The 70796-nt window shown below is 45.8% G+C and overlaps 1 protein-coding gene across 1 annotated transcript; it reads right to left on the reverse strand.

Moving 5' to 3' along the window:
* Positions 1-10273: 10273 nt before the first annotated feature.
* Positions 10274-46452, reverse strand: LOC144766601 (claudin-10-like). The gene is made up of 5 exons (XM_078650393.1): positions 46233-46452; positions 21920-22081; positions 19408-19475; positions 12618-12739; positions 10274-10522 (listed from the first exon to the last, which is right to left on the reverse strand). Exons 1-5 carry the CDS (start codon positions 46450-46452, stop codon positions 10390-10392), a joined length of 705 nt encoding a protein of 234 aa, XP_078506519.1. The 3' UTR covers positions 10274-10389.
* Between the last annotated feature and the right edge of the window lie 24344 nt (positions 46453-70796).

The raw sequence follows: 70796 nt of genomic DNA on the forward strand, positions 1-70796 counted from the left end.
GTGTTTTATGGAGGGTAACTGAGAGTATTACTTTGATTGCCCCATATAGCCAGATACATCTAGTCAGCATCAGCTTGTGCTGCAAAGCGACCCTGCTGTGAGAGGGAGGCCAATATTACCTCATACCACTGAAATGCAATGTATTTTTATTTTAAGGCTCAAAGGGGCATATTATCAAGGCAGGTGATATGAGATTATAGCTGCTTTTGTGGCCGTTTTCGGCTGAAAAGCGGCGATAATTTTATCGCCCTATTAGCAAGGTGTTGCTTACAGCATTTAGTGACAGCTTGTAGGTGATAGCGAGCGGTTTGGGGCCCGCTTTGCATCACAGCGATATTTATCGCTAATGACATGCAAAGTGGGAGTACCCAACCTGTTAGTGACTGAAAGCAGTCGCTAACATCGCTATTGCCTATTATCAACGCAGGCGTATCGATGGAAAAATTTGCGCTAAGCGTGAATATCGCCAAAACCTAACGCCTTCTCTGACCACTTCTTAACCTGTATAGCCAATGGGAGTTGGATATTCAGGTTAAGACCCTATTGGCAATAATGCCTGAATATCGCTGGATTCCCAGCGATATTCATGCATTCCGCCGTTATCGCCGGATATTTTATCGCTTTAGAGATAAACGTTGCTAATAGCACGTTATCTCTGTGATAAAATTCGGCGATGCACGGCGATGAAAAAAATATCGCTAAGCCCATTTAGCGATAAATATCGCTAGTTGTTGATAATATGCCCCAAATTTCTTTCCTATGCAGTATCACACTTTTAGATTTGGGCCACTTTTTTACCCATCGCCTTTATTGGTTGAGAGGCGGGCTTTGAGAGATTTCCAAGCTATAGTCAACAATCGTCTGCAAAGTGGAAGTGCAAGTTTTGGAAACCTGGAATCTGCTGTTTTAGCCTTGGTTCACATGATGCGCCATTTTAGGCAGCGGCCTGGTGTGCAAAAAGAATAAAAAGGTAAAAACCAGTTCCATTTTATTCACTGTATTTGCTGCAAAAATGCCACAATAAATGCAACTGTGTGCCGCATAATGTTCATTTTTATGCTGCAAAATTTTTAAAGAAGAAAAAAGCAGAAATAAAAGTGGAATTGTATGGGCAGTATAGGGTATGGGTAAGCAATTGATGACTGGAGCACCGTAGAGAATATGGAGGCGGTGAGGATGTAAAGGGGGAAGCAGCACACGGGGGACACAGCAAGAAACCACAACACTTCCGCTCACATGGAGTGCTGAAAGAAAAATAAGTAGTTCCCTGATGTCAGCCATCCGTAAATATAAGTCATCCAATCAAAAGGATGGTAAAGACACTATTCTCCTCGGAGAGGGATAAACAGATGAAGAGGAAGGAAAGACACTTAGTAAGAAACAAGCAAATGGGATTGACAGGAAAGAATAGAAATAATAGGCAATGGCCTGACCCCCTCTCACACCCACCCCTGTCCCTCCTGCCTGCCAAGCCCACTCTAAGTAATAGAATTTATTCAATAGGTCTTCCCACAATAGACAGCCAAAGCTACCTAAATGCAAGACATATAACCTTGACGGCTCACATTGGTGTTTGGACGGAGAACAGCCATAACAACGCAGGGATTACCCGGCACTGCCATTACAACACGGAGATTACAACGAGGGCGCTGTTGTATAGGGTATAGTTTAATTTTCTATCCAACACCTTCCCTAGTGTCCACGGGGACTGGAGTTGGAATAGTAAATTAAACTATTCACTATCCAGCACCCCCCAACGCAAGTCATTGTAACGACTTGCGTTGAAAAATCTGCGTTGTAAAAGCATGCGTGGTAAAAGCATGCGTTGTAACAACGTACATCGGTGCTGCACTGTGCAGCACACATGCAAAGTAGGAAAAGGTTTTAAACTTGTCTAGGTATTTTCTGCACGAAGGGTGCCCTTCCTGTACAAAACCTGTGGTAGACTCAGGCACGCCTCCTAGCACTATGGCCTAAGGTGTGTGCCTGGCACAAGGCAGCACAAATCAGCGCTGGTGCTAGGGAGACGAGAGGAGAGAGCCATATCTCTGTCAATATGGCACTCTCCTGGGGCCTCATTTATGAAAAGTGACGCATCGCTGCGTAAAAACAGCGATGCGTCACTTTTCACTGCGCCCTTCTTGCAACCCCAATGATGCGTCATATTTACAATATGACGCATCATTGCACAAGGAGTTACAGATACGTCAGTATTTCTGACGTATCTGCATGGCGCAAAAGTGACGCATTGCTGGAGTGTGTCACAAAAGTGACGCAAATCCAGCAGTGCGTCCTGTCACATGGGGCAAGCCCCATATGAAAGGGCCTGTGTCAGTCTTACGCCTGCTGTGAGGTCGGCGTAAGAAATTGACGCATTTGTGTCCTAGAAGTGGCGCAGTGAAATCACATAGATTTCACTGCGTCACTTCTACGATCCTTTCTTGCGTCAATTCGCCCCCCTTGCATACATTATACCTGGCGCAGGTATAATGTGGCGCAGGGGTTTACAAATTGACGCATCTACCTAGATGCGTCACTTTGTAAATATGGCGCAACAAGGCACATTTTTTACGCCACTGGTGCATCACAAAAAGTGACGCACCAGCGGCGTAAAAGTGACGCACAGCCTCATAAATGAGGCCCCTGCACTCTCCCTGTCACGCAGCGCAGCCTCTATGGGTGCTGCACTGCGTTGCATGACACCTTTGCGATTCTGGGCCCATGTGTTGGGAGTTTTGCTGCACCAATGGCAGCATCCACCAATTTTAACCTGCAATAACTCTGTTGTGCTGAAAGTTGACCTGTAGTGCCTTGATGACTTTGCACTAAGGAGACATCCGGGGAATAGTGGTCCTCCAGGTGTTTCTGGTGTTCCTGTTGGTCTTTATGGTGGACGGTGTCCTCCCGGCAGTGCTTGTCCTCCTTGCTTGTTCTTCCTCTCCTTCTCCATGCCTCTTTTCTCCAATGCCATTCCTTACACTCTCCCATCTGATTTTTCTTTCTCTCCCTTCATCTGAATCACTCACTACTCCTACCCTCTCTCTCACCTCTTTCAGTGTGGAGAACAGCCTCAAACACTCATCTCCAGGTCACCAGACCTGAAAACTTAGCAGGAAGCTTTAACTTTACTACTCCTAAACTGAGAAAAATCCCAATTTTAAGACTTTCGGTATTCACAGAAGGCATTTAGGAGTCCTAAAGTTAGGAATCCTAACTTCTGTGAATACCAAAATGAGTAAGTGCCTTCTGTGAATACCAAAATGAGTAAGTGCCTTCTGTGAATACCAAAATGAGTAAGTGCCTTCTGTGAATACCAAAATGGTAGTAAGTTTAGGATTTTGTCTTAAGTTAGTTCTGTGAATCGGGCCCATACACTTTACTTGATCATGCCCAAATGACAAATATTCGCTGAAACCCAATTTCCCCACATTTTCATTTGTACGCTATATCATTTTGTCAGTAAAATGGAATGTGTTCTGTCTGCAAATGATTGTTGTACCACACCAAGCTTTAGTAATATATTTGTAACCGTCTGCTGCAAAGTGCGCCGCCAGCTACATAGTATGCCCATACCACTCTCTTGATGGGCGTGGTCATTTGTGACAGATGTGTTAGTCTGACGCATGAATTATTTTCGAATCCCCATGAGTTTCGTGAGCAACTTTGATGGCAGCACCCCCACTCCTAACATTGTTCCAACACCACTTGCAAACACCAGTAGCGGCCCATGGTGGGAGTGCTGCCAGGCGCTGACGTGGGGCGGGAGAGTTGCATGGTGGGGGGTAGTAAACTATGGATTATGGCCAATTAGAGGTAAGTAAACATATAAATAAATAAAACGAATTTCGTTGCGCCTGCTGCATCGCCAAATGCACCCTTGCCGGTAGAAGTTTTGACGCTGCACGCCCGGTTTATCATCGGTGCGGTTCATCCTTCCCTGCTCCTGTGTGTTCCTGTCTGAAGCGTCGGATAACCCATAGAATCACATACTAAGCTCCCTTTTTTGCTGCAGATTTCACACTTTCACACCAGTTTCTCCCATGCACATTTCATCAGGTTCTTCCTGGTGAACTCTGTGTGGGAACAATTCTTGGATGCTGGAGCCCCTGCGCGAATTGTAATCCCGAACCAGGTGCAAAAAACATGTTTGCCCGAAATATAGAATTACTGCTTACTCATAACAAGGCCCGAACGCGGGGAATGTGTTTTACTTTTGCAAAGTTGTGGTATTACTACCAATGTTTCTGTTGAACTTATCTTATAAGACCCTATTTTAACCCTTTCCGTGCGTCGGACGGCCCCCGGCTGTCCGACGTCACGGTGAGCGTCTGCCGGGGGCCGTCCTGACCACGCCCAGTCATAAATCACCCGCACGGCCGCACCGCAGCGGAATTCCAGCCGCGGTCAACAGGTTAATGCATGTGACTTTTCTGACCCAGTTTGTTGCTGTGTTCGTGTTGTGCATCTTCTCTGTTCTGAGGCCAGGAGTGTAGCATAGAACAAAATAACCACTGATGATGTTATATTTTGAGTTTTCTAAAATTCTTTAATCTGAATTCAACATCATATAAGCATCTTTCCACTAAAGTGGGTTTTGAGTATAACTTACAAATCAATAAACACACCAGAAATATATATAAAAACTGTAATACAACCTTATGGAACAGCTGTATGCTAACAGTGAGTGACCTGATGACAGTGCTTAAATTGTAAAAATAAAAAAATAAAAAGTGGCAGGGCTCTTGTCAGGAGGCACCACACATTTCCCCTGCCAGAGCTACCAATGATAGTAACAACACAACTACTGACCTTCACACTCCTAAAAGTGTGACAATTAGGATTATATCAGGCACCCAAAGCTATAAGAATGGCTTAGGCGGCAGATAATCATAATTGTTCATGTATATCGAATGAATCATTAACTGTTGTTGTGGTCATCTCTAAATTAACCAGACAGTGCCACCCTGTGGCAGACTGTCACAAGTGCTGGTGTTGAAAATTTCGTGCCGGTGGCGAGCCCCGGAAACGACTGGCTCAAATTAAGCACTGCCTGATGAGAAGGGAAGGCTTTGTTCATAACTGAGCTTTACACTAGAAAATGAGTTCCACAGATCGGGGCAGATCCTGAGAATGTCTATCCACTCAGTTTTGAATGGTGTGGTTTGAGGACACTAACACACCCTGGGAATCTTGGAGTCTGCTTGGCACCCCCACTGACAGACCACCCAGGCCTGTAGATGGCACAGCCTCAGGTCCTGCATGCCGGGCCCAGGACCCTTCTTCACTGGATGTAGAGAGTTATTTTCAGATGTAGCACTCTTGCGCAAATTTATCATCGTTGCACATTTTTGGCACTGACAGATTTTCCCGCTGTCTATAGCAGTGGACCACTAGAAACCATGCACATTGTTGCCCACACCTCCAAATATCTTGGTGGCCTCCAGGTGTTTTTCACATTCGTTTTATTTTTAGCAGCTCTACCTTGATTCCTGGTGCTTCTTCCTCTCTTTAGAATGTATTACCTTGCTTCCTGGTGCTTCTCCCTCTCTTTTAAAACAGTGCTACCATGCTTCCTGGTGCTCTTCCTCTCTATAATTTCAGCACTAACCTGTTTCTTGGCGCCTCTTCCTCCATGTAATGACCGCGCTACTTTGCTTCCTGTCACTTCTTTCGCTCTAATGGCAGCACAACCCTGCATAGCGGCATTTCCACCTTTCCATGCTGGCAGCAATACCTTGTTTATCAGCACTTCTTCCCCTAGATAATGCCATCATAGCTCGGGCAAACCCTGTATGTAATGCCCTGCCTCTCTCCCATGCCTCCATCAGGTCTATAGTAGAGCCTCATAGGCAGCCGTAGCGGGCTATACCGGCTATTAAAGGCCCGCTGTAGCGTTAAAGGCCAGAGCCAAAGGTGAGGGACTTTAACAAGGCAGCAGGACTTTAATACCCGGTATAGCCCTGCTATGAAGGGCTACAAGGCTATTAGAACATTCTGCCACTAGAGGGCGGAATGTTCTAACAAATTAAACAAAGGCTTTAGGGAGCGCGAAGGGATTGAAATTCCTTCAGGCTCACTGAGGCCTTTGTTCACAGCCACAAAGAAGCATTGGAATGTTGGATTTCCAGGCTTATACCAGCCATTATAAGCCCGGAGCACTCCATTGTTTTCAATGGAGCTCCCAACATTCCAATGTTCTAATTACTCTTAACCCATCTCTAACAGCAGTAGCCATGATCTAATCACATGATGACACATGGTTAATACATACTATTTCTATTTATTGTGGAACACCGGTTGAATCAATGTTGAGAGACACATGTAAACCCATCTATGCACCAACCTAGCAAAGGCTAAGCAAGGTTACTATGCATAGAGAGCCCCAACCCTTTAACAGAGGTTTGTGAGAAATACATAAGGCTTGACTTAAGCTCTGGCAGCCTTTACTCTATTCGTCCGGGTGTCGGAGGACATTACATATGCCACCCTGATGGACAGAGGGCCTCCATATTTAGAGATCATTGCTGACCCAGTTGTGTTCTCAGAAGAATTGTCATTACAGCAGTTCCTCTGAAGATACCAAAAGTTTGGTGGACGCCCACCGTCGGATTTGACAGCCATCCACAAATGTTTTGCTTTTCAGAAACAAACTCCCAAAATGAGACATCTTTTTGAAAGACAAATAACTAATGATATCCACATCCAGCGAGTTTCTTCCCCTAGGTGTGGCCGGCAATTTATTTTTCAGTTTGTTACAACCAGGTATTCCCTGGCAGTGAAGGGCAGTAAAAAAAAGACATCTGACCCCCATCCCTTCATAGGGTGGATGGTGTGATACTCTTACTCCAATAGCCAACACTTCATCAGACCACTGTCTTTCAAAAGAACCAATGGGGGCTCTGCCATCGGAAACCTTAACCCCTTCTGCGCTAACGACAAAGCCAGCTCATCATGGGCGTTACCTGCGCTAAGCGGATGACGAGCTGGCTTTGTCATAAACAGCGCATTTTTGAAATTCCAGCGCACAGCGGGAAAACGCGGTAGCGCGGAAGCGGTTAAGGTCCACTGACTCTAAATAGGGCAGGCGGACTGAGAGATTGAAGCACAGGGTCTTCGATCGCACTTGTGCCAGAGTACGCCATCTGCCAAACTCTACATCATGTTCCTATATTACCTCTTGTTGCTGGTGCGTTCACTCATCACTACTTAAGCGTTGATCCCAAACAATTGCTGATCCTGGTACAAGACCCTAGATTTAGGTCTCCAAACCGGTCCTGGAGGGCCGGATCCATGCCAGATTTTGTGCATATCCCCATTTAGATACATGTAGTTATTTTAAAAATCTGGCATGGATCCGGCCCTCCAGGAGGCTGGAGACATTTGTTATGCTTGGTTCGTAGATTGAAGAACTATTTCCAGGTTACAAGGACATCACAAACCAAGCTTAAACACCAGAGCAATCTTTCAAATCTAAGACATCTTAAAAACTCAGATAAGAAAAAGTTGAACTTTAATTTATGTTAAAAACATTGTTGAATTTGGACAACGCAAAGCAGTGGTATGACTCAGATTGCACATGCTTTCAGTCCAGGGCTTGGTCAGCAGACTAATCACTTAGACTGAATTTCTCTCACAAGCCAAAGCACAGCTGATATAGTTTTTGGGTTACTCATAGCTTGCATGCTCATACAAGATATAGCAGAGATTTCAATCAGGTTACAAAGCTTTCACATGTTGAAGTCTCAGACAGCAGAGCTATCCCTTGGGTTACTCAGGTTTAAGAGTCTAACCTTTAGCCATCACACGTTTCCCTCATGTTGCATGTCTCTCAAAGGTTGCATCGTTGACATTAGAGCACTTAGGTTATCTTCCTATTGCATATTCAGACAAGAATCAGCAATGCTTCCCCTCAGTTTACAGAAACTTCACATCCTCAGGTCTCAGACAGCAGAGCTGCCCCTTGGGTTACCTAGATTTAACCCCTTTGCAGCGGGGGTAATTCCCCCGCTGTGCTGGGGGGCGGGGGGCGCGCACAGGGCCCCGGTGCTCGTGACGAGCTCAGTTCATTACGCAGCACGGTGGCGCAGTGCTCAGGACAAGCTGAGCTCGTCATGACTGCGCCCGTTTTTCAGAACGCTCAGCACAGCGGTGGAATTAGCCCCGCGTGCGAGCGTTGCGCGGCTCATGACCAGCTGAGCTCGTCATGGGCACCGATGGAGTTAAGAGTTTTACTTTAGAGATCAGACCATTTACAGTAGAGCTCTCAGGTTATCTTCCTCTTACATATTCAGACAAGAGTCAGCAGAGCTTTCCCTCAATTTATAGAAATTTCACATCCTCAGATCTCAAACAGCAGAGATATCCCTTGGGTTATTCAGATTTAAGAGCCTAACCTTCAGACATTAGATCTTACCATTGTCAGTAGCGCTCTCGGGTTACCTTCATCTTACATACTCAGACAAGAGTCTGCAGAACTTCCCCTCAGATTATAGAATTTTCACAGCCTCAGGTTTCAGATGCCAGAGCTATCTCTCAGGTTGAACACCTCCCAAAGGCAGGATCATTGCCAGCAGAGCTCTCAGGTTATATTGTTTACATGCCTGAGCAGAGTAAAATTCTGGCTGGATCAACAGTGGTTGGAGATAAACACAGAACAAAGAAATTCTTACTGTAGGGAAGTCTCAGGCCCCTTTGGTCTCCTTTTTAGACAACCTGTTTTGGTAATTTGGTATTTTTCCTCCCCCCTAAAGCCAGTGTGAAAATCTTGGATTTAAATTGGATAAATCCTTACTATGGAAAATCAAGTCCCAGTGGTGGCATCACCCAGTACTAACTGGTTGTAAAAACTGAAACCATTAATGCCCCTTTTTGCCATCAACAAGTGTAAAAATGTTGTCGCATCAATCATTGGGTTGAGACTATAATATTGTAATCCCCTCTATTTAGGAATTTCCAAACATCTTATGTCTAGACTCCAAATAACTCATAATCCATCAGCGAGACTGGTTATTCCTGACATTTCCTTGACACCGACTAACCCTCATCTTGAGCCCTTCATTGGGTACTGATTGAAACCCATGTTTCTTTTAGGATTCTCTGCCTGGTCCACAAATGCATTTATGGAGAAGCTCTTGGTTTCTTAAAAGGTAAAAAGTAGCTTTTATAAGCCATCTCAAATTCTTTGAGTCTCTCAAGCTCGGCTCCTCAATCAATCTCCTTGTAAGCCGCCCACACTACGCTTTAAAGTCTTTTTACTCTGGCCTCACGCCTCTGTAATAATATTCCTCGTGATTTCAGATGTATCTTTTCACATTTCTTGGACAAAATCAATGACCTTACTCAACTGATACCACTTTCAGTGTCACTGCTTATCAATGGTGTAAGGAGACCCTTTTGGTGATATGTGCACTTCATAAATTTCCAATAACATTAAGAGTAAAAGCAGCAGAGTTCTGACGATTTCAGAAATTCCACATACTCAGGCATCAGACAGCAGAGCCATCCCTCAGGTTGCTCAGGTTTTCCACCAGGAATATGTACAGAAAACTACTCCTGAGAAAGACAGTGGTGTTTTTGGAAAGGAAAAAGTAGCCAGCCATATTTCATGGAGGTGTTGAGAAAGAGATTTCTCCATGTGGAAAACACAGAAACAAAAATGTAAAATAAATTGTACTCCAGTGTGAATTTCAATAAGTATTTTGGACAGTGAGAAAGCAAAGGAATCTATGGCCTGCAAAGATTTCCATGAATTACCAAGTCGCTTTTTGTGAATCCCAGAGAATTATGAAATGTATGCACAATTTAGTCACAAGTTTACAAGCATAAATGGTTGATTATTTTTTCAAGGAGGCTTTGTGAATCAAGACCCCAGAAAATAGGGAAGGGAAGAGAGGAATGAAACAGAAGAATTCCACGTGAGGAAGAAGCCACCGAGAGGTGGAGCAAAGATAACAAGTCAGTAGAGGTAGCAAGTGAGGTAGAGAACAGGGGGTGTAAACAATAAGTTTTGAAGAGAAGAAATTAGGTGAAGAGAGGCTTAAAACATAATGGGTGTAGATGATGGTAATAGAGCGGAGCGGTGCCGTAAGAAAGAAAAGTACTAAGAGAAGAATGGAGCGAAAAGATAAGGAACATAAGAGGAGAATTAAAGGGAAAGAGAAAAGAGAAGTTGTGTGAGAGAGGAGAGAGAAGCGTAAAACAGAAGGGAAAGAAGAGTTAGAAGTGACGTTAAGTGAGAGACAGGAGGTGATGGTATCAGCCATCTGCACGGAAGGGTTTGGTGATTCCAGCTTTTCTCAGAAAATGATGACCACCTCCCGTCTGCCGGCTTCACCATCATCATGTATCTGGCCTGTCCATGGTTACAGTCTCTGTAGCCAGCTGTGGTAGTCACACGTAGGCGTTCTTGTCGAAGTTCTTTGGCGGGCCCCTGTCCGAGTGTCGATCGGCTCGTCCAAGTCCACCCTGCGCCTTCGTCCGAGAAGACATCACTGAAGCTGCTCCATTGTAGGAATAACCCATTCTGCAGGCAAAACAGTAGATACCTGTAAGTAACAGTTGTTGTGGCTATAAAAGCAATGGTCTATATTAATGGGTCTTGAGACATTTTCATCTATTGTTTATGTATTGGTTTTACCACTGATATCTCTAACCCTCATTGATATATGAATACATGGAGAGTTTTCTTCTACCGGGTTGTTCATCATTGATAAATATTTATTTATTTTATTTATTTATAAATTTTTATATAGCGTGAACACGATCCCGAAAGATATCAGAGCTCTTTACAAAAGGGAGGAAGGAAGGTAATAAATACAATATTGACAATAAAAAAGCATAATAAACATGAATAATTACAGTACAAAGGGGTCAAAGGAGAAAAAACAACAGATAAAACATAGCGGGCTAAGAAGGGGGCAAACGATGAGGTACGGGAGAGTAGCATCAAATGAAGGTCTAACAGTTGTGGGATCAGATACTTCGAGCAGGTGATCATAACCCATTTAAGGTAAAAACGTGTTCATTAGGAATCTTTTGGCTACCAGTTTGAAAGCAGCCGTGGAGAAGATTCTGCGTACTTCCGGAGGAAGATAGTTTTAGATCTTCTGGGCAGCCCCGGAGAAGGCTTGTTGGCAGGTTCTCTTTTTGCTATAGATTTGTGGTTTCAAGAGGAAAGAGTTTGCACTTCTTGAGGGTTTACTTCCCCCAGATAGTTCAAGTTTTTGTGCTAGGTAACTGGGGGTTTTGAGATGGAGGGTTTTGGGTGCCAGACTAGAACACTTGTTTCCATGGTATACTTTCAAAATGTGCATATGAAGTAAATGAACAGATAACAAACATAGTGGAACTAATGCACATAGCTAGTGTCTGTCCTAGACATCTGTTATGGCAAGGACTCCACAGACATAGATTTAACAAACATGACTTTATCCCTTGTTTAGATATATTCATAAGTCCTACCTTAATTTTGCCACTTGTTGATACAGATCAACCCCTTTGATCATTGTGTGTATATTGGTAAACTATTAAATGTATTTGGCCCAGTTAATATAGCAGTTTATATAGCAAGAATTGTGGAGGTGTCTTCGAACCTTGTTAACATATAGATACGCCATCCGATGACTTTGACCCTTGTTGACGTAGCAATGAGTTCTAGGATGTCTTGGGACTGGTTCATATAGCAATAACTATAATGATATATTCACCCGTTCTTGACATATCGTAAGTCCTGGAAAGTCTTTGATCCTTGCTGTTGTATAAATAATCCCAAAGATGCCATTGCCCCTCAGTGATTTAGAGATAATTCCTGACATGTGTTTGAGTCTTTTTAATATATACAAATAGTTCCTAGTTATCTACAACCCTTGTTGGTATATCATCAGGTTGGGTGATTTCTTCATCCTTTGTTGATATAGTCCTAAGTCTTAAGGTGTCTCTGATCTTTGCTCATATATGTACCGGAAAAGTGAAATTAACTGCCCTCTCTATCCTTTTTGAGGACCTGTTGTAAAATGGACCCATCTGCTATCAGCCACCTGCATCCCCACCCTATGAACTCTGTATATCCATTATTTTAACTTTACACTGACCCATCTCTTTCATACACTGACACCCGTATGTCCATGAATACTTTAATGCATTCATTAACACACTTATTTGTTCACCTATTATTTCATCCATCCATCTACTTATCCACCCAATCAATCTCTCATAAAGCATTCTTTAAATTCAACGGCTTCCTTGCACGGCCAAACAAATATGCTGCCCCACCATTAAAGCACACAACCGCCAAACTTCCTACCCATAAGGCCCGTCAAGCTTAGGCTGCCCAACCGCAAGGTCACCAACCCAAAGACTGCCAATAAAAAGGCAACTCAACCAACAAGGTGCCTAACAATAAAGCCACCCAACCAATAGGCAAAACAACCAAAACCTGTGCAATCAATATGTTGCCTACTTATAAAACTACATATAGTTGTAGATAGTTCCAGCTCAACAAATAAACCACATCCACTCAGCACCATTCTGATATTGATTTATCGATATCAGATTGCAGGAAGCGAGACATGCCGCAGCCATGGCCACAGCAGTTAAATGACGGCACTGACTTTCCTTACCTTGGGACTGTGGTTTCTTGTACCATCGAGAAGCAGAACATGGCACCACCGATGATACACAGGGAGGCTCCTGCCCAACCGATGAAGAGAGCCGCTCCCAGCTCATACCTGCAGGAAATGAACTGATGTTACCAATGAACCATATATCATAATCTGAAAAAAAAATTATCTCTAGAATTTTTAGTAAGTTAGATTTTTATTGCTTTGGATAAAATAGAGCAATTTAAATCTATTTTTTTCCAATCTAAAGAATTTTTGAATATTTGATGATCTCATCCATTTATCAACATCTGAAATTATTCATGCATTATTCAACACAAAAGCACAATTATTGTGCCAATATGTCTAATACAAAAAAAAAGAAAAGCAGACCCCTTAGTTTATCTTAATATAAAAACTGTTCATAATCACAATTTTTCTGCTCACATGGTTCAAAATATTTGTCCAGACCTAAGAAAATAACGAATCTTTTCCTCTCAATAAAACCCATTTGACGTTTTTGCTTTGTACAATTACATTTTTTTAAATATTACATCGGTTCTAAAAGTCATTTAGGTCTAAAGAAAACTGCATAAATTAATAAAAATGACCAAAGTTTAAAAAATCCTTCCACCCAATAATGATGCACACCTTTGCTGGACTCAGAAAGAACCTTTGCTCCTTCTCCATGTCAATATTTTATCTGAGCAAATCTGAAAGATACATAGTGGCCTAATTATGGTATATATTTGTATATTTTTACTCTACTAAATATCTTTCTTTGTTAACTTAGCTCTTCACTTGAATCTACAAATACAAACAAACTGTCAGCTCAATACCAGGTGAGTTGATGTGTTTCCACTCTGAATCTGCAGTTCAATTCTCCCTAAGACGAGGCAGGGCAGGGACTTTCCAATAATGTGGTAGGTTGAAATGTGAGAGACCTGCCTTTGGGTAAATCATGTTTGATGGGTGGGCACACACTCCATGTGTTGCATGAACGGCTTCACTGGGCTGCTCAGGTCTTCACTTCTTCACAGCAGGCTGGGGACTGTGGATAATTTGGTAATTACTGTTAGAGAGTAGGCCCAACTCAATTATTACTTCTGAATTTAGAGTGCTGGACACTAAACTCAGTGCTGTTCATCACACTTTAACTCTGCTTTTTCCAACATAAGCAGTATAGTTGGTTGTGTTGCCCCACACTGATCCTTGTACAGTAATTTCACAATGTCGTCTTGTATACCCTTCTAAGAGGTGTAGCTGGGTTTTTGTCAGATACTTCTTAACATTAGCCCCAAGCATTTTGAGTAGAGCCCAGTGCTCCCCCCCATTAGCTGTGCTCATAGTTACCATCCCAGATATTTACATGACTTGACCTCTTTCAGGGGCTCCTTGGTGAAGGTCCAAGCATCCTCTGAGCTTCCTCTCCCAGAAGTGACAACCACAGCCTTATCGTGGTTACTATGAGCTTGTCATATGTCCAACAATCATGTACTTGTTTAATACTTGCAAAGCACAAAGCCATGCCAAGAACATAGCTTCATGCAGAACAGTGTGGTAACAGGCTGTTGTGGCATAAATATGTTCTGACAAAAATACTGTGTCCTAAATATCATTTACAAAAATATTGCTGTACTCCATGCTCAATGAAGGGGTGCTTTTATAAACGGTATTCAGGCCACAATGTCTATGTCATACAATAATTTTACTTTCAGCAGTGGCGTAGCTAGGACTTAGGCTTGAAAAATATCGCTCCTAGGCAATCTAAAATGTATATACCAATAAACAATTCCAAAGTTTGGCACAATATAAGGAGTAAAGTCTAAATCACCAATAATTTGAAAAAAATACACAGTTTTTAATAATGGATAAAAAATCCCAAACACAGGGATTAACACAATACATACAATGTTACACATTAAAAGGCAAATGACAGAATCAGTCAATTTTATATCAAAAGTTAAAAGTGGCAAAATCTTTCAATTCTTTCTCGACGCGCGTTTCGGCGTATTAACGCCTTCTTCAGGAATAGCCACAATATATTCTGTAGATAAAAAATACATATAATTTAAATATTAAAAACCCAAATAACTTGAATTTGGCATGTATTGGTGATTTAGACTTCACTCCTTATATTGTGCCAAACTTTGGAATTGTTTATTGGTATATACATTTTAGATTGCCTAGGAGTGATATTTTTCAAGCGTTTATCCCTGTCCTAGGAATCGTGTTTTTCATGGTTCAGGGGGTCCTTGTTTTTCTCATACTAGTAGCTAGGACTTAGGCAGCCAAAGGCGGCCCCTGCGTTTGCCACCCGCGGTGGCCTGATCGAAGAGAGGGGGGGGGGGGTTTGCTGGAAATTTATGCGGCTGCGACGGCTGCAGGTAAGAGCGGGGCAGGTTTGGGGGGGTGCTGCCAATTCTTGCTGCTGCAACGGCGGCTGTTAAGAGTGGGGGAGGAGGGCTGACCTTCCGCCCCAAAACTCGTGCCACCTGGGGCGGTCTGCCCCCACCACCACCCGAATCACTACGCCACTAACTATCGGGAAGCTGATATCCACCCATATATTAGACCTAAATTTAATTGCAACCTCCACTGTGGTTTGCGGAAGATCACAGTATCGTATGTAGGTTGAAGGATGTTGGTAGTTGTAAGTCATGCTGTAGTGTGACAATATAAATGAGTCATTAACAAACAATGTTTCAGCCGTGTTTGATACAAATAGACCATTTGATACAAATAGACCAAATAGAATTGGAGCAAGGAAGCAGCTTTCTTTAGTCAGTTATGATCCTTGCACACGGTTCACTCTTCCCTCACCAAATAAATGATCTCTCTTTATGTAAGTTTGCTGATCGGATGGTTCCTCAGGACTTCTGGAAGGGACTAAGCCAGGGTATTAAAAAGTAGAGTGTAGGGTGCGAGGAGGAAAAACTTGTGTCAACTCTTGTTCAATTTCCATCCAGGGATTAGAAAATGAAAACAGGTGGGCACCAGAAGATTCTATCTTTTAGCCTTGTCAGTTTTTCTGCAGTGGCGGCTCCACTGCTAAGCGGAGGAGCGCCGCCCCACTGCTTTGCAGCAGTGAAATAAAGGAAAAATAAAAAACTTGATATTATTATAATTTTATTTTTTCCTGCTGCAGCAGCTTTGAGGGGGCGGGCTGCTTTGCTCACAGAGCAGGGGGACGAGTGGTGAGCACACTAAGTGATTCCAAAGAATGCTGAGCCGTTCCTAGAGAGGAGTGTATTGCATCATCATCCCCAAAACTTAGACCCTGACCGTCCATGGTATGGGGGTGGGTAGAAGTGGAGAGGACAATTGGGGAAGTAAAACCACTGACCCAAGTCGGGGGTGGAGGGTTATGAAAATAAGAGAGGTAGAGGATTGAGGGACAGAACAGATCTTACCCACCTAGAGGTTCTTTATTACTCCTACGGTGGTTAGCCGTGCTGAGAATATGGGTACAAAGGGAGGAGGACCGGGCTATTACTACTTAAAGCTAAGTAGAAGGTCCAGCTGCAGCTATTGCCCGCAACGTCAAGTTATTCCAAAGAAGGCTGAGCCGTTCCTAAGTGCACATTACTTTTTGGCCGGCCGTCTTGTGCCGGCCAAACAGTCATACGCACTTTGAATGTTCTCCACGCAGGCTGCATTACAGCCTGGGTGGAGAACATGTACAAGCTACCAGTCCCTGGCTAAGCACCGAACCATGGTACTCAGACTAATCACAACACTGCATTGCAATGTTGTAATTGGCTCAGGGGAGCCTGGAAGCCTGGGTGCTTCCTGTTTGTCTCGATGCGGAGGAGAGACAATGAGGAAGAGACGCGGTGAGGAGGTATTACTTGTTTCTTTTCTTACACCCCCTCTACTCCCCACATCTGCCCCTCCACCCCGATCCCTGCCAGCCGCCACTGTTCCTCTGAAGATCTTGGTCATGCAACCAGGCGTTCTGAGCTTGAGCTGAGGTCAATGCATCACGAATGGGGAAGGAGTCAGATTTAGGGACCCATAGGGCATATTACCAACAACTAGCGATAATTATCGCTATGTTGGCTTAGCGGCAATATTTTTATCGCCGAGCTGCGGCAATTTTTATCTCTTAGGAACCTTGCTATTATAAAGGTTTATCTCCTAAGCGATAAAAATCGGCCGAAATGCATGAATATCGCTGAAAAGTCAGCGATATTTATGCATTACCGAGCTAATGCTCTTAGCCATGTTATCCACCTACCATTGGATAACATGGCTAAGAACTGCTCAGGGGCAGGTGTTAGCTTTTGGAGATATTCGTGCTTAGCGCGAATATCTCCAAAAGTTGGTAATAGGAGATAGCGATGTTAGCGACTGTTTCCAGTCGCTAACATCTTGGCACGCCCACTTTGCATGTCATTAGTGATACATTTCACTGACATGCAAAGCGGGGCCCAAGATGGTCGCTATCTCCTACTAGCTGTCGCTAACTGGTGTTAGCGACAGCTAGGTAATAGGGAGATAATTTTATCTCCGCTTTCTTGGCTTTTAAAGCCATATTCGTGGAGAGAGGTTTGAGAGGTTTATTATCCGTGTGTAAGTGGATACCTGTTCCTAGAGGTTTAACCCCTTGTATGCTGCCGCGATTCTGCGCCTGTGCGGCACTTTTAAAGAGTGGGCGGGTTCATGGCGGCCCCCAGCCATCATCAGCACACGAGCGCCGTAGTGCATGACGGCTGGGGGCCGTCATCAGCATGCAAGGGGTTAAGTATAGGAAACAGTACCAAATTAGAGCTGGATGCCAACATGAAATATTCCAATTCCTGGAGGAAGTGGTGCAACTGGAGGCAACGTCTTTGTTGGAATTTCCTCCATCATGGCGATGGTATTGAGAAAGAAATCCCAGTGGAGGGCACTTCTTCAATCTGAGCACATGCTCCAGACATTGCAGGATTGTCAGTCCACAGACCGCTCAAAATCAGGTCCATACTGCACGTATAAGCTCTTTTGGATCAGAGTGGTAAAGCTGGAGACCAAGGGGCAGATTTAATAAGTTGTTATGCGTGTTTGAGTCATAAAAGTCATGCAAATCAGCGCACAATCTTTTTGTCCAATTTTCTTTCCAGCTCTAAAATTGTGTAGTGCTGGAAATAACGTGAAAGTAACACGAAGCAGCGCATAGCACAACTTTGCATTACTTAGTGCCAAGGGGGCGGGGGGCACCATGGGCGGTGCATGAGTGTTCCCATTCCATCACCCAAGGTTTCTGACGCTGGACCCTATTTACTAAATAAAATAGACTGGGTTTAAAGTCAGAAAATTGTGCACCCTTCAACCAGGTGCTATGAACGAGAAATGCTTTTTTTTCTCCTTTATTTTCTGACTTTACATGTGTGCTGCACTGTACAGCACATATCCAAAGTGGATTTTGTTTTTTAAATTAGTCTGAGCATAGTATTTTGTACTGGAGGGGTATCTCTCCAGCAGAAAACCTATGCTTGACTCACAGAGACACCCTTGCACTATGGAGCAAAGGTGTCTCCAGGGCGCATGGCAGCTAATTTCAGCGCAGGCGCCAGGGAGAGGGGAGGAAAGTCCCATTGTCATGGGGACATTGTCATCTCCACTAAGTTAGCATGAGCTCTGCAGACATTATGCGGCCCTGCGTACGCTACTACATAGCTTTATTTTTTTAAAGGCTTTGCTCGCACTTTTCTCATGAGAACAGTCTGCTGTATACCTTCTCTGCCTGTTCCTGGTATTTGGTCTGAACATCGTGAGCAAGGTCGATAAACAATGCCCCTTGTTATTTTGTTCTGGTCGGGCCTTAGCACCTAGACACAACATACCAACGCAGCTGTTATTTGGTACAAAATACTTTGGTCTTATGGAAATACACGAATAGGTAGCACACACTTGGAGAGTGACCTTTCCAGGGAGAAAAGCAAGACAGCACCTATGATGTAGATCTACCATCTATAGGCTATGGTATGGGGTCTGCTGACAAAGCCCAGAGAGCTTCTAATATATAATAACACTTATTCTTAGCAAGGGGAGGGAGGTTAGGCTCCATTGTCCTTTCATGATGACCTCTGCCTTCATGATTAATGGACTAGCTGCTATGCTGACCGTATTTGCATTATGCATTTTCCTGCTTGTGGTGGCACATATACTGCATGTTAGGGCACGTTGGTTAAAATAAATATTTTAAACTGTTTTGTGTCTCTTATATCTTATTGTGGAAAAGTACAAGAGTGCGAGCGAAAGTTTGTGTCTTGTTACCGCGATTCCTGAGAGATCTGGGAGTGTTGTGTTCTGGGGTATCTAATCACTTGTTCTCTGTGAGTGAGTAGAAAGCAAGTGAGACACTATAGCTAGTCGGTACTGGGCTCATGGGTACTAAGGTGGTGGGGGGACTCATTCCCTATACACCAAGGTGCTATAATCCTGCACATAGTTCTGGTCTTGGGCAGAATCACTGCACCACCAAATTTCAGTAAATTTGGCGCTCTCCTGCTCTGCGCTACATGAGAAATTCATAAACCTGGCCCCAAGTGGGTTCTGGGAGTAAAGATCTTGGTTAAGCTGGAAACCAAGTGGTCTCTGTGAGTAAAGATCAGACAGAAAACAAGCAGACCAATAGCTCTTAATGGTCACAAAATCCTATGAGTTTAGAAAGTTAGAGTTTCACAGCAACTGAGACACACAAGACCCATTAGTCTGCTAACACTCTGACATGGTGCCAGCTATGCCCTCGCGGCACAGCACAGGTTTAGGTGGAGGAACACAAAATCAAGACAAGTAGATGTGAGACTTACTTCTGCTCCAGGACGGTGGGGTCGAAGAACTGCGAGGTGATCCTGTGAGCGTACAGTGAGACTCCGGACATGGCACATAATCCTGCAAGGGAGAACATGGACATGGCTGTGACATCTCAGATGGATCCAAGCTCTTTCTAGCACTTTTTTATGCTCTCACTTAGGGGGGGGGGGGGTCTTTACACAACTGTATCCTTGAGGATCTATGAGCAGGAAATGACATGGCAATTGGTACCCGGGACCTTTGTCTATAAAGTTGTTGCTTCTGGAAGGCCAATAGGACTGGGGCAAAGTCAGCCATATGAATGGCTATGCCATAGTAATTTTCTCCATTAGGAGAGAGCAGTCCCATGTGTCAGACAACTACCTACATATATTAAGGGTATTACACAATTATGGTCTGGTATGCCTGTTTGGGATTCTTATGTGTGATGTAGCTGACATTCTCAAGGAATGGGCAGGTTCAAAGATGGGCTGATGCCACGCCACCTCAACACATGGTGAGGGAAAATGAAATACAGCATTTTCTGTAACTGTAGCAAATCAACAACATTCCCAATTCTGTGAACTTGGCTTGAAATCCAGAAGTAGAGTGGTCCCTGCGTGAACATGTGTATACCTTCAACGTCTTCAAAATACTGCAGTGTGTGGAGTGGGCAAAGGGTCTGGGTGATGAGTAAAAAACGTGAATTGTATATGTCTGCTATTAAAACCATGGACAAATTTCCAGCCTGGGTCAGATAAAGATTAATATAGCCTTATAGCTATACCGGCTATTAAAGGCCCGCTACCGCGTTAAAGGCCCGAGCCAATGGCGAAGGACTTTAACAAGGTAGCAGGACTTTAATAGTCAGTATAGTATAAGGCTATTAGAACATTCTGCCACTAGAGGGCAGAATGTTCTAACAAATAAAAGAAAGGCCTCTCGAAGCTCAATGGGATTTCAATCCCCTCGAGCTCCGAGAGGCCTTTGTAAGACATTGGAATGTTGCTCTGCAGGGCTTTACCATCCCGTAGAAGCAGGGAGAACTCCATTGTCTTCAATGGCGCTCCCAACATTCCAATGTTCTAATTTCGTTTATAAATGAGAAAATATTGCCTTCAAAAAGCAAAGATGGCAAAATCCCCATTTATCAATGTTTCAGCATCCTATTGATGCTGCAATGGGATGTCCACATAAACTTTATGGGCCTCTCCTTGAGGTATATCACGCTGCTCATTCCTGGACATGAAAACTTGTACAAGAAGATCTGGAGAGCAACACTCATTGTGAATGGGTGCCCAGTCGCCAATCAGAATGGCTCAAATGCGGCAGACAGTTCTAATTGGTCCAAGGTTGGTGAATCAGTTTATGGTAAACACTAGGTCGTTTCACCCATTATGGTTGGTTGCTTTTTACTCAATCAGATTCACCACAAGTTCAAGCTGTTCTGATTGGCTGCAGTTAATCAGAATGGATGGGTTACACCAGGCCTTTCTAGACTGCTTTGAGTTCAAGGAAGGCACAGTCCATGCCGTGCAGAAACAGGTTTTGGCGCTCCCATTGCAGTGTCTTTCTAATAGGCACCACCGTGGGACTGCCGAAGGACCTTGTTTAACCACAAGAACCCCAGATAAGACCTAGGGAACTGAACTAGAAGCATGGGGTACTAGGAGCAGGCAGCCCCCAATTAATAATCTTTAACACAAAAAGAGCCGTTCCCAGTATGGTGACCTAAGTGCTACAATGTTATCTTGTGAGTGCAGGCATCTCACATAAAGTAAAAGACTGGTCTCACACACCACCTGGTGTCATGCTTTATCATTGACCAGTCCTCGCCCTCTAAAAACTTGGTTTGATAGAGGACGGGCATACACCTGAAGACAGGGATGCACTTCTAAAGTTGAGTGGGGGCCCTTGCAAAAAAAAGTGATGTTTAAAAGGCCATTACAGATGTCAAACTCATTTTAATGCAACTGGCATCTGTATGGTGGTACAAATAAATGGTTGTTGTGTTGGGTATTCTATTGTCCCCCCACCGTGATGTGAGTGGTCGACATGTTTCTGCCTTTTGGCCCAGTAGGGTCCATGGCATTCATCAGGTTCTATAATAAACAATCGGGCTCCATCATTACCGTGCTATGATGGGAGGATTCCACTGAGTGGGGTGATCAATATCACACTCCAACGGTGTGCGGCTAAAATATTCAAGCCCTATCAAATGGGACCTACTAACCCCATAGGAGGGTGAGGAAAGAAGACCCCTTTGGTCAAGCGCGTTTGAAGGAACGTCTCCTGCCTCTTCACCTACGTCCGAGTACCTAGCCTCCTCACTGAGTACCAAAGGACCGCCTGCCAGACCACGAGGAACTCATAATGTAGCTAGCAGCTGGTGGTCGAGTTTGGTGGTATGGGAGCGAGGCGCTGGCGTGGCATCCAGCTCCCACACCGCCGAACTCGTAATCAGGCCCTTAATGAGGGCTTATGAGAGTCCTACAGCACTGCACCAAGTAAGTCCTCTTACCAAGTTCCTGGATTGTACTCACCACAGAGTATGAACACCACACCAGAAAAGCAGGTTGTCTTCCCCTTTATGGCGTCAGAGCCACCGATCTTTGTGCATTTCATCCCGACGAGGGCGAAAACACTCCCGAAGAACCCCAGGCAGACAGCGGCGATCATCAGCCCGCGGCAGACCTGGATATACCCTGAGAAGAGAGGGGACACGGACAATGTGAAGCGGGTGTGTCAGCCATACACTCATGCCCCTTGAGTCTTTTTAAGCGTGTGCACATAGGTCCAGACTCTTAAACCTGATTCCGTGCAGTACCCACTCCAAGCTAGCCTAAGAATCATATGTTTCGCTTCTGCAGATTTATTAAATACAGACTGGTGACAGTCCACCGCCCTATACTTAGGTCTCTCGACTCATAGAAATTTGGGGGCATATTATCAAGAAATGGCGTTACATTATCGCCGCTTTTATCGGCAGGAAACTGCCGACAAAGCGGCGATAATGGGCTTGATAATATGCTCTATGAATTCCAATCGAAGCCCATGTTAGATGTGAAGACATCTAACATGGGCTTCGATTGGAATTCATAGAGCATATTATCAAGCCCATTATCGTCGCTTTATCGGCAGTTTCCTGCCGATAAAAGCTGCGATAATGTAAAGCCCTTACTTGATAATATACCCCTTGGTCTTGAATTGAGTGTCTCTGCATGCTGTCAATCATGACTGCCAGAACAATAGCTGTGCATACTGATTGCAAAGAGTAAACAAGCATTGGCAGTGCCAGGAGCTTTGGCTTATAACTGAAAGTCCCCCATCATTCACTCACTCAGCCATCCACCATAAACCACAAAGTCAACAATAATAGGCAGACAAATTGGTGTGATAAAAGCAGAAGAAATGCCACCGCCTAAATAAGGCAGGCATATGCTTAGAATAAAAAATAAGTAAAAAATCGAACATACAAGGGCAAGCTATTTTGGAATAGTATTGCGCAGAGCATAGTTTTACATTTACAACTGTGACCTGCAGGATGCGGTACACTGCAGATTAAATGAATTGCAAACAGGATGCCTGGTAGCAAAAATAAATAAAGAGAAAATAAACAAAAGGGGGGTAGATAAAAGAAGAAAATGGAAAACTAAAGGACATATTTAGGAGGAGGTACACATGAGATCAGCTAAAATGCTGTCACTCGCAGGACTATGGCAGACGCGAGCTTACCTATTGCCCCATGCTATATGCTGTCATGAGTGAAAGCAGAATGTGAATGACACTCAAAGAGTCAATGGATTAGGAGGGCTTACTCAAATACCCCCGAGATTGCCCCAGTATGTGTGTATTTCTTTATAAATGTCTTTCACTAAAAGCGCATGATTGACAGCTAAAGCTATCAGGCTAAATCTAAAAAGTACTTTAATGCACACACAACAAAATACTAGGCATGGCATTCTAAATATTGACAAAATTAGAGTTGACAAATGCAATACAGTCACTCCTAAGAGGGTCTATCAAGGATTATCCCATTTTACATTTTCTAACCCCAGTTTGTCAGAGGAGGCAAGGAACACCAAAACCCTTCCTTACAGGCTATGCAACACTACTAACAGTTCAACCTTGAAGGTAAATTTGCTTTAACATGTACATTTCACGATAAATGTCAGTTCTATTGCCTTCATTGTAGCATTTCATAATAATCACGTGTAACCAATGACATCTAATATAACTTGTGTCCAATTAAACCACAAGGCATTTAGACTGGATCATTGGCTTGCCATCATAACCATTTCAGGCCTGCAGTATTTTGCATAACTCATGCAAGACAAGCCCTCTTTTTCAGCAAAAGTGCACATCTTCTGCCCAATCAAATCCTGCAGGTAGGTAGATCACCGTGTGGGCAGAGACTAAGGGGCATATTTACAAGGAAAGGTCAGAGCGCAGAGCTGTGCCAAATTTTGCAGCGCCACACTCCGCCATTTCCAAAATGCAGGGATGTGCCATATTTACAGCAATACAGCGCGCCCCTGTGGTTCCCTAACGCTGACGCTAAAAATAGCTGCCTGGTGCCAACACAGACACCCTTGTGCCATAGTGCAAGGGTGCCTGCAGCACACATAGAAAAAGCAGAATGTCATTAATTATTCTTTATGTGCAGGAAGGTGTCCCTTCCTGCACATAAACAATCAATAATGGCAATGTATTACTTCTATGTTTGCTGCAGCAGCACACATAGAAGTAGGAAATTGGCACTATTTAATGATTGTTTATGTACACGAAGGGACACCTTTCTGCACATAAACAATAATTAATGGCATTCTGCTCTTTCTATGTGTGCTGCAGAAGGCATAAAAGCAAAGACAAGGATAATAAAAGTATTTCTCCTCGTTCCGCCATTCTAAATTCTGCTTTTGCATGGTCAGTTTTTGGCGCTGTCTTCATTTTACACCTCCTTGTATATCTGGAGTAGCGTCAAAAAGCAATGGGTGTTGTGGTGGAACGCCCACAGCAACACTCATTGCACGCCCCTTTCACGCAGATACCTATATGAAAGGGTACCATATTTACAAAGCGGCGTTAAGTGGCTTAACGCCACTTTTGTAAATAGGGTGCAGGGCATTGCACCACCAGAACATCAAAAAAACTTGGCGCAATCCCCTTGTAAATAAGCCACTATCGGCCAGATTCATCAATGTCTCGTTTTGCGAGTCCTTAACCCCTTCCACACTCATGACGAGCTGGGCTCGTCATGAAGTAGCCTCCTCGCACGCTCATGACGAGCCCAGCTCGTCATGAATAAAGGGGTTTACAAATTCTCAGCACAGGAGGGGAATATGCTGAGCATCCATGGGGTTAATAGCGATTATTAAGGAATCGCTATTAAAGACTCGCAAAACGGGATTCATGTAGAAATCGCAAAAATAATTGCGATTCCCACAGCTTTCTTATTTGCGATTAGCAAATTGCTAATCGCAAATAAGGAATCACTCCCCATTCATTCCTATGGGCCTAAAGCCCATAGGAATGAATGGGGAGTCATTCCTTATTTGCGATTAGCAATTTGCTAATCGCAATTAAGGATGCGATTTCAAGGGTGCCAGGGGTGTCCAAAGGACACCCTGTAGCACCCCTGAAATGAACATGTAGACTGATGTTGCGCACACACATGTCCAAAGGACATGCGTGTGTGTAACATACAACTTAGAAAAATGCACTAAAGTGTACTTTTCTAAGTTTCCGCTATTTACCACGAAGTCAGCCTTCGCGGTAAATAGCGGCCAAAAATTAGGAATTCGCAATTCTAAAATGGATCACGAATTGCATTTACGGAATCTCAAATAGAGATTCCTTAAATGCAATTCCTCGCAATATAGCGATTTCGCATTTTGCGATTTTTGCATTTGGGATGATGAATCCCAAATGCAAAAATTGCGCTCGCAAAGGGCCGGATTCTCAGAATCTGGCCCTTTGCGAGCCGATTTACCCTTGATGAATCTGGCTGTAAGCCTCAGTACTGTTGCCTTTTCTGTTGATCGCATAAGGTGAGGAGACAGCTGCACATTCAAGCCAGACCTAAGAAGGGGAGGGGGAGGTTTTCAAACCAATCTACCCAGCTGCAGATGTTCAACCGAGCTAATGACTTCCAGTGAGTGTACTGGTTTAATTTATAGGGCTAATTAGTAAACTAATCCCCCAGGGATTCCAATGTGCGATGTGCAGCAGTTAACTAAATGTAGAAAGATGCTAGTCACAAATTAATTCTCTCACTGAACAAATATTAAACAGCGATAAGCCAATTTAACAAAGAAGCCCGTAGAATAATATACCAAAGCATAATTTAGTGAACAAAATCACACATAATGCATCTTAAATAGATAATACATCCCCAAATAATTTAAGAAATAAAACCCAGCAAAGAATAACACATTAAATCACGGCAGAAGAAAACACCTCATTACATATAACAGCATAACAAAACAAACTACAGCAAAACAGACCAAATCATAACTTGACAAACACCCCACAACATAACAGAATAGCACAAAAAACCAACACATAACAAAACACAAAATAACACAGCAAACCATAGCAAAATAAAACATAATAAAACAAACCACATCATTAAAGACACGATATAAAAGGGCATTATTCCAGTTCAGCAAAATAGAACAAAGCAGAAGATATAACAAAACTCTTCTTAACACAAAACAGCACCATGTAACAATTCAACTAAGCCCTCACATAATAAAACACAGCAGAAATAAGAAAACACAGCAATAAATGAAAGCATAAAATAACAACGGCAACATAGCATGCACATCATGATATGACAAAATACAAGCAATGTGGCACAACTGAACAAAATATATCCCAAACTATAAACGAAACCATCACAACATAACGCAGCTCAACACAAGAAAGTAAAATACCCTGAACAACCAAGGTGCTGGGGCAGGCGGGTGGTTAGGGGTGGGCAAAATTTGCGTAGTCGCACTACGCAAAGCGCCATGAAACAGTAAAAAATCTCCGCGAGCACGCAAAAGTTCCGCAAACACGCGGAATAGACTCGGTCGGGGATTTGTTTGAGAGTTCGGCCCTAACAGTGAATCTGTAATGAAGGGGTGAGGTCCCCCGCAGGGTCGTTTCTTGATTAGTCAAATACACCCCACAATGTCTTCGACCTGCCCTTGCTGTTACGTGGAAAGCCGGCCTTTATGCATATGGTTTGGAGGAGCCCAATGAAATAGAATATAAAATATAACATAAAAACAACATTAGAAAAAAGAACAGAACAGAAAAAGGTAGCAAATGAAAGCACACCATGACATCAATAACATAACTAAAATACAACATATCAGATAACAAAATAAATACACTATATCATGGCAGAGAATATCGTAATAAAAAAACGAGTAACATGTTAAGATACCAACATGGTACAGCAAACCATACCACACCATAACACAGTATAGCACAAATTAACACAATAATAGATAACAACACATCCTAACATAGTACGCTGAAAATGAAGCACATCAGAAAACCAAGAAATAAAATAAAAAACTCAGTAAAACATAAATCATAACAGACTAAAAAAATGCATCAAAATAAATCATTGGATGACACAACAAATACAACACATCGCAACATGACACAGCATAACACTAGAAATAAAAGCCTACATAATTTTACATAGCATTACATAACCAAAGAACATTAAAACATATCACAGCACAATAGGACAAACCACATCATAACAACACATCCTAACATAGCACGCTGAAAATGAAGCACATCAGAAAACCAAGAAATAAAATAAAAAACTCAGCAAAACATAAATCATTATAGACTAAAAAATGCATCAAAATAAAGAATATAGCAACAATTGGATTACTTTAAATGAATTAATGAAGCAAAAAACGGTAAACAAACAAATCATACCAAACAGAAAGAAAAAGGCCAAACATAATATCCCAAACAAAAAAGACTATATGTAGCAAACATAACATAAACGTATCATAATCAAGAAGAGCAAAATAAACAGTACAGAATAGGACAACACATAATATGCCTAAACACATGATAACATGACAAACCATTACAAATATTACATTACATAGCAAAATGGGATATGAACAAAACAAATCAGGATAGAATAGGACTACACATAATATACCTAACAATATGATAACATGACAAAACATAAAAAAATTACATAGCATAGCAAAATAGGATATGAATAAAACAAAACAAAACAGAATAGGACAACACATAATATGCCCAAACACATGATAACATAACAAAACATTAAACATATTACATAGCATAGCAAAATAAGAGATGAACAAAAATCGGGACAGAATCTAATAAAGTTAAACACAAATAATCACAACATAGCATAATAAAACATGGCAGAAACATACCATGGTATGTGCGGCTCATGTGTATGACAATGAGGAGTATTCAACAGTGAATCGTTGGGCTTGCAATTGCTGAGACTTGTGTTGCTGACCAAGGGCCCACTCTTTCACCACAATTTCAGATTTTGAGTACAGTAATATTATTATTATTAGTGTTAGTAACAGTACTAGTAATAGTAATAATAGTAGTGATAGTAGTAGCAGTGGTGGTAGTGGTAGTAGTAGCAGTTGTAATAGTAGTAGTATAGTAGTAGTAGTAATAGGAGTGGTAGAAGTAGTAGCAGCAGTAGTAATAGTAGTGGTAGTAGTAGCAGTTGTAGAAGTAGTAGTGATAGTAGTAGCAGTGGTGGTAGTGGTAGTAGTAGCAGTTGTAATAGTAGTAGTATAGTAGTAGTAGTAGTAGTAGTAGTAATAGGAGTGGTAGAAGTAGTAGCAGCAGTAGTAATAGTAGTGGTAGTAGAAGCAGTTGTAGAAGTAGTAGTGATAGTAGTAGCAGTGGTGGTAGTGGTAGTAGTAGTAGTGGTAGTAGTAGCAGTTGTAATAGTAGTAGTATAGTAGTAGTAGTAGTAGTAGTAGTAATAGGAGTGGTAGAAGTAGTAGCAGCAGTAGTAATAGTAGTGGTAGTAGTACCAGTAGTAGAAGTGGGATTAATAGTAGTACTTGTTGAATCTCTATGTTTGTATGTCAGTAAGCATACATATAAAGCACAAGCCTAGCTGTGAAGCAACAGAAAGTTGCACATGAGAACACAGTACGAGATAGTAGGGAACTGGGAGCAACTCCTACTTGTCCGTAGGCGGAGGGTTTCTCTTCCGATGGCGGCAGTGAGGGATGCAGGAGATATCGCTACCTCCATTACTGGTGTAGTAATGGTAATTTCTGAGATATTAGAGTTGTATGTTTGCCCAAAATGTGCACATTATGCACCCTCTGTGGTCATGCAGGTCACCCTATGTTGTCGTGCAGGTCACTTTATATTATTGTGCAAGTCACTCTCTGTGGTCATGCAGGTCACCCTATGTTGTCGTGCTGGTCACTTTATATTAGTGTGCAAGTCACTCTCTGTGGTCATGCAGGTCACCCTATGTTGTCGTGCAGGTCACTTTATATTATTGTGCAAGTCACTCTCTGTGGTCATGCAGGTCACCCTATGTTGTCGTGCTGGTCACTTTATATTAGTGTGCAAGTCGCCCTCTGTGGTCATGCAGGTCACCCTATGTTGTCGTGCAGGTCACTTTATATTATTGTGCAAGTCACTCTCTGTGGTCATGCAGGTCACCCTATGTTGTCGTGCTGGTCACTTTATATTAGTGTGCAAGTCACTCTCTGTGGTCATGCAGGTCACCCTATGTTGTCGTGCAGGTCACTTTATATTATTGTGCAAGTCACTCTCTGTGGTCATGCAGGTCACCCTATGTTGTCGTGCTGGTCACTTTATATTAGTGTGCAAGTCGCTCTCTGTGGTCATGCAGGTCACCCTACGTTGTCGTGCAGGTCATCTTATATTATCGTGCAAGTCACTCTCTGTGGTCATGCAGGTCACCCAATGGTATCGTGCATGTCACCTTATGTTATCATGCAGGTCATCCTTTGATGCCATGTATGTCGCCCTATGTTGTCATGCAGGTCATCCTCTGAGGCCATGCAGGTCACCCTATGTTGTCATGCAGGTCATCCTCTGAGGCCTTGCAGGTCACCCTATGTTGTCATGCAGGTCATCCTCTGAGGCCTTGCAGGTCACCCTATGTTGTCGTGCAGGTCACCCTATGTTGTCGTGCAGGTCACCCTATGTTGTCATGCAGGTCATCCTCTGAGGCCATGCAGGTCACCCTATGTTGTCGTGCAGGTCACCCTATGTTGTCGTGCAGGTCACCCTATGTTGTCGTGAAGGTCACCCTATGTTGTCGTGAAGGTCACCTTATATTATCGTGCAAGTCACTCTCTGTGGTCATGCAGGTCACCCGATGTTATCGTGCAGGTCACCCTATGTTGTCATACAGGTCATCCTCTGAGGCCATGCAGGTCACCCTATGTTGTCGTGCAGGTCATCCTCTGAGGCCATGCAGGTCACCCTATGTTGTCGTGCAGGTCATCCTCTGAGGCCATGCAGGTCACCCTATGTTGTCGTGCAGGTCACCCTATGTTGTCATGCAGGTCACCCTATGTTGTCATGCAGGTCACCCTATGTTGTCATGCAGGTCACCTTATGTGGTCGAGGAGGTCACCCTATGTTGTCGTGCAGGTCACCTTATATTATTGTGCAAGTCACTTCCTGTGGTCATGCAGTTCACCCGATGTTATCATGCAGATGACCTTATATTATCATGCAGGTTATCCACTTAGGCCATGCAGGTCACCCTATGTTGTCATGCAGATCATCCTCTGAGGCCATGCAGGTCACCCTATATTATCGTACTTGTCGCCCTCTGTGGTCATGAAGAACGCCCTATGTGGTCAGGTTGATACACATACATATTCATTCAGGTCCTGCAGGTCTGAGTCTCAGCACAGTTAATGACAGCCTACCCAGAAATGAAACTGGGGACCTTATCTAACCTAGCTGGCCATGCCGGGCTCTCTGTCGGGTCAGGCATGTCGCCCTACGTGGTCAAGTTGGTCACTCTACAGAGTAAAACAATCGCCCTCTGTGGCCAGGCAGTCAAATTACTTGGTCATGAGATCATCCTGTGTATATCACATGATTATCCTTCTTTGGTCATCTGATCACTCTATGCTACCATAAAGTCACTGCCTTCACCTACATTAGATGTAGGACCTTAATTTAAAAAACTGTCAACAAGTTAAGCACCCACTGGTCTATCAAACTCCTGACCGCTCTGTTGTGTCCTGTCGCGAGCTGTGCCTTCGCGGCCGCGTGTTGTTTTTGCACCACCAAAACACTCTGTGGTCATTCATTTACTAAAATAATGGCTTGGGCACAAGGTCACTAACCCTGAGGAATCCATTAAGAATGATGGACAGCTGACAGCTGCCTGAGACCCAGAGCCAGAGAAACATACACACTGGATGAAAGCCCTGGGCAGGGACTGGGCGCTCCAGGGGGCAGGAGCCCTGGAACACGTGTGACATTGACTGACACCGAGGGCAGGTCCATAGAGTGTGTCACCGGACTTGACATGAAGAATTGACCAATGAACAGGTCAACAAACAAAACAAAATACAGAAGTTACAACCATCTAGAGCTCCAGCGGGACACGTGGAGAAGGCGGGGGAGTCACAATACCCCACAATCCTGGGGAAGAGGAAGGTAGTGTGAGAAGAGTCATCTTCTTGCTACTAAGTAGAACTTTGCATCCTGTGGAAGTAATTCTAGATTTTATTAAGTCTCCGTTCAGGGGCTGGAATAATACCAGCTTGGTTTGTATGTTCTGCAGCCTTCAGGTTTCTTCAGGAGTTATTTAGACTTGGTAAGAAGGTGGACGACTGTCGAGAACGCAAAAATCCGTTGAGGACGTGTTAGCGGCTTGGGTGGTCGGACCTCTCTCATAGAAAGGAACTGTAGTGGTCAAGGGACATCAGCAGTGCACTTTCTTGTCTCCTGTAATGTGATGGTTGTTACATGTTGAGGAGAAGCGTGAGGGTCACATCCACCAAAGAGTTGATGATTGTAAGAGATGGCATGGGTAAGCATAACAAATGTTGACTGCTGAGTTGTGGAGATGGATGGACAGCTGTCCAAGTGAGCAAGGGACCCACGTCTGGGCATACCCTGCCAATTTAGGGTAACAAAGCAAAACACAAGATGATGGACGGAGCGCTGAAACTTTCCAGACACTCTCCCCCAGTCAGTTAGGCCCAGATTTCTGTACTGGGGTGACATTGTGTAGCATGCTGTCCATCAATTGTTCTATTTGCATTTGTCACCCCGAGGGGAACGGGTATGCCCAGAAGTGGGTCACGTGCTCTCTATGCCACTGGATTCAAGCTTTCCTGGCTGATGAGAGGTGATGTCCAAAACCGGTCCCAGGATTCTTGTTTCCAGTCCAGTGAGGACCTGGCCTGGCAGTTTATGCTGGACTGTTCTCATGGGGAACAGGGTCAAGACTGATTTGCGAATGGCTGGGTCTGAACTGGAAAGGCATGTGGAGCAAAAAAAAAGGATGGATTTAGGCCCAGATGTCTGCACTGGGGTCAATGTTTGACATTGTGCAGCATTCTTTCTATCAATTGTTCTTTTTGCATAAGATAAATGAAGAACAACGATTTGTCGTAAATAATTAATATTGAAAATGTTCAATTCTGAAGTTGTGAGACTGTGCAATAAATATTAGACAGACCTGTGGAAGGCGCATTGGTCTTCAATTATGCGCACTTTATGATAGGCGGGTATGCCATTTTTATCTCTCCACATCTCATCCCTCTGCAGATCTTCAACCTCATCTCTTGTCTCTTCAGCATCCTCTGTTCACTCTCCCGGAAACCAATTCCTCGCCTCTCACTTCACTGCCCATAAACATACACTGCACTCACTCACATGTAAGCACTTTCTTCTCTTCTACCTATGCCTTGTAAACAAATATTTTGAGAACTGTGTACCCCCTTTACAAACATTTAAACAGAATTTCAATTGCAACTGGTATACATGATCAATGTGCTCTGAGCTCTGCAGAGACGCCAAACAACTGAAAGGCACTGTGAAAAGATTGCACTGCTTTGAACCTCAGTACAAGAACATTCAATCGTGGTCACCAGGGCCGTACTGGCCGTAGCAGGCACCGGACATTTCCCCAGTGGGCCGCTGGGGTTGGGAGCCGATTTGGACCCCTGGAGCTGATTTTGTTACAGGGCCATTTTTGCAGCATAGCTGCAATATCGGCTGCTGTAACGAAATCGGCCACACCCTCAACCCCCAAGGGGGGTGGCCAAGCACTTTGCCAGGGCCGGTTTTGATCCCCAGTCCGGCCCTGGTGGTCCCACATAGACACCTGACACAACTCAAAGTATGCACAGTACAAGAATAAGAAGAAACACAACAGAATGGAACTAGTTAAGATTCTTGGGGAATGCAAGATTCTAAATCCATGAAATAGTAGGAGGAACTAAATCGTGGATATGCGTTTCCTCAACAATTTTAAGATTCAGTGTTTGGAAATTAATTCATGTTTTGGCCTTAATATTAAGGGCATGAAGATAGGGCCCATTCTAATGCCTTGTGGCAGGGCCAGAACCCCCGAATAACGCAATAAACAAACATCAAGCATGCTACAGCGTGAAGCTGTCCCTAAAATGCAAACATGTCCTGAGTGGAGATAAAACATTCTAGAAACATAGGGGCAGATTTACAAGTCCCATACGCCACATTTGCGCCGCCGTTGCATCACTTTTGTGACGCAGCGGCGGCGCAAAGGCAGCGCCATGCTGCAGGGTACTTACAACGGATGCCTCTGGGAGATGCGTCACGTTGTAAAGCCCTGCGCCACATGTGGGTGTGCCAGCGCAGGTGGGGGCGTTCCAGCGCAGGAACGCCTTGCAAACGTGGCTGAGTGAAAAAGCCTGCGCCTGCTTGAAGCAGGCTTAAGGATTGACTAAGCATTGTACAGATAGGGCACCCCCGAGCCTTGCTGGAGCTGCGTCGCGCTTGCGGTGTCACAGTCGGGGAGGTCAGCGTGACCAAGCTTCTCAGCACAAAATGCCTGATACAAGTTTAGCATTATAACACCTACCGTTACTGACTACAAGGCGCCAAACCTCAGGTCAGTAGCATATCAAATTGGGAGGTGGCCCCCCTGCAAGATATGCTGAAGGGCTCCTTCACACTCACATCAGTAGGGGCTGAGGGGCCCCCTCCAGAATGGGTAAGCCTGGGGGCACCCTTGCACCGCAGGGGGTGCAGGGGCCTTTTTTACCCCCTGCCTCAAATACCTCTCTCGCATCCAGTTATACCCTGTGACGAATTGGAAAAGGTGGGATCGGTACCTGAATGACTGACATCTGTCCTCTCACAGGGCTGCAGCCTGCAACGCCCGAGATTGTGATGCAAGGAGCATCACTGGCCTATAGTGGATGCCACCATAGACTATCATGGCACAGAAGGGCTGTAGAAAGGCAAGCCCTGCGTCACATTTCGAAGAAAGTTATTTTACTGCCTGGCTCCAAGCTCATTGTTTATGGCGAGGCGGGGCAAGCAGCCCAGACTTACATACACCGATTTGTTTAGAGGTATGATCGTATCTCTAAATACATCGATCTATTTAATATTTCCTTGCAGTACACATGAAGAAATTTCAGAGCAGTGCAGCCCCAGAACCCTAATAGGGAATACACTCCCACTGGTGACAGTTAATTTACAGGCCCTGGGCACATATCTATATATATAAAAACGAATGTATGTCTGTCTGACTGTCTGTCTGTCTGTCTGTTTGTCCTTTATGCATTACTACAGCATTCATCCGATCGCCATGAAACTTTGGGAAGTTGTTGAGTACACTCCCACGAAGGTTTCTGGCATAATTTGTTTTTAAATATCGGCCCCCCAGGGCCCTCAGAATATTTTGAATACTGATGTACGCAACAGACGAAAAAACAAAAAATCCTGTATCCACAAGCACTCGAATAAATAAATGGAATTAAAACGACACTTTGAAATGTTTTCCATATTAAAATGAATAAGTTTCAATAAGAATGACACAATGTAAATTGAATGTTATCATAACGAGTTTCCTTGAATTTCCTTTCTTCGGAGATCGCAGCAACGCGCGACGGGTAAGCTAGTAGCATAATAAATTAGGGACTTATTTGTAAATTACAATACTATTAACGAATGTGCCAATTTAACGATTGTTAAAAGGGGGGCGTGTGCACTTTACCAGTGGTTGACAGGGTTAGAATATAGAAAGGACAGTAGGAGAGGAGCCCCTCAGTGACTATAGCAGCATATACAGTGACACCACGAGAGGAGCCCCTCACTGAATGAATGAACGTATAGACTGACTGCAGGAGAAGAGCCCTTCAGTGACTGTAGGCTTGTATACAATGGCACCAAAAATGAGTCACTCAGTGACTGAAGGCCCATACGCACTGACAGCAGGAGAGGAGCCAGTCAGTGACTATAGGAACAGAGGGCCCGATTCACAGAACTAACTTAAAACAAAATCCTAAACTTACTACCATTTTGGTATTCACAGAAGGCATTTACTCATTTTGGTATTCACAGAAGACACTTGCTCATTTCGGTATTCACAGAAGTTAGGAGTCCTAACTTTAGGACTCCTAACTTCTGTGAATACCGAAATGAGTAAGTTTCTTCTGTGAATACCAAAATGGTAGTAAGTTTAGGATTTTGTCTTAAATTAGTTCTGTGAATCAGGCCTATACACACTGACAGCAGCAGAGGAAAAACTCAGTGACTGTAGGAACTTATACAATGACACCAAGAGTGACACCCCTCAGTGACTATAGGAACATATAAAGCGAGAGCAAAAGAAGAGCATCTCACTAAATGCGGAAATACGCCCACCCTCCACAGGTAGGAGTATTTCTGGGGCCCACCCTCCACAGGTAGGAGTACTTCTGGGGCCCACCCTCCACAGGTAGGAGTACTTCTGGGGCCCACCCTCCACCGGTAGGAGTACTTCTGGAGACCACCCTCCACAGGTAGGAGTACTTCTGGAGACCATCCTCCACAGGTAGGAGTACTTCTGGGGCCCACCCTCCACAGGTAGGAGTACTTCTGGGGCCCACCCTCCACCGGTAGGAGTTCTTCTGGGGGCCACCCTCCACAGGAAGGAGTACTTCTGGAGACCACCCTCCACAGGTAGGAGTACTTCTGGGGCCCACCCTCCACAGGTAGGAGTACTTCTGGAGACCACCCTCCACAGGTAGGAGTACTTCTGGAGACCACCCTCCACAGGTAGGAGTACTTCTGGAGACCACCCTCCACAGGTAGGAGTACTTCTGGGGCCCACCCTCCACAGGTAGGAGTACTTCTGGAGACTACCCTCCACAGGTAGGAGTACTTCTGGGGCCCACCCTCCACAGGTAGGAGTACTTCTGGAGACCACCCTCCACAGGTAGGAGTACTTCTGGAGACCACCCTCCACAGGTAGGAGTACTTCTGGAGACCACCCTCCACAGGTAGGAGCACTTCTGGGGCCCACCCTATTCAGGTGGGAATACTTCTGGGGCCCACCCTCCACAGGTAGGAGTACTTCTGGGGCCCACCCTCCACAGGTAGGAGTACTTCTGGAGACCACCCTCCACAGGTAGGAGTACTTCTGGAGACCACCCTCCACAGGTAGGAGTACTTCTGGGGCCCACCCTCCACAGGTAAGAGTACTTCTGGAGACCACCCTCCACAGGTAGGAGTAATTCTGGAGACCACCGTCCACAGGTAGGAGTAATTATGGAGCCCACCCTCCACAGATAGGAGAACTTCTGGAGACCACCCTCCACAGGTAGGAGTAATTCTGGAGCCCACCCTCCACAGATAGGAGTACTTCTAGAGCCCATCGTCCACAGGTAAGAGTACTTCTGGAGGCCGCAATCCACAGTTAGGAATACTTTTGGGGCCCACCATCCACAGGCAGGAGTACTTCTGGGGCCCACCGTCCACAGGTAAGAGTACTTCTGGGGCCCACCGTCCACAGGTAAGAGTACTTCTAGGGCCCACCGTCCACAGGTAAGAGTACTTCTGGAGCCCACCCTCCACAGGTAGGAGTACTTCTGGGGCCCACCGTCCACAGGTAAGAGTACTTCTCGAGCCCACCCTCCACAGGTGGGAGTACTTCTGCAGCCCACCCTCCACAGGTGGGAGTACTTCTGGAGCCTACCTTCCACAGTTAGGTATACATCTGGGGCCCACCGTCCACAGGTAAGAGTACTTCTGGAGCCCAACATCCACAGGTAGGAGTACTTCTGGAGACCACCCTCAACAGGTAGTAGTACTTCTGGAGCCCACCCTCCACAGGTAGGAGTACTTCTGGAGCCCACCCTTCCACAGGTAGGAGTACTTCAGGGCACACCTTCCACAGGTAGGAGTACTTCTGGAGCCCACCGTCCACAGGTAGGAGTACTTTTGGAGCCCACCCTCCACAGGTAGGAGTACTTCTGGAGCACACTGGCCAGGTGTAGGAGAACTTCTGGAGCCCACCCTCCACAGTTAGGAATACTTCTGGGGCCCACAGTCCACAGGTAAGAGTACTTTAGGAGCCCACTGTCCACAGTTAGGAGTACTTCTGGAATCCACCCCTAGGTGTAATAGTACTTCAGGAGCCCACTGTCCACAGGTAGGAGTACTGCTGGAGCCCACCGTCCACTGGTAGGAGTACTTCTGGAATCCACCCCTAGGTGTAATAGTACTTTTGAAGCCCACCGTCCACAGGTAGGAGTAATTCTGGAGCCCACCGTCCACATGTAGGAGTACTGCTGGAGCCCACCGTCCACGGATAGGAGGCCTCCAGGAGTACATGTCGGACTTTGGTTTGACCACTAGGCCCTACGAGAGACTATGCACTGATAGCAAGAGAGGGGAGACCACTGTAGCTGAGGATGTCTGCGGAAGGACGTGGCTGTCAATGGTGCAGCCGGTGCAGTGACACCGGGCATTCGAGGCATAGGGGGCCCACTGACAGCTGATTATTGCTGTATTTCACAACACAAACAGCAGTCAGAGGGTCCTTTTTACTTGCTTGGACTGGGGCCACGAGCATCCTTGCTAAGTCAGTGCTTGGTGACTGTAGGAACATAAACACTGACAGCAAGAGTGACACCCCTCAGAGACTATAGGAACATATAAACCGAGAGCAAAAGAAGAGCATCTCACTAAATGCGGAAATACGCACACCCTCCACAGGTAGGAGTACTTCTGGAGCCCACCCTCCACAGGTAGGAGTACTTCTGGAGCCCACCCTCCACAGGTAGGAGTACTTCTGGAGCCCACCCTCCACAGGTAGGAGTATTTCTGGGGCCCACCCTCCACAGGTAGGAGTATTTCTGGGGCCCACCCTCAACAGGTAGTAGTACTTCTGGAGCCCACCCTCCACAGGTAGGAGTACTTCTGGAGCCCACTCTTCCACAGGTAGGAGTACTTCAGGGTACACCTTCCACAGGTAGGAGTACTTCTGGAGCCCACCGTCCACAGGTAGGAGTACTTTTGGAGCCCACCCTCCACAGGTAGGAATACTTCTGGGGCCCACAGTCCACAGGTAAGAGTACTTTAGGAGCCCACTGTTCACAGTTAGGAGTACTTCTGGAATCCACCCCTAGGTGTAATAGTACTTCAGGAGCCCACTGTCCACTGGTAGGGGTAATTCTGGAGCCCACCGTCCACAGTTAGGAGTACTTCTGGAATCCACCCTAGGTGTAATAGTACTTTTGGAGCCCACCGTCCACAGGTAGGAGTAATTCTGGAGCCCACCGTCCACATGTAGGAGTACTGCTGGAACCCACCGTCCACGGATAGGAGGCCTCCAGGAGTACATGTCGGACTTTGGTATGACCACTAGGCCCTACGAGAGACTATGCACTGATAGCAAGAGAGGGGAGACCACTGTAGCTGAGGATGTCTGCGCCACTGACAGCTGATTATTGCTGTATTTCACAACACAAACAGCAGTCAGAGGGTCCTTTTTACTTGCTTGGACTAGGGCCAATTGCATCCTTGCTAAGTCAGTGCATCTGAGCACAGACCACAATTCTGTTGCCGCGATGTATTCTCTCTTTAAATATATATGTTTTCTGTAAAGTTTGAGCACATGGAGATATGAGCTTACTCCGATATGCACCCCTGTTTCACCGCCAGGAAACGGACTGCAGCCCCCTCTGTTTATAAACCCCACAGGCAAAGCAGGGATTCTGGCATCAATGCACCGGTCGGTGGTACAGCATTGGAACTACAGCAATCTGTTACTTACATAGCGCTTTAATACAAAGCGCTTGACGTGCGACATTCTTCAGAACATTGCCAGCACATAATGGGTACTTCATTATCCAACTTGTAGGGGTGAAATTCGGGATGACTATGAGAGGGTCAAACTGGCTTATTTTGTTCGTTATATTATGGAATTCACATTTGTGTAGCACTTCGTCGCCTTTTTTTTTCTTAGTTCCAAACTTATACGAACTGTGACTGTTGCACGAGATGCCGGATGCCCATAGGAATGAATGGCAATTACTGAATCTGTAAATACTGATTCGGTGAAATGGAGGACACATTCAAGGGTGCCAGGGTGTCACTTTGACACCATGTTGCACCCCTGAATCGTGCTTGTGTGCAGATGTGGCACACATACATGCCCTAAGGGCATGTATGTCTCCAACATGGCACAGTTGTAAATGCACTGATTTGCATTTTCAAAGGTATTCCTTATTTACCACCAACTTATAGTTGGTGGTAAATAACGAATCCTAAAATGGGAAAAGCACTCATTTGAGTGCTCCCTACATTGCAAACAGAAAAGTTGCTAAGATCCCACTTCCGCCCCCGGCCTAAAGCTTGAACACAAGAAGAAATAACTGTGGACAGATCGTAGAAAAAAAACTGAGATGACAAGAAATCTGTGCAATAACACCCCACCTGAAACATAATGTAACATTATATAAAATGCAAAACCTAAAAAACCAAAGTGGGCAGTGTGACCTCCTTAACGCCCCCAAAACTGAGTGATCATGAGGGAGGCTGAGGGCCGACATGGCAGGCGAGTGCCCTCAACAGCTGGAGGGCGCTGGTGCCACATGATGAGGGTAGCAAAAACACAATACCTCTCCCCAGCAATAAATATGACAAATGGGTATTACCTCAATTCATTACATAAACATCAATATTGTCCCAAACCACAATTATATTAACAGTTCTTTTTTTTATTAAGTCATAAGTAGGAATCCCGGTTTTATGGTATTTATATTTTAGTCATTTCCGTCTGTATTTATCCATATTTATTTGTTGCTAATTTTACCAGTATTTATCCATATTTATTTAAGATTTTGTGAAAAAATGTGTATATTTTTGCATTTATTTAACCAAATAATGTACACTCGTGCCAGAACGCCTGACAATTTTCAATGATATCTACACACTCAGATGATAAAATATGCACTTATAAGAAATCATGCACATTTTATTATCAAGGTTGTGCAAATCTACTGGTATTTAAGACTATTAATTTTCCTTTATGTTTTTTTTATCCACTTGTCTGTCAATCTGAACAGCTATTAGCCTGGCAGCCATGACTGATTTCATTTAGAATCACTCAAAAACAACCCAAATTCCGTTTTTATCCACATTTAAAAATAAATACAGACAGGAACATAAATGGTTTTCTGTCTGTATTTATCTGTAAAAATCAGTAAAAACGGAAAACTGGGAGCCTTAGTCATAAGTTTCAACATGCTATATATACCCTATACACATTAGTTATCTGTACATCCTAAATATTTACATTAAGCCCCAAACACAAATATATACATGAAGGTCATTCCAATCCTACTCATTCCATACACATACCCGCACGCATCAATCAAGCCATACACAACACAAACTACATCAGACTAACAGCCTGATTCATGAAGCTAAATTGCACTCGCAAAGGGCCAGATTCTCAGAATCTTGCCTTTTGCGAGTGCAATTTTGGCATTTGGGATTCACAATCCCAAATGCAAAAATCGCTAATGAAGAATTAGCTAATATGCGAGGATTAGCATTTAAGGAATCTCTATTAGAGATTCCTTAAATGCTATTCATGACACTTTCAAAAATTGCGATTTTGCTAATTTGGGCCGCTATTTACCGAGAGGTCAGACCTCTCGGTAAATAGCAAAAACTCAGAAAAATGCTTTTAAAAGCATTTTTCTAAGTTGCATGTTGCACACACACATGTCCTTTGGACATGTGTGTGCGCAACACCTGTTCAAATGTGCATTTTAGGGGTGCTACAGGGTGTCCTTTGGACACCCCTGGCACCCTTAAAATCGCTATCTTATTTGCGAGTAGTAAATTGCTACTCGCAAATAAGGGATACTCCCCATTCATTCCTATGGGCCTTTTGGCCCATAGGAATGAATGGGGAGTTATTCCTTTTTTTGCGAGTAGGAAATTTCTACTCGCAAATAGAGAACATGTAGGAATCGCTATTTATTTAGCAATTCCTACATGAATACCGTTTTGCGTGTCCTCAATAGCGAGTCGCTATGATTCGCTATTAGGGCCACGCAAAACGGCCCGTACATGAATCAGGCTGTAAGATACATAAAACATTACAATATACACAAAAGTTACAATATCTACAAACACTGAAGACAATAATAAAAGCAAAAAGCGCCAATGATGAGAGAACACGTGTGTACCCAAAGTAACACCACAAACAGGAGTATGCGTGCCCCCTGGCAGCACACTGGAGTACACACCCAAAGGAACAGCCGCTGACGCAGCACGCTCGCGGGCTCGTGCTGGGGCGCGGGACCAACCCCATCACGGATCCTACACAAATGACAAACATAGTCAAAGGGCATCAGTCAGGGGTAACAGTGACCCCCAACGCAACCCCTGAAACACGTGCAAATTGTACACTAAAGCCAGAGAGAACCACGGTATCGGGGTCCAGAGACACAAGTTATTTCAGGGTACAAATGTACAGGTAGGTACATGTCGCAGCTGAGGGTCACTCTTGCTTGTGTATCTCCGATGAATGTATGATGTTACAACGCAAACAATTACAACGCATGCTTTTACAACGCGGTATTTACATTGCAACTAACATTACATCGCATGATTTTACAATGCATGCATTACAACGCATTTCTAAAAACTCTCATTACAACGCATTATATTACAACACATAGCATTACAACGCATAATACTTTTCGGGTAACAGTAGGGTAAGTGTTGGATAGTGTAGGGTTAAAAATTACTATTCCAATCTACCCAAAACCCATACCGGTGCTAAAACCAAAAAATCTCCATTACTTACCATATAATGCGTTGTAATGACATGCGTTCTATGACATGAGTTGTAATGACATGCGCGTTCTATGACATGCGTAGCAGTGGCATGTGATGTAAAGTCAATTGTGTTGTAACAGTTGCATTGTAAAAGCAGTGCGCTGTAATGCCTGCGCTGTAATGGATGTTACCCATCTCTGATGGAGCACAGGCCCTCACCAGGACCCACAGACTGATGACGTAAGATTCCCTTGCGTAAAGAAAAAATACCTTACGTCAATTTACAATGGTAACATACCTGAACCCACCGGCATAACATAAGATAAAGTCCGCACTATAGGACAATGTGGACTCATGGTTGGCAGAGCGCGGGGGGGGGCTTAGCCAGTCTCCCCTCGGTTTGCCAGCGACCCTGGGATATGCAACTGGACCCTCCTAGAGGTTGCAGACCCCCAGTACAACAGCAGCCCCTCGTCAAGTGGTTCCCGGCCCCCCAGCACCTCTTCCCAGGGTGGATAGAGCTCCAGCAGCCCCTCCCAGGGTGGATAGAGTTCCAGCAGCCCCTCCCAGGGTGGGTAGAGCTCCAGCAGCCCCTCCCAGGGTGGATAGAGCTCCAGCAGCCCCCTCCCAGGGTGGGTAGAGCTCCAGCAGCCCCCTCCCTGGGTGGATAGAGTTCCAGCAGCCCCCTCCCAGGGTGGATAGAGCTCCAGCAGCCCCCTCCCAGGGTGGATAGAGCTCCAGCAGCCCCCTCCCAGGGTGGATAGAGCTCCATCAGCCCCCTCCCTGGGTGGATAGAGCTCCAGCAGCCCCCTCCCAGGGTGGATAGAGCTCCAGCAGCCCCCTCCCAGGGTGGATAGAGCTCTCAGCAGCCCCCTCCCTGGGTGGATAGAGCTCCAGCAGCGCAGCCCCCTCCCAGGGTGGATAGAGCTCCAGCAGCCCCCTCCCTGGGCGGATAGAGCTCCAGCAGCCCCCTCCCAGGGTGGATAGAGTTCCGGCAGCCCCCTCCCAGGGTGGATAGAGTTCCAGCAGCCCCCTCCCTGGGTGGATAGAGCTCCAGCAGCGCAGCCCCCTCCCAGGGTGGATAGAGCTCCAGCAGCCCCCTCCCAGGGTGGATAGAGCTCCAGCAGCCCCCTCCCTGGGCGGATAGAGCTCCAGCAGCCCCCTCCCAGGGTGGATAGAGTTCCAGCAGCCCCCTCCCTGGGTGGGTAGAGCTCCAGCACCCCTCTCCCAGGGTGGATAGAGTTCCAGCAGCCCCCTCCCTGGGTGGATAGAGTTCCAGCAGCCCCCTCCCAGGGTGGATAGAGTTCCAGCAGCCCCCTCCCTGGGTGGATAAAGTTCCAGCAGCCCCCTCCCAGGGTGGATAGAGTTCCAGCAGCCCCCTCCCAGGGTGGATAGAGTTCCAGCAGCCCCCTCCCAGGGTGGATAGAGTTCCAGCAGCCCCCTCCCTGGGTGGATAGAGTTCCAGCAGCCCCCTCCCTGGGTGGATAGAGTTCCAGCAGCCCCCTCCCAGGGTGGGTAGAGCTCCAGCAGCCCCCTCCCTGGGTGGATAGAGCTCCAGCAGCCCCCTCCCAGGGTGGATAGAGCTCTCAGCAGCCCCCTCCCTGGGTGGATAGAGCTCCAGCAGCCCCCTCCCAGGGTGGATAGAGCTCCAGCAGCCCCCTCCCTGGGTGGATAGAGCTCCAGCAGCCCCCTCCCAGGGTGGATAGAGCTCCAGCAGCCCCCTCCCAGGGTGGATAGAGCTCCAGCAGCCCCCTCCCAGGGTGGATAGAGTTCCAGCAGCCCCCTCCCTGGGTGGATAGAGTTCCAGCAGCCCCCTCCCAGGGTGGATAGAGTTCCAGCAGCCCCCTCCCTGGGTGGATAAAGTTCCAGCAGCCCCCTCCCAGGGTGGATAGAGTTCCAGCAGCCCCCTCCCTGGGTGGATAGAGTTCCAGCAGCCCCCTCCCAGGGTGGATAGAGTTCCAGCAGCCCCCTCCCTGGGTGGATAAAGTTCCAGCAGCCCCCTCCCAGGGTCGATAGAGTTCCAGCAGCCCCCTCCCAGGGTGGATAGAGTTCCAGCAGCCCCCTCCCAGGGTGGATAGAGTTCCAGCAGCCCCCTCCCTGGGTGGATAGAGTTCCAGCAGCCCCCTCCCTGGGTGGATAGAGTTCCAGCAGCCCCCTCCCAGGGTGGATAGAGTTCCAGCAGCCCCCTCCCTGGGTGGATAGAGTTCCAGCAGCCCCCTCCCTGGGTGGGTAGAGCTCCAGCACCCCTCTCCCAGGGTGGATAGAGCTCCAGCAGCCCCCTCCCAGGGTGGGTAGAGCTCCAGCACCCCTCTCCCAGGGTGGATAGAGTTCCAGCAGCCCCCTCCCAGGGTGGATAGAGCTCCAGCAGCCCCCTCCCAGGGCGGATAGAGCTCCAGCAGCCCCCTCCCAGGGCGGATAGAGCTCCAGCAGCCCCCTCCCAGGGTGGATAGAGCTCCAGCAACCCCCTCCCAGGGTGGGTAGAGCTCCAGCAGCCCCCTCCCAGGGTGGATAGAGCTCCAGCAGCCCCCGCCCAGGGTGGATAGAGCTCCAGCAGCCCCCTCCCAGGGTGGGTAGAGCTCCAGCAGCCCCCTCCCAGGGTGGATAGAGCTCCAGCAACCCCCTCCCAGGGTGGATAGAGCTCCAGCAGCCCCCTCCCAGGGTGGATAGAGCTCCAGCAGCGCAGCCCCCTCCCAGGGTGGATAGAGTTCCAGCAGCCCCCTCCCTGGGTGGATAGAGCTCCAGCAGCCCCCTCCCAGGGTGGGTAGAGCTCCAGCACCTCTTCCCAGGGTGGATAGAGCTCTCAGCAGCCCCCTCCCAGGGTGGATAGAGCTCCAGCAGCCCTCTCCCAGGGTGGATAGAGTTCGCAGCAGCCCCCTCCAAGGGTGGATAGAGCTCTCAGCAGCCCCCTCCCAGGGTGGATAGAGCTCCAGCAGCCCCCCCCTCCCACTCCCAGGGTGGATAGAGCTCTCAGCAGCCCCCTCCCAGGGTGGATAGAGCTCCAGCAGCCCCCTCCCGGGGTGGATAGAGCTCCAGCAGCCCCCTCCCAGGGTGGGTAGAGCTCCAGCAGCGCAGCCCCCTCCCAGGGTGGATAGAGCTCCAGCAGCGCAGCCCCCTCCCAGGGTGGATAGAGCTCCAGCAGCCCCCTCCCAGGGTGGATAGAGCTCCAGCAGCGCAGCCCCCTCCCAGGGCGGATGGAGCTCCAGCAGCCCCCTCCCAGGGTGGATAGAGCTCCAGCAGCCCCCTCCCAGGGTGGGTAGAGCTCCAGCAGCCCCCCAGCAGCCCCCCAGTAACTCTTCCCAGGGTGGATAGAGCTCCGGCAGCCCCCTCCCAGGGTGGATAGAGCTCCAGCAGCCCCCGCCCAGGGTGGATAGAGCTCCAGCAGCCCCCTCCCAGGGTGGGTAGAGCTCCAGCAGCCCCCTCCCTGGGTGGATAGAGTTCCAGCAGCCCCCTCCCTGGGTGGATAGAGTTCCAGCAGCCCCCTCCCAGGGTGGATAGAGTTCCAGCAGCCCCCTCCCTGGGTGGATAGAGTTCCAGCAGCCCCCTCCCAGGGTGGGTAGAGCTCCAGCAGCCCCCTCCCAGGGTGGGTAGAGCTCCAGCAGCGCAGCCCCCTCCCAGGGCGGATAGAGTTCCAGCAGCCCCCTCCCTGGGTGGATAGAGTTCCATCAGCCCCCTCCCAGGGTGGATAGAGTTCCAGCAGCCCCCTCCCTGGGTGGATAGAGTTCCAGCAGCCCCCTCCCTGGGTGGATAGAGTTCCATCAGCCCCCTCCCAGGGTGGATAGAGCTCCAGCAGCCCCCTCCCTGGGTGGATAGAGCTCCAGCAGCCCCTCTCTGGTTGGATAGAGCTCCAGCAGCCCCCTCCCTGGGTGGATAGAGCTCCAGCAGCCCCCTCCCAGGGTGGATAGAGCTCCAGCAGCCCCCTCCCTGGGTGGATAGAGCTCCAGCAGCCCCCTCCCAGGGCGGATAGAGCTCCAGCAGCCCCCTCCCAGGGTGGATAGAGCTCCATCAGCCCCCTCCCAGGGTGGATAGAGCTCCAGCAGCCCCCTCCCTGGGTGGATAGAGCTCCAGCAGCCCCTCTCTGGTTGGATAGAGCTCCAGCAGCCCCCTCCCTGGGTGGATAGAGCTCCAGCAGCCCCCTCCCAGGGCGGATAGAGCTCCAGCAGCCCCCTCCCAGGGTGGATAGAGCTCCAGCAGCCCCCTCCCTGGGTGGATAGAGCTCCAGCAGCCCCCTCCCTGGGTGGATAGAGCTCCAGCAGCCCCCTCCCAGGGTGGATAGAGTTCCAGCAGCCCCCTCCCTGGGTGGATAAAGTTCCAGCAGCCCCCTCCCAGGGTGGGTAGGGCTCCAGCCCCCCCCCCCTGCGGAGGTCAGAGCCCCCCCCCCCCGCACGCACCCTCCAGGGTCAGCAGCCCCCCCTCCCCCTGCACGCACCCTCCAGGGTCAGCAGCCCCCCCTCCCCCTGCGGTGGTCAGCCCCCCCCCTGCGGTGGTCAGAGTCCCCCCCTGCGGTGGTCAGAGTCCCCCCCCCCTTGCACGCACCCTCCAGGGCCAGCATGGACGGGAAGTCCTTGCAGTTGGAGATGCCGGTGGAGTCGGTGATGCACGTCTTCCAGAGGTTGGACCAGAAGGTGGCCGTGGTGATGACGGTGCCGTCGATGCTCGACACCTTCCAGTAGTCGGTGGGCAGCGTGGAGCAGACCAGCACCCAGCCCGACAGCGCCAGCAGCAGGGCCACGATCTCCCCCGCCATGCTGGCCATGGGCACGGGTGAGGGTCAGAGGGCGCGGGGGGCAGAGCTGAGGGCACGGGGGAGGGCAGAGGGCACAGGTGAGGGCAGAGGGCGCGGGGTAATTGAGGTCAGAGGGCACAGGAGTAGGAAGCGAGGGCCTAGGAAGAGCAGAGGGCACAGGTGATGTCAGAGGGGTAAAAGCTGAGGGCAGAGGGTTCAAAGTTGAGGGCACAGAGGTTAGAGCTGAGGGCAGAGGGGTCAGAAGTGAGGGCCTAGGAAGAGCTGAGGGCACGGGTGAGGGCAGAGGGCACAGGGGAGGGCAGAGGGCACATGAGGAGGGCACAGGGGTAAGATCTGAGGGCAGAGGGTAAGAACTGAGGGCAGAGGGGTAAGAACTGAGGGCAGAGGGGTAAGAACTGAGGGCACGGGTGAGGGCAGAGGGCACAGGTGAGGGCAGAGGGCACAGGGGTAGGAAGCGAGGGCCTAGGAAGAGCAGAGGGCACAGGTGAGGTCAGAGGGGTAAAAGCTGAGGTCAGAGGGGTAAAAGCTGAGGGCAGATAGGTAAGAGCTGAATGCAGAGGGTTCAAATTTGAGGGCACAGGGGTAGGAGCTTAGGGCAGAGGGGTAAGAACTGAGGGACCAGCGAGGGCAGAAGACACCGGGGTAGGAGCTGAGGGCAGGGGTTGAAGCCGGTGGGCACCGGGGTAAGAGGTGAGTGAGGGCTCAGGGTTGATCAGATGGCAGAAGATTCAGAGCTGAGGGCGCGGGTGAGGGCAGAGGGCAACACGGCAAGGACCGAAGGCCCTGCTTGGGGTCAGAGGGTGGTTCCGGGGCAAGATTTGATGGCCAAGGGGTGAGGGCGCTCCGTCGGAGCCGGGCAACGCTCAGAGCTGAGGGCGCAGGAGGGAGAGGAACAGACGGGCGCGGGGCTCAGGATAGAGCCCCTCTGGCAGACACGGAGGTAAGAGGGTAAAAGTGGGATGCAGCAGGTGGAAAGGCTCGGGGGGGCCGGGGTGAGAGCGGGGGCGCTGCGGGGGGGCGTCACTGGGGTTTCTTCTCTCTCCAGGTTCCTGCCCCGTGGTTGGTGTCTGCTCTCCAGACCTTAGCTTCCCTCCCGCACCCTCACACACACGCACCTGCCCACCAGCGGACTCCTCCCCCCCCCAGCCCCACCTCACACAGCCTTCCCTGAGCCCTCCTCCTCCAGTCACAGCCCCCAGGAGGCCTTGCTTCCACCCCTCGTGCCTCCCATCTTCAGCCTCACACCCTCTTCTAACGAGAGTCTCACACCCAGGGCTTTAAAGGAAAATGTGGAAGTGCAGGGACTCAGAGTGCCTGCCTGCTGCTCAGAAGTGCCGATGCTCTCCCATTAAAAGTGTTACACAAGTGCCGAGCAGCGCAGGTACTCTCAGAATGAAGGTTTTGCACCAATGCTGAGACGCACAGGTAGTCTCTAATAAAGGTGTTGAACCAGTGTTGAGGCGTGCAGGTACTCTCTTATTACAAGCTTCTCACCAGTGATGACAGGTACTCTCCCACTAAAAGTATTGAACCAGTGGTGTGAAGTGCAGGTACTCTCCCACTAAAAGTATTGCATCAGTGATGAGAAGTGCAGGTGCTCTCCCACTAAAAGTATTGCATCAGTGATGAGAAGTGCAGGTGCTCTCCCACTAAAAGTATTGCATCAGTGATGAGAAGTGCAGGTGCTCTCCCACTAAAAGTATTGCATCAGTGATGAGGAGTGCAGATTCACCCCCATTAAAAGTGCTGCACCAGTAATAAGAAGTGCAGCTTCTCTCTCACTAAAGGTATTGAACCAGTGTTGAGGCGTGCAGGTACTCTCTTATTACAAGCTTCTCACCAGTGATGACAGGTACTCTCCCACTAAAAGTATTGAACCAGTGGTGTGAAGTGCAGGTACTCTCCCACTAAAAGTATTGCATCAGTGATGAGAAGTGCAGGTGCTCTCACACTAAAAGTATTGCATCAGTGATGAGAAGTGCAGGTGCTCTCCCACTAAAAGTATTGCATCAGTGATGAGAAGTGCAGGTACTCTCCCACTAAAAGTATTGCATCAGTGATGAGAAGTGCAGGTACTCTCCCACGAAAAGTATTGCACCAGTGAAGAGAAGTACAGGTACTCTCCCACTAAAAGTATTGCATCAGTGATGAGGAGTGCAGATTCACTCCCATTAAAAGTGCTGCACCAGTGATAAGAAGTGCAGCTTCTCTCTCACTAAAGGTATTGAACCAGTGTTGAGGCGTGCAGGTACTCTCTTATTACAAGCTTTTCACCAGTGTTGAGAAGTGCAGGTACTCTCCCACTAAAAGCATTGCATCAGTGATGAGAAGTACTGGTACTCTCCCACTAAAAGTATTGAACCAGTGTTGAGGCGTGCAGGTACTCTCTTATTACAAGTTTTGCCCCAGTGATGAGGAGTGCAGATTCACTCCCATTAAAAGTGCTGCACCAGTGATAAGAAGTGCAGCTTCTCTCTCACTAAAGGTATTGAACCAGTGTTGAGGCGTGCAGGTACTCTCTTATTACAAGCTTTTCACCAGTGATGACATGTACTCTCCCACTAAAAGTATTGAACCAGTGGTGTGAAGTGCAGGTACTCTCCCACTAAAAGTATTGCATCAGTGATGAGAAGTGCAGGTGCTCTCCCACTAAAAGTATTGCATCAGTGATGAGAAGTGCAGGTGCTCTCCCACTAAAAGTATTGCATCAGTGATGAGAAGTGCAGGTACTCTCCCACTAAAATTATTGCATCAGTGATGAGAAGTGTAGGTACTCTCCCACGAAAAGTATTGCATCAGTGATGAGAAGTGTAGGTACTCTCCCACGAAAAGTATTGCGTCAGTGATGAGAAGTGCAGGTACTCTCCCACGAAAAGTATTGCACCAGTGATGAGAAGTGCAGGTACTCTCCCACTAAAAGTATTGCATCAGTGAAGAGAAGTACAGGTACTCTCCCACTAAAAGTATTGCATCAGTGATGAGGAGTGCAGATTCACTCCCATTAAAAGTGCTGCACCAGTGATAAGAAGTGCAGCTTCTCTCTCACTAAAGGTATTGAACCAGTGTTGAGGCGTGCAGGTACTCTCTTATTACAAGCTTTTCACCAGTGTTGAGAAGTGCAGGTACTCTCCCACTAAAAGCATTGCATCAGTGATGAGAAGTACTGGTACTCTCCCACTAAAAGTATTGAACCAGTGTTGAGGCGTGCAGGTACTCTCTTATTACAAGTTTTGCCCCAGTGATGAGGAGTGCAGATTCACTCCCATTAAAAGTGCTGCACCAGTGATAAGAAGTGCAGCTTCTCTCTCACTAAAGGTATTGAACCAGTGTTGAGGCGTGCAGGTACTCTCTTATTACAAGCTTTTCATCAGTGATGACAGGTACTCTCCCACTAAAAGTATTGAACCAGTGGTGTGAAGTGCAGGTACTCTCCCACTAAAAGTATTGCATCAGTGATGAGAAGTGCAGGTGCTCTCCCACTAAAAGTATTGCATCAGTGATGAGAAGTGCAGGTGCTCTCCCACTAAAAGTATTGCATCAGTGATGAGAAGTGCAGGTACTCTCCCACTAAAAGTATTGCATCAGTGATGAGAAGTGCAGGTACTCTCCCACGAAAAGTATTGCACCAGTGAAGAGAAGTACAGGTACTCTCCCACTAAAAGTATTGCATCAGTGATGAGGAGTGCAGATTCACTCCCATTAAAAGTGCTGCACCAGTGATAAGAAGTGCAGCTTCTCTCTCACTAAAGGTATTGAACCAGTGTTGAGGCGTGCAGGTACTCTCTTATTACAAGCTTTTCACCAGTGTTGAGAAGTGCAGGTACTCTCCCACTAAAAGCATTGCATCAGTGATGAGAAGTACTGGTACTCTCCCACTAAAAGTATTGAACCAGTGTTGAGGCGTGCAGGTACTCTCTTATTACAAGTTTTGCCCCAGTGACGAGGAGTGCAGATTCACTCCCATTAAAAGTGCTGCACCAGTGATAAGAAGTGCAGCTTCTCTCTCACTAAAGGTATTGAACCAGTGTTGAGGCGTGCAGGTACTCTCTTATTACAAGCTTTTCACCAGTGATGACAGGTACTCTCCCACTAAAAGTATTGAACCAGTGGTGTGAAGTGCAGGTACTCTCCCACTAAAAGTATTGCATCAGTGATGAGAAGTGCAGGTGCTCTCCCACTAAAAGTATTGCATCAGTGATGAGAAGTGCAGGTGCTCTCCCACTAAAAGTATTGCATCAGTGATGAGAAGTGCAGGTACTCTCCCACTAAAAGTATTGCATCAGTGATGAGAAGTGCAGGTACTCTCCCACGAAAAGTATTGCACCAGTGAAGAGAAGTGCAGGTACTCTCTCACTAAAAGTATTGCATCAGTGATGAGAAGTGCAGGTACTCTCCCACTAAAAGTATTGCATCAGTGATGAGAAGTGCAGGTGCTCTCCCATTAATAGCATTGCACCAGTGATGAGAAGTGCAGGCACTCTCCAATTAAAAGTATTGAACCAGTGTTGAGAAGTGCAGGTACTCTCCCACTAAAAGTATTGCACCAGTGATGAGAAGTGCAGGTACTCTCCCACTAAAAGTACTGCACAACAGATGAGACATGCAGGTATTCTCCCATTATTAATATTGCACCAGTAATGAGAAGTGCAGGTACTCTCCCACTAAAAGTACTGCACAACAGATGAGACATGCAGGTACTCTCCCATTAATAGTATTGCACCAGTGATGAGAAGTGCAGGTACTCTCCCACTAAAAGTACTGCACAACAGATGAGACATGCAGGTACTCTCCCATTAATAGTATTGCACCAGTGATGAGAAGTGCAGGCACTCTCCAATTAAAAGTATTGAACCAGTGTTGAGAAGTGCAGGTACTCTCCCACTAAAAGTATTGCACCAGTGATGAGAAGTGCAGGTACTATCCCACTAAAAGTATTGCATCAGTGATGAGAAGTGCAGGTACTCTCCCACTAAAAGTATTTCACCAGTAATGAAAAGTGCAGGTACTCTCCCACTAAAAGTACTGCACAACAGATGAGACATGCAGGTACTCTCCCATTAATAGTATTGCATCAGTGTTGAGAAGTGCAGGTACTCTCCCACTAAAAGTATTGCATCAGTAATGAGAAGTGCAGGTACTCTCCCACTAAACGTATTGCACCAGTGATGAGAAGTGCAGGTACTCTCCCACTAAAAGTATTGCATCAGTGATGAGAAGTGCAGGTACTCTCCCATTAATAGTATTGCACCAGTGATGAGAAGTGCAGGCACCCTCCAATTAAAAGTATTGAACCATTGTTGAGAAGTGCAGGTACTCTCCCATTAAAATGATTGCACCAGTGATGAGAAGTGCAGGTACTCTCCCACTAAAAGTATTGCATCAGTGATGAGAAGTGCAGGCACTCTCTCACTAAAAGTATTGCATCAGTGATGAGAAGTGCAGGTACTCTCCCACTAAAAGTATTGCATCAGTGATGAGAAGTGCAGATACTCTCCCACTAAAAGTATTGCATCAGTGATGAGAAGTGCAGGTACTCTCCCACTAAAAGTATTGCATCAGTGATGGGAAGTGCAGGTACTCTCCCATTAAAAGTATTGCATCAGTGATGAGATGGGCAGGTGCTCTCCCACTAAATGTATTGCACCAGTGATGAGAAGTGCAGGTACTCTCTCACTACAAGTATTTTACCAGTAATGAAAAGTGCAGGTACTCTCCCACTAAAAGTACTGCACAACAGATGAGACATGCAGGTACTCTCCCATTAATAGTATTGCACCAGTGATGAGAAGTGCAGGCACTCTCCAATTAAAAGTATTGAACCAGTGTTGAGAAGTGCAGGTACTCTCCCATTAAAAGTATTGCACCAGTGATGAGAAGTGCAGGTACTCTCCCACTAAAAGTATTGCATCAGCGATGAGAAGTGCAGGTACTCTCCCACTAAAAGTATTGCATCAGTGATGAGAAGTGCAGGTACTCTCCCACTAAAAGTATTGCATCAGTGATGAGAAGTGCAGGTACTCTCCCACTAAAAGTATTGCATCAGTGATGAGAAGTGCAGGTACTCTCCCACTAAAAGTATTGCATCAGTGATGAGAAGTGCAGGTACTCTCCCACTAAAAGTATTGCATCAGTGATGCAATGGGCAGGTGCTCTCCCACTAAATGTATTGAACCAGTGTTGAGGCGTGCAGGTACTCTCTTATTACAAGTTTTGCACCAGTGATGAGGAGTGCAGATTCACTCCCATTAAAAGTGCTGCACCAGTGATAAGAAGTGCAGCTTCTCTCTCACTAAAGGTATTGAACCAGTGTTGAGGCGTGCAGGTACTCTCTTATTACAAGCTTTTCACCAGTGATGACAGGTACTCTCCCACTAAAAGTATTGCATCAGTGATGAGAAGTGCAGGTACTCTCCCACTAAAAGTATTTCACCAGTAATGAAAAGTGCAGGTACTCTCCCACTAAAAGTATTGCATCAGTGATGAGAAGTGCAGGTACTCTAATAAATAATAATAATAATAGGGGCATTTGTAGAGCGCTGAGTTACGCACACCGGCGTGTCCCCGCGCTAAGGTGAGAGAGACAGAAACTGGGAGTTTAGCTGAAGGGCGGGCAGTCTATCTGACATATAGGTAAGTTTTTAATTTAGCACGGAACTTAGTTTCTGCCGGTTCTAAACGTAGATCCACCGGAAGTTTGTTCCAATGATTTGTATTGCATCTCTCCCACTAAAAGTATTGCATCAGTGATGAGAAGTGCAGGTACTCTCCCATTAATAGTATTGCACCAGTGATGAGAAGTGCAGGCACTCTCCAATTAAAAGAATTGAACCAGTGTTGAGAAGTGCAGGTACTCTCTTATTACAAGCTTTTCACAAGTGTTGAGAAGTGCAGGTACTCTCCCACTAAAGGTATTGAACCAGTGTTGAGGCGTGCAGGTACTCTCCTATTACAAGCTTTTCACCAGTGTTGAGAAGTGCAGGTACTCTCCCACTAAAAGTATTGAACCAGTGTTGAGGCGTGCAGGTACTCTCTTATTACAAGTTTTGCCCCAGTGATGAGGAGTGCAGATTCACTCCCATTAAAAGTGCTGCACCAGTGATAAGAAGTGCAGCTTCTCTCTCACTAAAGGTATTGAACCAGTGTTGAGGCGTGCAGGTACTCTCTTATTACAAGTTTTGCCCCAGTGATGAGGAGTGCAGATTCACTCCCATTAAAAGTGCTGCACCAGTGATAAGAAGTGCAGCTTCTCTCTCACTAAAGGTATTGAACCAGTGTTGAGGCGTGCAGGTACTCTCTTATTACAAGCTTTTCACCAGTGATAACAGGTACTCTCCCACTAAAAGTATTGAACCAGTGGTGTGAAGTGCAGGTACTCTCCCACTAAAAGTATTGCATCAGTGATGAGAAGTGCAGGTGCTCTCCCACTAAAAGTATTGCATCAGTGATGAGAAGTGCAGGTGCTCTCTCACTAAAAGTATTGCATCAGTGATGAGAAGTGCAGGTACTCTCCCACGAAAAGCATTGCATCAGTGATGAGAAGTACTGGTACTCTCCCACTAAAAGTATTGAACCAGTGTTGAGGCGTGCAGGTACTCTCTTATTACAAGTTTTGCCCCAGTGATGAGGAGTGCAGATTCACTCCCATTAAAAGTGCTGCACCAGTGATAAGAAGTGCAGCTTCTCTCTCACTAAAGGTATTGAACCAGTGTTGAGGCGTGCAGGTACTCTCTTATTACAAGCTTTTCACCAGTGATGACAGGTACTCTCCCACTAAAAGTATTGAACCAGTGGTGTGAAGTGCAGGTACTCTCCCACTAAAAGTATTGCATCAGTGATGAGAAGTGCAGGTGCTCTCCCACTAAAAGTATTGCATCAGTGATGAGAAGTGCAGGTGCTCTCTCACTAAAAGTATTGCATCAGTGATGAGAAGTGCAGGTACTCTCCCACGAAAAGTATTGCACCAGTGAAGAGAAGTACAGGTACTCTCCCACTAAAAGTATTGCATCAGTGATGAGAAGTGCAGGTACTCTCCCACTCAAAGTATTGCATCAGTGATGAGAAGTGCAGGTGCTCTCCCATTAATAGCATTGCACCAGTGATGAGAAGTGCAGGCACTCTCCAATTAAAAGTATTGAACCAGTGTTGAGAAGTGCAGGTACTCTCCCACTAAAAGTATTGCACCAGTGATGAGAAGTGCAGGTACTCTCCCACTAAAAGTACTGCACAACAGATGAGACATGCAGGTACTCTCCCATTAATAGTATTGCACCAGTGATGAGAAGTGCAGGTACTCTCCCACTAAAAGTACTGCACAACAGATGAGACATGCAGGTACTCTCCCATTAATAGTATTGCACCAGTGATGAGAAGTGCAGGTACTCTCCCACTAAAAGTACTGCACAGCAGAGCAGATGAGACATGCAGGTACTCTCCCATTAATAGTATTGCACCAGTGATGAGAAGTTCAGGCACTCTCCAATTAAAAGTATTGAACCAGTGTTGAGAAGTGCAGGTACTCTCCCACTAAAAGTATTGCACCAGTGATGAGAAGTGCAGGTACTATCCCACTAAAAGTATTGCATCAGTGATGAGAAGTGCAGGTACTCTCCCACTAAAAGTATTTCACCAGTAATGAAAAGTGCAGGTACTCTCCCACTAAAAGTACTGCACAACAGATGAGACATGCAGGTACTCTCCCATTAATAGTATTGCATCAGTGTTGAGAAGTGCAGGTACTCTCCCACTAAAAGTATTGCATCAGTGATGAGAAGTGCAGGTACTCTCCCACTAAACGTATTGCACCAGGGATGAGAAGTGCAGGTATTCTCCCACTAAAAGTATTGCATCAGTGATGAGAAGTGCAGGTACTCTCCCATTAATAGTATTGCACCAGTGATGAGAAGTGCAGGCACCCTCCAATTAAAAGTATTGAACCATTGTTGAGAAGTGCAGGTACTCTCCCATTAAAATTATTGCACCAGTGATGAGAAGTGCAGGTACTCTCCCACTAAAAGTATTGCATCAGTGATGAGAAGTGCAGGTGCTCTCCCATGAAAAGTATTGCACCAGTGAAGAGAAGTACAGGTACTCTCCCACTAAAAGTATTGCATCAGTGATGAGAAGTGCAGGTACTCTCCCACTAAAAGTATTTCACCAGTAATGAAAAGTGCAGGTACTCTCCCACTAAAAGTATTGCATCAGTGATGAGAAGTGCAGGTACTCTAATAAATAATAATAATAATAGGGGCATTTGTAGAGCGCTGAGTTACGCACACCGGCGTGTCCCCGCGCTAAGGTGAGAGAGACAGAAACTGGGAGTTTAGCTGAAGGGCGGGCAGTCTATCTGACATATAGGTACGTTTTTAATTTAGCACGGAACTTAGTTTCTGCCGGTTCTAAACGTAGATCCAACGGAAGTTTGTTCCAATGATTTGTATTGCATCTCTCCCACTAAAAGTATTGCATCAGTGATGAGAAGTGCAGGTACTCTCCCATTAATAGTATTGCACCAGTGATGAGAAGTGCAGGCACTCTCCAATTAAAAGAATTGAAGCAGTGTTGAGAAGTGCAGGTACTCTCTCACTAAAAGTATTGCACCAGTGATGAGAAGTGCAGGTACTCTCCCACTAAAAGTACTGCACAACAGATGAGAAGTGCAGGTACTCTCCCACTAAAAGTATTGCATCAGTGATGAGAAGTGCAGGTACTCTCCCACTAAAAGTATTTCACCAGTAATGAAAAGTGCAGGTACTCTCCCACTAAAAGTACTGCACAACAGATGAGACATGCAGGTACTCTCCCATTAATAGTATTGCATCAGTGTTGAGAAGTACAGGTACTCTCCCACTAAAAGTATTGCATCAGTGATGAGAAGTGCAGGTACTCTCCCACTAAAAGTATTGCACCAGTGATGAGAAGTGCAGGTACTCTCCCACTAAAAGTATTGCATCAGTGATGAGAAGTGCAGGTACTCTCCCATTAATAGTATAGCACCAGTGATGAGAAGTGCAGGCACTCTCCAATTAAAAGTATTGAACCAGTGTTGAGAAGTGCAGGTACTCTCCCATTAAAATTATTGCACCAGTGATGAGAAGTGCAGGTACTCTCCCACTAAAAGTATTGCATCAGTGATGAGAAGTGCAGGTACTCTCTCACTAAAAGTATTGCATCAGTGATGAGAAGTGCAGGTACTCTCCCACTAAAAGTATTGCATCAGTGATGAGAAGTGCAGGTACTCTCCCACTAAAAGTATTGCATCAGTGATGAGAAGTGCAGGTACTCTCCCACTAAAAGTATTGCATCAGTGATGAGAAGTGCAGGTACTCTCCCACTAAAAGTATTGCATCAGTGATGAGATGGGCAGGTGCTCTCCCACTAAATGTATTGCACCAGTGATGAGAAGTGCAGGTACTCTCTCACTACAAGTATTTCACCAGTAATGAAAAGTGCAGGTACTCTCCCACTAAAAGTACTGCACAACAGATGAGACATGCAGGTACTCTCCCATTAATAGTATTGCACCAGTGAGGAGAAGTGCAGGCACTCTCCCATTAAAAGTATTGCACCAGTGATGAGAAGTGCAGGTACTCTCCCACTAAAAGTATTGCATCAGTGATGAGAAGTGCAGGTACTCTCCCACTAAAAGTATTGCATCAGTGATGAGAAGTGCAGGTACTCTCCCACTAAAAGTATTGCATCAGTGATGAGATGGGCAGGTGCTCTCCCACTAAATGTATTGCACCAGTGATGAGAAGTGCAGGTACTCTCTCACTACAAGTAGTGCATCAGTGATGAGATGGGCAGGTGCTCTCCCACTAAATGTATTGCACCAGTGATGAGAAGTTCAGGCACTCTCCCATTTAAAGTATTGAACCAATGATGATAAGTGCATGTACTCTCCCACTAAGTGTACTGCACCTTTGATGAGAAATGCAGGTACTCTCCAGTGGCGGCTGGTATTTGAAGGTGGTGGAAGTGCAGGTTGTAGGAGGGAATTCATTAATTAAAAATTAAAATACTTATTGCCTGTCTGCCGCAGCAGCAAGCCGTCGCTGCCACCTCCTCTGGGTCCTCTGCCGCCCACTTCCAAGGCACAAAGAAGGAAGCTCCCGGCTCCCAGCCTCTCTATAGCCAAACACAATGCTGCAATGCAGTGTTTTGTTTGGTCTTGAGCACCGTAGATCGTGGCTCAGCCAGAGAACAGGAGGCTGGGCATGTACTCCAAGCAGGCTGTAATGCAGCCTACACGGAGAACATGTAAAGTGTGCATGACAGTTTGACCACCCGAAGACGGCCGATCAAAGTGTCCTGCACACTTGGAGTGGGCTTGCTCAGTGAGGTGACGCTCCTCCGCCGTAGCGGAGGAGCCGCCACTGGTACTCTCCCACTAAAAGTATTGCACCACTGCTGAGAAGTGCAGGGACTCTTCCATTAAAAGTATTGCATGAGTGCTGAGATGTGCAGGTGCTCTCCCACTAAAAGTATAGAACCTGTGTTGCGAAGTGCAGGTACTCCCCCACTAAAAGTATTGCACCAGTGATGAGAAGTGCAGGTACTCTCCCACTAAAAGTATTGAACCAGTGTTGAGTGCAGGTACTCTTCCATTAAAAGTATTGCACCAGTAATGAGAAGTGCAGGTACTCTCCCACTAAAAGTAATGCACCAGTGCTGAGAAGTGCAGGTGCTCTCCCACTAAAAGAATTGAACCAGTGCTGAGACTTGCAGGTATTCTCCTATTAAAAGTATTGCATCAGATCGGAGAAGTGCAGGTACTCTCCCACTAAAAGTATTGCACCAGTGCAGAGACGTGCAGGTGCTCTCCCACTAGAAGTATTGCACCTGCACCACTGATGAGATGGGCAGGTGCTCTCCCACTAAATGTATTTGCCAATGCATACCTCCGTGGATTCTGTGATTGGAGTTCTAATCTGTCTATTTGAAACACCTATTACTTGGGTGGCTTCACCCGAGGGGGGTAGGTTTGAGATGTCTGCTGTTCTCACAGTAGAATGGGTAGCACCAGTGTCCAACTAAAAGGTAATGTCTTTTACTTCTACCTTTCCCTCAATGTATGGACCTGACTGATCTACCGGTAAGGATGCGCCAAGTACGCACTCCTCTTCCTCCCCCCACAGTCACCGTCATTCTTCATCTTCAGAATAACAACTGTTCTGAGAAAGAAATTGTGAAATTATAGAATTTATCTTACCACTTTCTCCTGGAAATCCGGCATCCGCAATGTACTTTGCTCTGTTCATACAATTTGGCATAGGGGCAGGTGGTAACTGACTTTGTTGATTAACAACCGGATGCGGTTGACTCAATATCACCTCGTTCTGCTTCTGTAGATTTAAATTTTGATTTGGGCCATTCTTATTTTGAATATTTTTACACTCGCCTTTCCAATGCCCGTATTTTCCACACCTATGACAAGTACATTTCTTCTTTGCTTCCTCCCTGCTCATTTTCCCTTTTGGTTTTTCCCCCACTATTTTCATTTTGTCCAGGTCCTCTAGTTTGATCATTGTTCTGATTATTTAATTTAAGCTCTTGATGTTCTGCCAATTTTACTTGTGACCACATTACTTTTTATTCTAACTTTTTGCATCTATTTTCGATCTCATCTCCGCCGTATGTTGAATATTTTAGAACTTCATCTATTGGCTTTCCTTGCCTACACAACATATGATTTTGAATCATCTGACAAATCTCAGGTCTCAATCTAGATACAAACCGATGCACAAAATGTACCTTTATTGCCTATATTCTCAAATCCACTATACTGCCTGAACACCTGTAACAGGCGTTCATAATAAGCATGTACAGTCTTGTTTATTTCTTGAGTTGTTCTGTCTATTTTATCCAATCTGTTTCTTTTGGTGGAATTTTTCCGTTCAAGAAAGTGATCACCTGGTGATATTTCTTCATTACCTCCTCTGAGGGTGCTCCTGTTTTCTCATCTCTTGGGTACTCATCACTAGGTCAATCAACTGTGATTTTACATTCAGTCCATAAATCTGCAGGCACTACTATGTCAAACAGACCATCCAAATCTTTCAACAAAACCTTGGAAACTTTCACAAAACCTTTCAACCTGTCTATACCATTCAACTGGCTTCTCTCGTAATTTCGGAAAATCATTAGTAAATGACAAAATATCTTGTCGGGTCCATGGAACATGTACATATCCTCCTCCTGGTACCTGTCTCATTGGGCACAATCTTTCTGTATTTTTAGGTTCTCTTTATAAATATTCTGATGCTGTCCTATTTGCCTGTGCTACCTCCTTCTTCTTTGTCCACCTTGTTTTCCACCTGTCGAAATCTTCCCATTTCTTTAATATTATCATTAATTCCTTAATCTGTCATTTTCTGCCAGATATAATCATATTTTCCAATTCTTTGTCATAAAATTCTACTCTATATGGTTTCTGCAATACCTTTGATCTCCCTATTTCAATTCCCAATTCGGAAGCAAGCTCTGTCATTTTTTCATGAAATATCTTTACATTTCTAGTTATACTTCTACATATAAACAACAATTCTTCTTCACGGTACGAATTTAGCCAGTCTATTCCCACATTTTCAGCTATCATTTCTTTCAATTCTACTTTTAATTTATAAATGTCCATAACTTTGGCTGTTGATTTGGGTTGTCTATTCCTTGTGCCCACCTTTCTAATTCTTCTGGTGACACTATTGTGTCACTTTTAGTTCCTGTGGAGGTTTCTAATCGTATTTCTTTTGAACAACTAGCTGTAGGTCTTCTTGAGGTTTCATTTATTCTGTTCTCTTATTGGCAAATCCATTAGTGATATCACTGATTCACATTCACTAACTTGATCTTCAATTATTATGCTTTCTTTTCTAGGTTCTACTATAGGTGTTGTCATAACTGGTGGTTTTGGACAATTTCCCTTACCCCCGTACAATGGTACAACTGGACCTATAGTCACTGGTATAGTCAATGCTTCAGGGTGTGCACTCAATTGTATTATTTTCTCTATTAATTCTCTATTTTTGCTTATTGCATTTCTTTCTTTTTCCTGGAGTATCCTTTCATTTATTGAGTCATGCATAATCTGTGGCACTAATGGTGTTTCTAAAGCGGGGGCACTTGGAGTAGTTCTACTAGGTCCCTCCTGATATGGCAGTGGATTCTTAGTTAGGATATCTTCCATGAATTCATCTTCTGATTCCCCACAACCTGTCATTGTTAAATGCTTAGTTTTTCTTGTACACTTGCCTCCCAACTGTTCCTCTAACATTAATACAGGAGACAATCCTTCTGTAACCATTGCCTGTCTCCATTGTTTCATCTGATCTTCACGTGATTCACGCACTCTTTTAGGGTAGAATCCTCTATAACTCCTAGTACTTCTAGACCTATCTCGACCAAATGCCTCTGCTTCCCATTCTTCTAATCAAGAAAACACCAAAGGGCCTTGACTCGGACCCAGTAAGGCTGAGTCAATATAGCAAAGAACAACACAAATGCCAATACTGGACTAAACTCACCAACTTTTATCAACGACCTTTATGAATAAAACATACCGGTCCTTTTTTCGAATTACGTCACTCAATGGTTTATTCACTTTTTTTTGCAATCATATCACTTTTTTACGAAAATTAAAGTGTTTTTTTTGTGTGCATAAAGATACAATTAAATACAAATAACCACAGATTCTATACAAAAAATTCTCTTATATACAAGTTTACAACACACCCACTCACAACTTTGACCATCACATACATATCTCACTTATTCTCATACTTCTTCCACTCATACCCAACCCCCTTAGGGGACAAACACACAAGGGCCCAATGTCAAAAATTCATTAAACAAAGGATGAAGCACTTTTTCATAGTACACTCTAATCCTTAAATTATATGGCTTTCTAATACAATCTAAAGTTCATCACAAACTTTGTACATATTTTATACATGACATAGGGCCAGGTCGACGCGTTTCGAACCCAATGGTTTTGGGGTTCTCCTCAGGACCAATAATTTCTAAAAAACAAACAACAAAATACACAAGATTTTAGACACCTCATCAATTGGGTCATGAAGCACCGAACTATCCGCCAACTGGATCAAACAATCCTACCTTTAGTCGTCAGGAAATGAAAGCTCTTTTTTATGTCTGGTGTGTGTTCGCGAAAATAACTAATAGGGGAGACAAAACAGGACAACAAACCGTAACATGACTTAACTCTTTACTCTTCTCAGCTGGCTATAAACTATTTAATTCAGTGGTCCAACCTACTTACCCTTCCTCAATTTGAAAAGCCAAAGATGGCGCCAGTGATGCATAAAACAAATGTAGAACGAGTGTGTCATTATTGCCACTCTCTCTGCTGTAAAATATCAAGCCCTACACTACCAACGGATTGTCTATTTGTAAAGTGTGTTCTGAGCCGGAGCTCATCTTACCGATTTAAATCACTGGCGCCGCAGGGAGTTTCTGCCGCTTACCGCGGTTGCTCCAAGTCACCTGGTAGCGGATCCTGCGGAAACAAGTACATCCTTTAGAATACTGTGCCACCTCGCTGTTCCCTTTTCAGCAACTTTGAATCACAGAGGCGCTGGAGCTCACCTTTTCGCGTGTAACGTTTCCTTCTTCCAACTCACATCAGTGGTTTACAGAATTGCAGGACATGGAATGTCTGCGTCTATTTCAACCAATCTGCATTCTTCTAGGGGGTTAATCACATGGTTGGGAGACGCCGCTAGTGTGCTTGGGACGTGTAGTATTTTCAATCGCACAAAACTTTGTTATTCGTTTCCTTTTTAGAAGGCACGGCTTCTAGTTGTGAGGCATCCTTCCAATTTTTACAAAGATAGATATATTAATCCTTTCGCACACAGCATAAACACAATGCTGCCATGCTTGCTGATATGTCAGTCACACGTTTGGAAATGAGGAAAACGCCGCTAGTGCGCTTTGGGAAGTGTAGTTTTTTCAATTTCACAAAACTTTATTATTTGTTTCCTTTTTAGAAGGCAAGGTTTCTAGTTGTCATTCATCCGTTCAATCTTTTCAAAGATGAATATGTTTTAACTTTGACTACAGCATTCCCACAATGCAACCATGCTGGTTGATGTATCCAGGCGCCAGTTGGTCACACGTATTGAATTGAGGAAGACGGGGATATGACCGTGTTTATGTTGCACATGGTGTTCTATAAGGGATTAATCACGTGGTCGAGAGACGCTACTAGTGTGCTTTGGAAGTGTAGTGATTTCAATCCCACAGAACTTTATTATTCTTTTTCACCATACAACCATGAGGTTGATGTTTCCAGGCGCCAGTTAGTGATACGTTTGAAAATAGGGGAGAACAGGGGATATGGCCGCGTTTATGTCGCACAAGAAGATTTTATGTCAGCTTGTCATTCCTACATGAAACTGGCCTCCGGTATTGCACTATCATATGCAGGTGTTTGCCTTAAAAATGTCAGAGACTTCATTAAGTCCGTTGATTGCTGTATTATATTTCATTATAAGCAGTGCTTCCTGTTGGCTAAGCCTTGCCTCCATGTCTCCTCCGCGTTGGTCCTTTTCAATTTTTGAAAGGACTGTCCATCGTAATTCCTCCTCTTGGTGCTTTTTCGACGCCCAATGTTGCACCAAAGGTGCATTTGGCACTTCTCTCCTGATTCTTGATTTATGCTGGGTAATTCGCTGGCGTACCTCCTGGCTCGTCTTCCCAATATATAGTTTAGGGCACGGGCATAGGATGCCATAGATGACGTTTTTTGTCCTACAATTGGTGAATACCTCAAGTTTCCAGTGAATCCCCGCAAAAGAAAAGACAGATCCTTCATTGGTTTGTTCACAGCAGGTACACGTCCCACAGCGAATTCATCGAACCACCACTGTTTCATGACGTCAGTGTAACTCCAGCAGCTGACCCTCCCTTCACAAGGTAATGCAAAACTTAATTTGCTTTAACTGTTAACCAACATTTTTCATTTAATAACAACATAAAAACATTTGCTTCTGTGTCTGTTTTCATAAAGCTAAAAGATTGGTCGATTTCTTTTACTACGAGTGAAACCTTCCGCTTACTCTTCCTACACTGCAAGTAAAATCTTCTGCTTACTCTTCACCCAAGCTTAGGCGAACCTGCTACTCCTCCAGTGTTACCCTTTCTAGGTGATATAACACCAAAGTTTCACCAGCGAACTCCTTGGTAACAATCACTCACACTTTTTTTTCCACAATACTTAATTTCTAAAACAGACGAGTAACCTCACTGCAGTGTGGTTTCCATTCACCACCCGCTATACATTTCCCTGGATTTTCCAGACAACATAAAAAAATATACATACAGGTTTGTTAAAACATAAATCAATAACCAATAATCACCAAACTAATCAATAAAACCCATACCTCTGCTACCAGCAAACTGATCCAGCGGGCTACCAACCTGAGCAAAACTATCAATATATATTCGTCTGGGCTCATATACATAATCAATCATGTAGACTAGTCAACACCGTTGGGGGTCAATTTTTAAGGCTTAAATTATAGACTCATTTGTATACAAATGTTCTAGTCTATTACTGATCCGAATCCTTCTCTTTAGTGATGGATCTATTTTAGTTGAAGAGTAATTAATGATATGACCTAAGTATATTCACTTTATTATTTTATTGAATAACCACAGACTCTGGAAAGTTTTAGATGTTTATCTAATTATTCATATGAGCAAAACAAATTACAGTGATAACTCCATCATATCCGAGGAGGTAAGCCCATCATTATTTTCATATTCTATTTAAAATGAGATTTCACAACGACAAGTACCTCAGGAAAGAGAGGATTGAGAGAGGAAACACATTGACACAATACACAGAATTATATTTACCTAGGATGGTGTGAAAATCAGACCCCTCTGTCCAAGAGTTAATGGGTCCCTTGGAAAATTCAGGTGACAAAGACTTCAGGACAGGTTACAGGACAGGACAGATGGCCTCTTCTGAATTCGACGCCTGCGTCTCACCCCTCTTTGATACTAACTTCCTCCTCAAGTTTTCCGCAATCTTCTTCTAATTCAAATGACCTCCTTGATTCTTGCGCAATCTTCTTCTAATACTATTACCTACTTGATTCTTCCGCAGGCTTCTTCTAATTTTTTGGCAATAAAATTCTAAGTCTGCTTCTTCAGCTATTCGCTAACGTCCTTGGGCGAGTTTCAAGACTTGAGCTCACTATTTCGGAGTTGTCCCTTCTGGCAAATGCAGAAAAACCCACATGGGTGTCAGACTTTAGCATCATTCAGAGGCCCAAATACGAACTAATAGAGAGGTCAAAAGAAAAAGTATTAATTTAAAAATAAAATGATTTCACTGTATACCACTTATTCCTACTCTAATCCCATTTACTTATAAAGACTATTTATGCATTAGCATTTAGTACATAACTTGTTTTAGTTTCAGCAAAGCAGATGCTTAGCATGTGAGTTTCCAAGCGGCCATATTAGATACTATTGCGCAGAAGCAGAATTTTCCCTCTAAGTGTTAATACGTCATGCAGCTGACGCATGCGCAATAGATTTTCCAGCGTTAGCAGCCATCTTTAATAACACTCGGGTTACTTCTTAGTGAAACACATAGGCAAGCTTCCTCTGCCTAGAGATATATGAAATGTTGTGCATAATTAGTATTACAAAACATTATTAATATTTAATTACGGATTATATGAGAGGATTACTTTCGAGCAAGTCTCTTTTATACGAGTCCTTGCTCCATCACTATGCACTTCTGTCATCCAAGAGGGAGGTCTCAGCATAGGGGCTAGGCCCTCCCCACACCCTACTGAACACACCCATTATCCAAGAGACAGGTTTCAACACAGAAAGCAGTATCTCCCCATACCCTACCTCTCAGACTTGGCTGCCTGTGGGGGGTTTCCTGCAGGGCCTGGTCGAAGGCCATGTCCGGTGGGGGAGTTGGCTTTACGTATAGTAAACAACTTTTAGTTTATGTTAAGAAACAGCCTAGAAATTTAATGAAAAGACAAAAGGTTAAAGTAATTCTATAGTTATTTGTGACAAAAGATCTGTTTTTGATTTAAAACAATCTTAGAAATTAACTGGAAAAACCAAAGGTTAAAGATACGTTATGGTTAGGTGAATTTGTCCGTGACAACATTAATGTTTTGAACTAAAAAAAACACGGAAATTCAATAGTTATATTTAGCAAAGCACTGCCGTGCACTGCTTATGACTTCACATATCACATCACTCATGACATGCTCTATGACATCATTTATGACATCACTGATGACAGATGAAATGAATGCAAAATGTTAAAATATATCATTTTTGATAGTATCAGTTAATAATGATTATATGAGGGCTATTAATCACCACTCTGAAAGTTGATAACAAATACAGGAGGTGTGAGGCCCCTTGAAATTTGAGTTATGAAGTGAGAATATTTTCAATATACAATAAGTGTAAATATATTTTTATAAAAAATGTAAGAATCAAATGTATAGATTTCGTTGTTGTGCTATGTATCCCTATTTAAAATACATTTTAGGCGTACCCATGCAGTAAATCGGGCATGCTTTGGGTGCCACTCCTGACCACAGAATCCCACACTGGGTCTCAAAACATGACATGGCCTTGGTGTGATCACCTCACCGTCATGCATGATTGGCACAGTGAACTCAGGGTTCCCATGGAAACTAGCAGTTGAGTAACATAGTGTAAGAGTGCATACTTGAAATGCAATGCAGGGGTCATTCCCCTGTGTTATATCCGGCATCCCTTCCATAGTTTTCCACCAAACTTTTTGCCTTCAACCTTCCTGTTTTGCTGACTATGTTTTTGCTGGCATCAGGGCTCTGCATAGTACCACTGCCATCCAGTGCTAAAGTGCTTGTGCTCTCTCCTTAAAACATGGTAGAATTGGCTCAAACCATAGGTGGCATATTTAATTTACTTGTATGTCTCTATTTGAGTGGCACTACCTGTGCCCAGGGCATGTAAATTAAATGCTACTAGTGGGCCTGCTACACTGGTTGTGCCAACCACTCCAGTAGCACTTTAAACATGATATCTCAAGTTTGCCATTGCAGACTGTGTGTGCACTTTTAAACTGCTATTATTACCTGGAAAATGCACTTTTTTTTTTTTTAAAACATCTTTTTATTGAGAAAAACATAGAAAAACCAATAACAGGTATCTTACATCGCGGAATGAAAGGATAAGAAATATACATACAAGGCGTAATGGATGGAGGACTATCAATAAGGCCTACTCACAAGCTACATCGGGTATGCAGCCGTATGACATTCAGGCTATTCAAACAAATGCCAACCACCAACCCCACCTCCCCAGAAAATAGGATAAACATTGAACAGCAGTCCAGAGTAGAAGGGAGGGGGGGGCCGGCAGTAAGAAGGTTCGAGACTACAGCCGCATCCCGAATACAATAACGGATGACGCTACAGTTGGCTAATTTATGCTAATAATACCCCCACCAGAACCCATCCACCCAAAACACAAATTCGCGCCTCAATAAGACCACCTATATCAGGATACTAAAGGATTTCCAACATAAAAACTACAAACACTAACAAGAAAAACTCCCCTCCCCCACCCTGCACCCCTGCATATGGCTTGCGCCTGTCCCCAACTAGCAGTGTGCCTGTCGCCCCATCTAACTAGGTACTAACAGTAGAAAAAGTGGAGGAGGACACCTCAGTACGGGCCCCCGGTACCCCCCCCCCCTCGCCAGAACCAAGAATCCCCCAGGATAAAACCTACAACTCTATTAAGAAGCGATATAAAACGAAACAGGGGAAACAGTAAACGCCACCCGACCTCCCATAAACACAATGGTAACGAATCCCACTTCAGCAAGCCCACGGTGCCAAGCCCCAACAATCAGTCTCATCCTTGACCCTTCCGATCAGCCGTGCAAGCCCCTTCCGGACAGACTGTCGCCTTCGCAGGATAGTCAAAATGCAGAAACAGTTCAGTAAAGTTCCTTCCGAGGCGAGGCAAAGTTTTAGAGTCACTGGGAACTCCATCGACATCGACAATCTCCCTCACTGCCATGAGCTCCCGACGTCGTTGTCTCTGTGATCGTGAAAAAGGTGTCGGATAGGGGAAAAATGCTGTTTCGTCCCGTAGACAGTTCCCACCAAGAGTATCCGGAAAGGAAGCACCAATTAGTCCTCACCCAGTGAGCAATGATGGTGGGCTCGGCAATCCGTAGAGAGCACCGAATTCACGGTCGTCGGCCATCACACTGACATGAAGCTCCGACACCCCTCGTGGCACAGGGTCCGTTGCTGTTACAAGGACCTCCGTGGGTGGTATAGGCCGATCAGGATATTGCAGTGGATCAGGGTCCGGTCTCTCATACCCATGTCCATATGTGACCGCTATCATTTTGTGGACAATGGACTCCACATGGGAATGTAGTGCCCCGATAGCTGCCAGTACAGTCCGCATTGACGGTTCAGACTCAGTCCGTCCCACGGCATTTCGTTCGGAGTTGACCATAATCGCGTCCCCCAGAGACCTGGTCATCCCCGGGGGAACCGGCAAAATTGGGACGGACTGTCACGGAGGGAGACACAGGGCGTACCAAGGCCACAATCCACACTCCGCTACCGCAAGCGAAGACCCCGACTCAGAGAACACCGGCGGCGGCAAACCGGGTCTCCGGGTCGGGGACCTCCGCCCACAGCCACAATCGTGCCTCGTCAACTCTCCGTCAATTTTAGGCCAGATCGACAACCGCCGTCAAAATTGGGCTTAGAAAGTTCTCCACATCCAAAGACCGGACCCTGTCGATCACCCACGGCCGATGTTGTTCAACTGGGACCCTGCTGGGCCAGTGCTCGAGTCCCCAAGCTGGTGTAGGCCCCAAACATAAATCCGACATAACTCCGTCAACCAAGCTGGTAAAAGTCTCGGGATCGCTCCAAAGTACCGCACAGCAGTTCACATGCCCGGAGGCAGGGTGTAAATTCAGGATTAGTAGAAGGATCATCCGGCGGGGGACGAAGGTCGGTGGAGCCGGGAGCCTAAGCGGCCATTTTGGTTGCTAGCGTAGCTCCTCCTCCAATGCACCTTTTTTGAAGCCCAAACCTTCCTTTTTAATACATCTAAGTCACCCCTAAGGTAGGCCCTGGGCAGCCCAAGAGGCACAGTGCAGTGTATTTATAAAGTAGGGTGTGTACTTTTAAGTTTCATAAGACCTGGCAGAGGGAAACCTCTTCCATTTGTTTTTCACTACTGCAAGACCTACTTCTCCCATAGGATAACATTGAAGTTGTCTTATTACATTTAATGAATAATGTCCAAATGACAGCAGGTAGCCAATTCATGATTTGTGTCTTTGAAATTGTAATGAAAAATCCTCTCTCATGGTGAAGTCGGATTTTAAATTACAATTTTTAAAATGCCATATTTAGAAAGTTGCTGTTTTCCTGCCTTGACCATTTAGTGCCTGTAGCCTGTCTCTGGGTCACATAACTGGGTGTAGCTAACATTTGGACTTTGTGTATTCCTCCTAGATAGCCACACACAATAGAGAGCTTAGGTTTGCCTGGACGGGCCATCGCTGGCAGGAAGGGAGGGCGGAGATGGGCACAGCCCTACTTTCACTTGAATAGGTTGTGTCTTGCCAGCACACAATGGCCTGCATGCCCCCTGTAGTTAGTCTGCAGCCAGGACAGGGAAGGCAGGATGCCTGTGGATGCCAAAGGGAAATCTCTAGTAGCTTCTCCCACGTCTAAGGAAGGCCCAGTAAATATTGGACCCCAGACACCAGCTCTTCAGTATACTTCTGCACCTCTAGATACTATGCCAGAAACAAGGACTGCTGTGCTGCTAAAGACTGTCACTCTGCTACATTCCTGCTCTGGAGGACTGCTGCCCTGCTGTACTGACCTCCAGCCTGCTGCCCTCTTGCAGGGGTGAGAAGGACTGGACCTGCATCGGTGTACCTCAGGACCCCAAAGTGACTACAGGGGCTATTTGGCTGGCCTTGTGATCAGAAGCCTCTGGGACATAACAGGTTTTCAACAACCTTGAGCCGATTACCTTGACTCTGGCATCTGTGAGTCCTACCCTACCAAGTGATTCCACTCCTCTCCTGGACCTTTGTAAGTGAGTCTGAAGGTGCTCTGCCAGCCCATCTGGGTACCCAGCAGAACCCACGCTTCTCTTCTGCTTTGCGGTGCAAATCCAAGCAGAACCGAGCCATCGCCTTTGCTGCGAGGGTTCTCCCAGCGCAAGGACTCCGGATCGACCCAGCAGCACATCGGAACTGCCGCTGTGCGAGGCTTCACTGATGCAGGCCCTGGCATCACAAATCCCTTTGCAACTGCAGTCATAATGACAACACAGGTTCTCGCATCACAGCCTCGCAGCTCCTCAGAAGCATCGCATTGCATCGACGGCGCAACACTTCTTCAACGCCGGATTTCGTATCGCAAGCCCTCATCCACGGGATCCTCAATGATGAATCAGAACCTTGCATCGCAGTTTCGTTGCTCCTTGGAACCACGCATCGCCTTGGCTGAGCAACACATCCTCGGTGCAGGACCTCTCTACGCTCCACAACCAGGATTTAAAGTCCTCTTGTTGAGCGGCCCTAACTATTGTCTCTGGGAGTTAGAAAGGACAATGTTAATAAAATGGCTTTTCTTTGCTTACTCATTAGTGTTATTATTACTCATTAGTGAAGATCATTTTGAATAGGACCTGTTGAATATGTTCGTTTTCCTTTCTTGAGAAACCTTTACAATTTCTATAGTGGTGTGAGCTGTGTTGTATCAGTGTGTGAGAATGCAAAAATCTATACTACTATTATAAAGCAAGAACTTTGGACCTTTGAGGCGGGTAAACTCGGGAACCACAGCGCCAATCCACACACCCGATACATCATTGTAATGGCCAGGGTGTTCAGATGGACATAGGCTATATAAATAAAAAAAATATGTCTTATTTAAAAAATTGACGATAAAAAAGTAGTCCCTTGCAAGTAGCGCCGGCCGTGACCTGCGTGGTGACATCAGGAGCACGGGGAGGAGCGGCGTGCAGGAGCGGAAGAGGAGCGGCGGACATCACAACGTTTTTGTTCAAGTAACTAAGGCAAGCCACTTGGCAACTGTCTCTCGCCAGCAGCAGGCTTGTGTATTCCAGTTTATGAAAGCAAAAGTCCACTGGTTCTGGGTTTGCGGATTTTCAGGTCCCACCACAAGTGTATGCAGATACCCCGAGCACCTGCCTGTTTTATGCGGCGTTAAAATCTGCTAAATGCACAGACTCACGCTCAGAGAACACAGTGAGATGAGCATCAAATTCATGGGAATGTC

Source organism: Lissotriton helveticus, chromosome 7, assembly GCF_964261635.1.
Source record: "Lissotriton helveticus chromosome 7, aLisHel1.1, whole genome shotgun sequence".
In the NCBI taxonomy this organism is placed as follows: Eukaryota; Metazoa; Chordata; class Amphibia; order Caudata; family Salamandridae; genus Lissotriton; species Lissotriton helveticus.

Bases quoted from the DNA above. Each gene is read 5' to 3' on its own strand.
- LOC144766601 (XM_078650393.1), bottom strand. From the start codon at position 46,452: ATGGCCAGCATGGCGGGGGAGATCGTGGCCCTGCTGCTGGCGCTGTCG. The intron at 22,082-46,232 runs GTGCGTGCAAGG...CTCTCTTCTCAG, and splicing joins GTCCATGCTGGCCCTGGAGG to GGTATATCCAGGTCTGCCGC. The intron at 10,523-12,617 runs GTAAGGAAAGTC...TTTTGCCTGCAG, and splicing joins CAAGAAACCACAGTCCCAAG to AATGGGTTATTCCTACAATG.